The sequence below is a fragment of the Nesoenas mayeri genome (assembly GCF_963082525.1).
Source record: "Nesoenas mayeri genome assembly, chromosome: 9".
NCBI classification, from domain to species: domain Eukaryota; kingdom Metazoa; phylum Chordata; class Aves; order Columbiformes; family Columbidae; genus Nesoenas; species Nesoenas mayeri.
The window spans coordinates 15,351,114-15,423,202 of record NC_137557.1 but is presented as its reverse complement, the minus strand read 5'-3'; the positions used below and the strand labels follow the sequence as shown (position 1 = coordinate 15,423,202).

General features: G+C 38.0%; 2 protein-coding genes across 2 annotated transcripts in view; one reads left to right on the top strand and one right to left on the bottom strand.

The window, feature by feature from the left end:
- Nucleotides 1-12,149, bottom strand: part of SLC9A9 (solute carrier family 9 member A9) — a gene marked incomplete at its 3' end in the record, with an annotated part of 191,006 nt that extends 178,857 nt beyond the window's left edge. The window contains exons 1-4 of the mRNA XM_080349551.1: nt 11,861-12,149; nt 5,894-6,096; nt 1,763-1,840; nt 1,303-1,379 (exon numbers count right to left, since the gene is read on the bottom strand). Coding sequence (XP_080205677.1) covers nt 1,303-1,379; nt 1,763-1,840; nt 5,894-6,096; nt 11,861-12,035 — 533 coding nt within the window. The 5' untranslated portion in view covers nt 12,036-12,149. The remainder of the gene's footprint in view (nt 1-1,302; nt 1,380-1,762; nt 1,841-5,893; nt 6,097-11,860) is intronic.
- Nucleotides 12,150-37,692: 25,543 nt separating this feature from the next.
- Nucleotides 37,693-55,725, top strand: DIPK2A (divergent protein kinase domain 2A). Its single transcript, XM_080349641.1, has 3 exons — nt 37,693-38,450; nt 51,982-52,285; nt 54,678-55,725. Exons 1-3 carry the CDS (start codon nt 37,797-37,799, stop codon nt 55,007-55,009), a joined length of 1,290 nt encoding a protein of 429 aa, XP_080205767.1. The 5' UTR covers nt 37,693-37,796; the 3' UTR covers nt 55,010-55,725.
- Nucleotides 55,726-72,089: the final 16,364 nt, after the last annotated feature.

Genomic DNA, 72,089 nt, shown 5'->3' with positions numbered 1-72,089 from the left:
AGCTGTCCAAGCTGTGAACGTCATGGATCTTTGAGCAGGCATCCACCCCCAAGTGACAGTGCTGGGATACCGATGTTTCTCTTTCACGCGGATAAGTGCTTTTGGAGCTCTATCACAAACTGTAGAGCCTCACGAAGAAATGAATAGGGAGGTTTAAATGTGGGGACACCAAGTAACCAGGCAGGAAATTGTTCTGATTGTTTAATTATATCATTTTGTGAAATTCTGTATATTCTGGGTCTTTAAAACTCCACATCTATTCCCCATTAGAAAAGAAGGATCCCCAAGATCTAGAGTTTTCTGCCTCACATTCTTTTCCAGAGGAGAACAAGTAATAGGAGAGGGGAGAGGATGAGGTGCCATTTCTCAAGGAAAGCAAAATTTCAGAAAGAAAAGCAAGATTAAGCTTTTCCACTCTAATAAGTGAGACACGTGGTGCATTGTCCACTGGAATTACAGATTTTATCTGAAATCTAAGGTATCCTTTGTCCTTGGCCCACAGATATTCAGCAGTTTTTTTCGCGCGGAGGGGAGACAGCCACATACAGAGCTTACACTCCTTGGTGTTTCAGCACAGAAGGTGATCATACTTTGAATGCTGCTTTTCATTGTGGAGTTTAAAATTTCCCGACATTTAGAGTGACCATAACTTCCAGAGCATTTAATAGCCACAGTGTCCCAGGTACATTATGCTTACTAAGCTACTTGTTTATTAGAAATCTAGAGTGTCAAGACAGATATGATGACATACCTATAAAATAACAGTTTTAAAATCATTGAAATCTAGTTCAACATAGTGCCAGACTGAGGCTTTTTGCATGAACTTCCACTAAAAAGTTTCACATAGCCTTTGAAATTACTCAATTTATTTTACATATATGCCACTAGGTATTTCTTCCTCCCCTTTTTGAGATTTAAAGTAATTTTTTGTTAAAGATCTGCTCTCCTCTAGAAGGAATTCTGGTTAGAGGCATGGAATTTCATTTGAGAGAATGGTTGTGTTTCTCAGAACAGATGGTTAAAGCTGTAGGGTTGTAGAAAGCAGTTCATGCTTACATCAATCATGGACCAGAAAGGAAGGACACATTTTCCTGAATGTCCTGGACAGTTTGTACTATCCAAGAGTTTTGCCTTTTCCATCTCAGCATTCCTTGATAAGGAATTACTTGATCTGTTCCATAAGTTGCGAAGTATATTGAAAATGCAGGGTCCACAATTCTTCTTACACTTCAGTTTTTAATTGAAAAAAACATTGACCACTAATAATGACTTCAGCAATAATAGCAGCATGCATGTACTTACCCTATGACAATGCAGGAGATGGCGGTTCCCAAAAAGGCATAGGTTAAAATCGATCCTAAGTTACGAAAAAAATGTCTCTGGGGAGGAAAGTTTGGAAAAAAGTCCTTTGTAATACAGTAAATACAAGAACATTCAGACCTAGCTGAAACACTGCATCCTAGAAGTACCATTTGTTACAACCCATATCTAAAATATAAGATGAAATAAAAGATTAACATAAAATGGTCTCCTCTGAAAACAGGAATGACCGAGTTTTATAAACCTCACAATCAAATCTTTGTACAGATACAGAAACGGAGCAGAATGAGGCCCATGCATCTTTCAGGTTCATCCATTCCTGTTAAATTCCTCCCATGTAATCTAATTGTTAACTGACTCTTTCTACTGTCACTGGCCTATTGGATTTATGAAGTAGTAACCATACTCAGTCACTTTTGTAATGTAAGAAAGAGACACATACCTTCTTTAAACTATATCCAGCATGAAATATAATGGGTGGCAGCAAAATATTGAAGAAGATGGAAGGATCAAATGTCATCTACCAGAAAGGACAAAAGAGAGGGTAAGGACACATAAAATAGCATTTAATTTGACAGGTTTTAATTGTAACTTCTTATCAGGATTAATCTCAGGATCAGCTTCCATGTCTGTGGGCCAGAATGTTACTCTGAGTTGTTTTCTTACAAGTATCAATGTGTAGTTCCTTACTCCTCATACATGTAGAATACTACTTGAAAAGTTTTAAAGAAGAGTATCAGTCATGCACCACTTTACAGGGAACACATAGAAGCAGCGTTACCTGTGGTAGCATCTGCACTACCAGACATCCAGCTTAGTCCCATGGCTCAATTCCTGGTTCAGACCTGGAATTCCTGTTCAGTTTCAGGGAAGACACATCGCCAGCGTTGTGCCTCAACTCCCCACATACAGAATGACGATAAAAGAAAAGGCTTACCCTACCAAAACCAGGGTAATGTTTCCTTTGAAGCATACCTATTTAGGCACAGACAGAGCTTGCTAATGTTGCTTAATGAACCACTGGCTGTCAGCTAATATGAGCTTTCTTGAACTACTGCACATGAAAACTGTGCATACTTTGACTATCTTCGTTACTTCACTTGAGTTAACCTAAAAGTGATAAAAAATTATTTAATGTCACATTTTCAGCAGGCAAGCAACATTCACGGGGCTAGGTAATGTAGCTCAGATGCAATGTAACTATTAAACTATAACTGTATGATCAGTTCTGCTAACCTGCCAGCACAGATTTCTCTTGTCCTAAAGTTTCTCAGTAAATCTGCTGACTGCTTCTCTAGCATAATTTCCATTGTAACACATCTTGTAAAGTATAATCAGTCCAATCCAGTCAATCAGTTTTTGCCTGACTGCAACAAAATAAGCTCTAGGCTCTCTGCAGTAACTAGCTATTTCTACTTCCTAACAAAATGTAAGTTTAGCAAAGCTAAATTGTCCTTTTTGACAAAAGGATTGCCTACACAGACATGAAATTCACAAATGGCATAAAGCCTTTTCTTCCAGATTTCAATTTGATGGTGTTATGATGGCCTTAATTATTAGCAGCTCAACTAATTTACTAGTAACATCCCCACTTCCTTGCTGTCTTTTCTATTTCTGTATGTGCTGATATTGTAAGTCATATTGTCATGGCAATGAAACTGTAATTTGCTTCTGGTGACAGTTATCAATCTCTGTATTCCTGAAGATGCAACATATCCCTGTGTTAGGAAATCTAAGAGGCACTGATGCTGTCCTATTGCCTACATATTTTCCATCTGTTTTATAGGCAAAGGGCTTTCCTTGTATCTTCAGTAAGCTAAGGACTAGATTTTCTTATATCCTCAATTATGTAAGGACTAGGTTCAGCCATTCTGCAAAGACTAACTGGATTCTCTGCCAAGACACAGCTAAGGTTCTATTTGCCTTCAGACCCGCAGGAGTGCTCCTGGGTTAGTCTCTTTGCGGTTCCCGTTCCAGGGTGCTGGCTGCCACAGCAACCGGCACAACTTCATCACATTATGCAGTTTGTTACACTCAAATGCCTGTGTAATGTAATACATTTTTGTTTCCTCAACAGCCAGAAAACGTTTATAAAATACCCATTAAAATTTTAAAAGTCATGCTAGAATGAGGATGATGTTAGGCAAGGCAAAAAGTTCTTATTCCAGCTGTTGTTGGTACACTGTTCATAATTACCTTCAACTTCAGGCACAGAGAGGGACTGAGGACAATGTTTAGTCCCTGCAATTCATTACAAGTAGCTTTCAATAAAATAGAGTCCTGTTTAAAACTACAGTATTGCTGGAGAAAAAAAATATTTTAATTTGCCTGTGTACTGCTTACTATTCTGTCATTGGTCTGGAACCAGGCCTCGGATCGCAGGACAGTGCTTTTAAAAGACACAGAATATAATTAATACAAAGGCTTGCAGGTCCTTTGTCCAGATAAAGTGCTATTTTAAGGCTATAGTAATCTAGATGAACTATTTAGCTTCAATAGAGTAAGATCTGCCTACAAACTTACTTCTCTCTTACTGATAGCTTGAGTTGATAAACAGGAAGTGAGAGCTCAGCCTGTTTTCCATTCTGCTTACTCTGAATTATAAAGCTGAAAAAAATGAGCTGGCAAATAATGTGGCAGCAACTTTAGCTATGCTGAAGTTGAAAACATGAAAGGAAAACAAGAAAACATTGAAAACATGGTAGGAAAAGGATTTTCTTCACTTATAAACTAACAGCCTCCAATGTTAATTTTGGAATTAATACAGTGAATATGTTGAACTATTTTTTCCATAGGGATCAGAAATCCTGACTGCAAATTCTATTATCCAAAACCACGTTCTAAGGAATACATGTTTGCAAGTCATGGCACAGTCTCTTCTTTCTGATAAATACACTTAGTAAACTCTTAGGTGAAAAGGGAATTACAATTGTACAAAAAACCAGTGCATGGTGTGATCATATTTTCTGGTTTTTACGTTAATGCTTCTGCCAGTCAGGAAGGCTGCCATGCATTGGTATTCTCTCCTAAATACTGCTGGATTCCTCTCTCTTTCCTTTTTAATTATTATTTTTCTTTTTAAGAAGGCATTTGCCGGATGATTTTAAAGGAAAAAGGAGTGAAAATCCAGGCAGGCTGAGGCCTCTTCAGTAATACAGAGAAACCCACAATTCATAGTTGCCACTTTTAAGAATTTTCCAGCAAAGGGAGACTGTGGAAAGAAGACTGGGCCATGCCCCGTAAGGCAACCAAAGCTTCTGTGGGAGTTGGTGCTCCTCCTTGCTTGTAACACAAGTCAGCTTCAATGTAATGGGTTTGATGAAGATGTTTGGTTGTAATGGATTAGTAAATATACCTTGGAAACTAAACACACCCTTTGACTAAAACAAACCTTGCAACCAACTAGCAGGAAAGGAGATGAAGATTCAGCAAAATCTGCCTAGTCTGACTGCCCCACTGTTTTCCTGTCTCCACCCACCACAGCTGTAACAGCCCTTGACACTCTGGGTCTTCCTGAGAATGGCAGAGCCTGGTGCTGCATCAGCAAGGAATTTGAGCAGATGGTCAAATCCTAATTCTGCTGAGTTCCCCAATGTACATTCTAAGCATAACTTTAAAGTTTTTATAATTATAACCACTATAATACACAGGAACATGTATTACTTTGCTAGATAAACTTGGAAAAAATGAAAATAATATCTTGCAATATTGTAAAAAAACCCCACTGCTAAGGGCTTAGAAGCTTCATGTGAATATCTGTTGTCTTTGAGCATAAAATCCAGCTTTTAAGAAGTACCTCTGCACTCATGAGTTCCTTAAATTGCTGTAATTTTTTAAGAAAGTGAATGTTACGGGAAGTAAATATTGCAAGGGTGGGGAGAGAATATAGTAACCAAGTAAAACATGTTAATTGTTATATACTGGAAAACAGAGAAGGCCATGGCGTTGTAAAAGACTGTAAACTTTCTCCCATAACTCCCTTTCTGCATCCAGCCTGAATTCCCACAATGCTGTCTCCCCAAGCTTGGGGGCAGGCAGTGAAACCCCCGCTGAGGACTGCTGCAGCAGTGAGTGAATGTTTGGGGATGTTGTCATGCATTTCAGCATTACCAAACTCCCCACTTATCTATGGAGGTTTACATATTTACAGGTTTATATTTTGTAAAATGTCCGTTGTTTGTAGTCACCTTTGTTGTGTACAGGAGGTAAACCTCCCTTGCATTATGCTGCCAGAAAAAAGGACACAGAGATATCAGTGGGGTTTATAAAGTTGTGGTGGCAATGAATCCAGGGCAGCAGTTGTGCCTGCAAGTGAACACCGTGTCTGCAGGAGGTGGGACAGTCACCTAAAAGAGTTCAGGCAACTATTCTGCCAGCATACAGACAGCTGTATGCGAAACAGTGCTCAGATTTTTACCACATATTTCCTTTCCTGTTCTCTTTCCTCACCCTTCTCATGCTAAATTCAGAGTAGTCTCCCTGTGTCACATTTTAGCTTGAAACTTGTTTTCTTCTCTCAATGGTGTAAATAAAAGAAATTCTTACACAGTTTAAAACAAAAATAAGGTTTTACCTTTTGAAGCATTGCATTGCCCTGGTGACCATTGACGTTGTGGTGGCTGATCTCTCTTTTGTATTGATATTCATAGACCTGATTAGTTATATTAATAAGTAGAGTGGATGGCCCAGATTTCAGCTTTTCACATTCATAAACAGTTCCACTTTCAACATCTGATGCTTTTGTTGCGTATCGTATAATTAATCCCATTACAAGGCCTGGAGAGTAAAAAAAAAAAATAAACATAAAACACAAAACCAAAGAGACTCAGGTACTTTAAAGTATCTAATGGTACACAATTATTAATTTGGAGAAAAATGAACTCTTTTAAAGCTAGGACACCTCCTTCTCAGTGTTTCCACCTCCACAGAGGTACACCTCACTCAACACTTCATGGACAGCCATAAAATATTCTTCCAAAAGGGTCATTTCATTAGGATACAGATGTTGGTTTGACACTTGCTCAGTTGTACTCCTGTTTTTGTGATGCAGTTGCACTCCTGTTTTTGTGATCCAGTTGCTGGAATCATTCTGGTATAGCTATTAGCTGAGTTGCTCAGTCACCGCATTTTCAATAGATATGTGGAAAAGGGAGATGCCTCCATAACTAATGTGCTGTACTGAGCACAAAACAATCAGCTGTACTTTTGGTGATTTTGCACACTTCATTTTTGGGGGCAAAACTCTGGTGCATTCTGCTTTCTGTAGAAGACTGCATGTATTTTCGAGACTGTATAAACATGGGAAAATAAAAGCAGAAAGAAGGAAAGGAAGATTAAGACTAGGATTAATTGATTTGATTATCTACAATTTAGGACTCTTCTGTAAGACAGACAATTTAGCTCCCTTTACTGCCAACAGAGAGGAAAATGTACGTATGCAATTGTCCTCTGTACGCTTCTTTCTGTCCACTCTAGTGGGAGCTTGCATGATTACCTCAGGAGAGGTGACCAATATTTAGCTAGACAACATTACTGAGATTATTTCCACCCCCAGAGACTTGGATTTGGTTTCAAATTTAATTTCCATCCTTCTTTTATATCCTATGTGCTTTAAGTCCCATGTATTACATTTTCAGCTGTAGTCTCTAGCTGCTTCTGTAGGAATTTTCTGGAATGGAAACAAATGCAAAGATTGTAGATCCTAGTCCTGCAAGACAGCTCTAAGTATAAATAAGTTAATTTGCAGAAAAGGCGTATTTTAAAAATATGATCACAGTAGCTGTAGAGAAATAAAGATCAACACTGGCTGAGATTTAAAACTGCAATTCAAGTTAGCCTTTTGGGTTTTCTTCTACCGTCTTTAGATCTTATTGTCTGATGGAGTCCAGATCCCGATAATGCACAGAGCCACACAAATAATGAAAGGATAATGAAAGAACAAGGAAATTATGAGAATATCCAAAGGCATACACATATTGGAGAAATTACATCAGAGAAGATTCTAACGATCGATATTCTTAGGGCATCAATGGGTCTTTGAGGTCCTTGTAGCTCTGAAGAAAATTCTATAATGTATTAAATTTGAACAAAATGTGGACAAGATCCATAATGATGGGTTGATTCAGAATATTCTCAAATGGTCTGTGGACGGTTCAGACAAAGACAATTGCTCTCACTACACTATATTGTAGGAGTCAATATAAGTGATGAGATTGTATAATATTCTTCCTCCAGTAATAATAAATGTGCCAAAGACCCTGTATAAACCCCCCCAGTGAATTAAAAATCTGGGAAGAATGTATTTAATATTTTATTAGGTGTATCATTTATGGAATGCACTTTCTGCCTTAAATCATTATATAACATTTGTTTCATTATAGAATTCAGAAGCCCAGATTATATTCCAAAGAAATAATTAATTTTTAAATAATGCACTCTCATTTCCATTACTCCTCCATCCAAACTGAAATCATGCTTCTGTAATGTATATTTAGAAACATTCTTTATAGTTCATGCAAAAAACCCAGAGTGGTGGACCTCAGTCCCCTAAAAAATCAGGGAGCATCTCTAACCACAGCATCACGAAGCCATTTCTTGTGAGTGCTACAATGATCGTGTTTTGCCATTCAGCCTTTCTAGGTTTTCCTTCTAGTCTCATCGACTAGTCCCACAGAGCCTTCAGTCAGCCTCCCCTCCACTCTGATGGGCACCACACATTCCCTAGGGGTGACAGCCATGCCAGCTGAGAACAATTTTAACCAAAGTTGCTAATTAACCTGGCAGATAAAAGGCACAGAATGCATTGGTGGGTTGTTGCTACTGGGTGTTGGGTTTTTGGTTTTTTTTTTTTTTTTTTTTTGGTCTGTTAGGTTTTTTTTTTTTAGTTGTTAAAGTTTAATTCTGGCTGCCTATCTGCAGGAGTGCTTTAGTCTCTTAATTATAGGTAACTGGTGGCACCTGTATGTAGCCCTGAGGATGAGAAATTCAGAGACACTTAGTTTTTCATTGTGCTAGCTCTGTGCTATTCCCCCACTAATGTGGGGGGCCATGACTTATGTATTAGGTGGGGAATGGGCACCTACCATTTCATGATGGAGGCAGCTAAAGATACCAGGCCCTGGAGGAGCTGGCTAATAGGCACCTAAGTCTTTTATTTGGTCTAGTGCTAAGAGGCCATCTTCTGGAGTCTGGTGCTGAGGGGGAGGCCACTGAGAGAAGCAACATTCAGGTTTTGTTACTGCTTCTGTAGACTATGCTGTTGTACAGAAAATTGTGCTGAGAATGTATATAAAGGATGCTCTTCCCTTCTAGGGTGGCACAAAGTTATTCTTTCATGGCCACCTGCCTCTTTGATATACAGAAATCAGGCAGCTGAGTTTGCTGTGTGGGGTCTGTTTGTCAAACCAGCTACAGTGTGCAGAGAAACTTATTCTCTGAGATACTGGAAAATGAAGGGATGAATGAATAAATAGGTAAGTCTTCATTCTCGGTCATTGTTTGCGAGTGATTTTTTTCATTTTGGTGCCTAAACAATTTGATTATATAAATAGCTACAAGCTGAATGCCCTGAAATGTGTATATACATACATATATATATATGTGTATACATTTTTTTGGTGTGTGAAATAATGTTGAATTTGTGTTGAAATAGTTCTTTTGACTTGATTCTAGGTTATGATAAATGCTTTGGTTTTTAACTTGCAAGTGCAGAAAGATTTTTAATTTAAATATATGTGTATTTAGTGTTGAAACATAGATTAAAAAGTCTGTTTTTAAGTTTCTAAATGGACAGTTTTCCATTATGGGCTTTTATTTAAGCTGGAACTATTCAGCCTGAAACTGCATTTTTCTACAAAGCTCTTGCAAAAACAAAACAAAACAAAAACCAAAAAACCCCCACAACCCTTTTATTTGTTCTATACTTTAAATAGAAGTTTCTGTCAGGCTGTTCCTAATGTTCGATTTGTGGCTGTTCAGCACTTTGCAGAAACTGTAAAATGCCTTCCTGTTTTTGTGCTTCTGTGGGTTTTTCTTTTCCTCTGGTCTTCCTCATATTTCACTTTCTTCATCCTTTCCACTGCTATTCCCCTGATGGCACACTTGATAAGGAATACAGACCCATCTATCCTCCTGTGGGACACAGTCTGCAAAATAAGTGGCCATATTGTTCTGTCAAAATGTTTGGTTTCTTGTGCTGCTATTCAGGTATCTAGTAAATAGTTCAATGGGCTGGAGTAAAGCAAACTGTAGCACAGAGCCTTTAGGCTTGTGCAAAGCAGGTATAAAACAGAATTGTTCTCATGATGAAAGCAAAAAAATAAGCTAGGGCAAGATTTGGGTCAGTGTCAGTGCTTGGTGTGACGATCCTCTCCTGAAGTAGCTGCCTGTTGATCTGACACCTCCCTCATGACCTCTGACACTTCACTTTATTTCCAGTATTGCTATTCCACAATGCTAAAGATACTCATATCGAAAATTTCTAAGGACAAAAAGGACATCAGCAGCTTTTTGGATCTTATGAATAAGCTTTTTTCTCTTTTGCAGTTGTCATAAATAATGCAAGGCTAAATAGATAGCTTATTTACAACCATCAGAAATGTTTCCTTTGTTCATGAATGTTTTAATAATTCAAAAGCTCTGTCCTGCTGGAGCACTAATCTCTTAAGTGATCAAAAGAATATCATGAGCTGGTTCTCCTCATGATGTTCAGATTATGTTCTGGGCAGGCAATGAAACACAACCAAAAGGTAGATACAACTCTCATTAAATACTGATTGGTTTGTGATGTTGTAATGCCACATATTTAATTTCTATTTTGATAGGCTTCTGTCTAAATCTTCAACAAATGTTGTCAGCCTCACATAGGAAACAGTACAACAGTGTACAGGAAGCTGCTATAGAAGAGTCACCCATGTAATTTGAAAAACATCACCGTAATTTACAAGTTGATCGTAATGAATGTATTTCACAGTGTTCCATGGTTTTCTTTTTGACGGATGTTAATAGAAATGCAACAACCAAATGTATTCTCAGTGCTGCTGTGTAGCTTGTAACCTATAAAACTGTTAAACAACAATCAAGGTGATGTTCAACAATGCAAACCATTGCATTTAACTAAGTATCATGTGACACGTATTTCATTCTCAACTGATTCAGTTGAGTATGTTTTCTGTGTGCAACAGATTAGAAAAAGGGCATACTATCAAATATATTTTTCCCACAGCTTTAAAATAAACACAAGGCAAATGAGAATCAAGAGATCTCACAGGCTGCCTCACCCAGGTGTCACAGGCTCAGTGACTGGCTTAATACGAGTCTCTTATTTACTTGCTTTCCTTCAAAGTATCAAGTCACTTGTGAAGATAGTGAACCAAGAGGATGAAATAGCCAGTGTTCTTGAAATTTCTTACAGTTATCTAATGAAATAGTTTGAAAGGGATACAAGGAAGACTGATCTTAAGCTGTAGTCCTCCTATAGAACTGAGATCATCTAAAAAAATGCTTGATATAGAAAGAGCAAATAAAGTTTTTACCTCAAAATCCAGAGGTCAGTTGCCTTTTCTATTGCAGGCTTGCAGTTGAACCTCCATAAAGTTTTTTGGATGAGGTGTGCCTTGATAAACGAATATTCTTCAAAATATGCAATCTTAACAACACCATTTTTGGGTATTACACTGCTAGAGTATGTGATGCACAAAGAATGAGCCTGAGTCAAAATAGGCTGGCATTTTGATATGTAATGACTGAGCTGTTGACTTATATCTTCCATTTTGACAGTTACCCACCTATATGTGTTTTATGGTAACAAAAATGGCAGTCACACACTTTTCTCAAAGTGAAACAACAGTAAGAGAGAATGACAAGATAAATTGTTATACATGTAAGTGTATGCCATTAAACTAGAGTGAACTTATTATCAGTGGACAATGCAGGAAGTTCTACATGAAAGTGATACACAATATTGCAAAATTTCATAAAAGAAGATTAGAACTAGACAGATAAACTGAAATTACAGTACAATGACAGTATTTAGAGAAGACTTGAAAAAGATACTCTACATAGTTCGTTTTTCAAAGGCACAGAGAAAACCAAATGAAAGATCTCAAGATCATTTAAACTTTATTAGACAACATGGCTGTACCCATAAAGCTCCTTAGTCTAACACTTTAGAATGCTATACAAACCAAGCATGGAAAATAAGCAAATTAAATAATCTCTCTCAATGGGAGCATTTAATTATATTCAAAACAATCAACTCCCTAGCTCCTGAAGTATCATGTAGTGGCTGTTTGCCTGTAGAGGAATATAACGTGCACGTTGTGAGAATAACCAGGTCACGAGTGTCGCTCCCTTACCCAGTCAGCCTCCCACTACTTCATGGGAGATGCTGTTACATTATTATTATTTGACTGTACAGTCATGGAGCTGATGACATGTCATTCAGCACACCTTCCGAGCTTCGTCAGTACTTGATCTCAAGTGCCTGATTATAAATACACAACTAGTGCCAACTTAAGTTGGCACTTGAGTTTATACTCACCATAAAGCATAGCTCCTCCAGTTTCATGCAGAAAGCGGAACCGATGGTTTTTGAACAACCAAATTGTTAATATTGTAAGAATGAGCAGAAAGTTGAAGACTAGCAGCTCCACAGCTCCCTGATGATAAAACTGATCTTCATCTTTCACTGACACGTATTTCTTCAACTTCTCCATTTCATTCACTTCATGGAAAATATGTGCAAAATAAAAGAAAAAAAAATCACAGGAAGCCAAGTTTTATCACCTTTGGTACAAAAAAGTCCAGATACTACAGAAATTCACCGAAAGCACATCTGTTTCATTTGCAGCCTCAGGGTAAAGTGCCTCAGCTCAGAATTCAGCTGGATTCTGGTTACAGCTTCCTGCTTCTCTCTTAAAGCCGCCCTGTCTCATTTTCAGTGTCGTGGTTGCATCGCTGGACTGCGCTTGCTCCAGCTGCAGATGCACGAGTTGCTTCCAAGTCTCAGAGTCTGTCAAATTCTAAAATTTCTTGTAAAACTTAGTCGGTGTTCATAATGCTTGTTCCTGTAGTTTACAGCATAATCTCTATCCTAAAAACACTATTTTGTCTTGATAGTTTAAGATGGAAAAACTGACGTTAAAAGAATGGCATAGCAACCTTCGCTACATTTTGGGAGCTTAAAAATCTTTCCTCTTTCCTACTTTAAAAAAACCCAAACCAATAACATTTTGGGCCAAACTAATCTGTACAGCATCCATTCCAAGTCAGGTATTTATCAAACATCACTAAAATAGAAATAGATACCTAGGTATCCATACTCTCAGTAATTTCAGGGCCGTAGCTCATATTAGTATGAGCATTGTGAAGGAGGTACTGTTGATTTAATCTACAATGTTTTAAAGTAATTTTTGCTGGGCAAACAATCAGTTCTGTCCTTTGCGTAAACTAATTTCATCACGTTTTACAAGTTTTCATTTTTTTCATTCACTTTGTATCAAAAGCATTTTCCTTCTATTTCTTTTATAATTAATGTTTGTTCTTTGCTTAAGATATTTTTTTTTTTCAATCTCTATCACTGGTTTTACTCTATTTTCTCCACTATTTCACTCTCTTCTCTCTTTTGTGTTTTATTTGTTTTCTTTTTGTGATTCTTACCTGATAATTTGCAAGTATAGTCTGGCTTATTTAACTCAAAACTGTATTTCTGAACTGATTATCAATGGAGTCTCTGTGAGATGAAAAGTTGGCAAAAAACAGCTGATACTTCCCAAATTACTGAACCATGCAACTCAATTTCAAGTAAGGATAAAACTTTGATGTTAACTAGTATTTTTGGAGAATTATTCACTACTGTAGTTGGAATGACAAAATAACATGTAAGGGAATTAGGTGTAGCAATTTCATTCTACAACCGATGCAACTCTCTTAAAAATGTTAGTCACATAGCCAAGGCTAATAACTTTTATAAAGGAGAAAAATAAAAAAGACGACTTGATTTCTGAAGCATCTTTCTGATGAGACTGAGAGAGCTGCGTCTGTTCAGCCTGGAGAAGAGAAGGCTCAGAGGGATCTCATAAATGTTTATGAATATCTCAAGGGTGGGTGTCAAGAGGATGGGACCAGACTCCTTTCAGTGGTGCCCAACGACAGGATGAGGGGCAACGGGCACCGAGTGAAACACGGGGGGTTCTGTCTGAACATGAGGAAAAACTTTACTCTGAGGTGCCAGAGCCCTGGAACAGGCTGCCCAGAGAGGTTGTGAAGTCTCCTGCTCTGCAGACACTCAAACCCACCTGGGCACATTCCTGTGCGATCTGCTCTAGTGAACCTGCTTTAGCAGGTGGGTTGGACTGGATGATCTCCAGAGGTCCCTTCCAGCCCCAGCCATTCTGTGATTGTGTGATTTGGGTATTGTATTCACAGTTTAGAAATGACAGTCATCTTAACATTGTGAAACTCATCATCCATCTCCAATGCATAAGTATCAAAAGCAAAACAAAAATCATTTGAAAATAACCACATTCAGGAACCACAAGGAAAAACAAATTTTGTTTATGATGGAAAACCAGAGTTCTTTGCTGCTCCTGTCAAATAGATAATTTGCAGGTGCTTATAATAAAATTAATGGAAAAGAAGCACAAAACAGTAAAAGGACGTCATTTTACACCAAGAATCTCAGCAATTAGACTATTTCCTTCAGATCTGGGAGAGCAGGTTCAATTCCTTTTTCTATTTGAATTTATCTGAACCCTATTTTTCGCCAGATGATAATGAATTTCTCAGTCTTATTGCTAGAGCAGTCACAGTATGAAATATTTGATAGGTGTAAGTGCTCATTTCCCAAAGCTGCATTTCCTCTTCTGAAAAATAGGGTTATAATTCTGCTGTACGTCACAAGATAATCTGATGCATGTTTGTGAAGCAATCACCCACTATAGCAATTTGCAGCACACCAGAGCTTAAATGGAAACAATTTTAGATTTAGTATCAGATTTGGAGAATAAACATATTTTAATTTATTGACCCATAACAGAAGGTGAAAATGATAAGAATTTCTGAATTCTCTTCTCTGTGTCCTACCCATCTGCATACGGGTCACATGAGTTACATTAAAAACCAAAACAACAACAACAAATCCCAAAACAACAACAATAAAAACCCCAAACCAATCCACAGTATTTTATAATATAAATAAAATATGCTTAGGAGCAAAAGATAAATAATTAAATTGCATAAACAACTTGAAATCTTTATTTCCCAGTCTCTCACACTCTCTCTTTTAATATGAAGTATTTTAGAAGGTATTGAACATCCTGAGAAAAAATATTAAGAAGAATAGGGTGAGTATCACATATACAGTACAAATTGCTAGGCAATATATTAGTGGGCAAAAAGTAGTACAGTTTCTCTGGCTTTCATTCCCCAGTAACGTATTTGACATAGAGCTTCTAAGTGTGGTTTGTTGATTGTCTGATGGTTTTGGGTTGGAGTGTGGGGTTTTTTTATTTGTTTGTTTTAAATTTATTTGCTTATGTTGAAAAGTATAATTCAAGGGGAAATCTAACTCACAGGGCTACCAGATAACCACAGATCGGAATTTATTCAGGAGGAATTTTCTAAAAAATGAGCACACTGTGAGAATAATTTGTGTAGTGGTTGATCAGTCACGTTTCTGTGTGTGGAACTGTTTAGAAAGAACTATAAGGTCACCAGAGAGAATGGTGGTTTGTTTTTTTTTAGAGAAGTGCTGAAGGCATTCTCAGACTTCTTTTATGTAAGCAAAGACATCTGTGTCAGGAAAAGATTTACTCAAAAAACATCATTGTTCTCAGGAATGAGAATTTGGACACTAACGGTCTTGCTTCAGCCATCACAAAAACTTGCCCTTGTTAGGAAAATGTTGGGGTTTTTGTGTTTGTTTAACTGGTTTTATTTGTTATTTTATATCTACTGAACTAAGGATGACAGGCCTGTTCCGAGGTTTATTTTTTTGTAGGTTATAAGTTTCTGATGTTTGAATTTTAACAACATAAGGGTTTCAAAAAAGACTGTATCTGAACAGCAAGACCAAGTGTCTCAATTCTATGAACTTCTCAGCATGTGCTGAACTTAAGTCGGTTAAGTTACTGATTAAAACCTCACTGAAGAGGTTTTGGACTTAAGTTAATCTAGACACATACCAAGCTTTCATCTTTACTGATAAAGGGGTATGTTTCCTTAATGTTGGCATAATAAAAAGATGCTTATACTTCAAGAGCTTATTGCTGTAATGGTTGAAGGATAAATTAAGTATTTTATCACTTAAACTGCTTCCATGTCCTGGGTTGCATAGAAATGAATTATTTTTGTAGAAAAAAAACCCCACAGCTCTACAGAAAATAGCTAAATATTTCAAGTCAGACTTTGAGGCTATATAACCATAGTTTTGGATCCTGTGATGAAACATCTCTCTTCTTTAAACTAGTGGAATATCCATGATAGCCACAAAAAGGTTGGGAGAAATGATGTTGCTACATACACTGAGTTCGGCAAATTATTTTTTAATGCTTTCCTTAATGCACAGAAGCACACCACTAGACACTGCGGAAAGGTTCTCATCAGAGTTTTCTATTAGCTGGATGAAAGTTTTAGGCTTGCAGGTGTTGGATTTGGGGCTTAAATCCTGCCAAAGACTCAGCACAGCTCCTTATATAATTTGGGGGAAATCTGCTTCTAAAGAGCGTTCATCATGCTACAGGACTGTGCTTTCAGGTATTGCTTTCCTTTCAGAGATGCAAGACAATTTTAAATCAGCTTTCCAGACATAGCACCCATCAGAGTTGCAGCTTATGAGGAATCCAGAAATAATATCCAAAACTGTTCTTCATGTTCTCAAACTTCCTATTAATCCTTCACAGAGCCATGTGTACTTGTCTCTTGGCTAATCCTGTAATTGTATCCTTGTCTGCAACTGGCACTAATAGAACTTTTAGCTTCTGTGACCATTATGCCAAACAGTAGTTTTCTATTAGTGATTAAAGATAAATTTTATTTAAAACCATAATCTCCATCATTTTTTGCAATAAGACCAAATAACCTGTTTGATTCTGTGCTCAGACTTTTCCATGTTCTTCCATGTAGCTGCATTTTCAGTGGTATCCAGCCGCCTCATCAATTTCCTCTCCTAACTGGAATAACTTCTCTCCAAGTTTTGGTTGGTTTGCAGGTCAGATAGAACAATGTTCTGCAGCAGCTGCATCATATTTGCAATATTGATAACAAAAAATCAAGAAGGAAGGGATCTGGATAAAATAAAGCTAGATTTTGTTTTCAGAATCAGCTATCAGGTAAATGAAGAAAGTTTTCACAGGAAAGATCTTTTGAATATTACTTAACTGGCCAAAGAAAGAGCCAAAATATGTTAAAGTTTCTGTTGCAAGGTAGAATGTCAAGTAATTCTCATAATACCATGCTCTTACTACAAATATTTGCTTCATCTCCCTTGGCATGTAATTTTTACAAAGAGGTAGTAGTCTTGCTTATTTTCTGTGTTCACCTTATTGGCTCTATGAATTTCACTGAGCATCAATCCGTTCCTCCCTTAGCTTGGCAGATGTCAAAATCAGCTCTTACAGAAACTACCGAGTTTGAACAGAAAGCGAGAGTAGCCTTGTAAATCAGTAGAGAGATTCTCATCTTGGAAAACATAAAGTCAGAAAAGAAGCACAATTTAAAAATTGTAATTAATTACAGTAATTATAGCTAGTGGGAATTCCAAGCAAAGAGACAATGCTTTTAGCAACACTGGCAATTATGCAAGCATAGGAAAAGTACAGCCAAAAGTAAAAACAAACATTGAAAACAAATGCATCTATGTGTGTAAATAAAAAACCAAGCAAAACAAAGTCTGAAACGGAGAAATCAATCACATTGCCAGTGCCCAGACAACAAATGTTCTGTCACAGCTCGCTTGCCTAAAATCCCCAGACAGGCTGGAACAGGATTAGTGGGATCACAAGAGTTATCCTTCTCTAATCCATTCCAGCCAGGAAGATCTGCCTTGCTACCTCCTCTGGTACACACTGCCTAGCAAGCAGTGGGCGAAGGCCACTTAAGGCCACTAAGCCCATGGTAGTGGGCTGTCAGTTTATAATTGCCAGGCCTTGAGGTATTTTGAAATCTGTTCTACTGCTTAGAAGAGTCTTTCCATGAAATCAGGCTATTTGCTGGTTGCTATTGATTGTCTCCTCTCTTTATTTCCAAGATCAGACTCTGGTTTTATTATGGCTTATTTAGTATTTGTGACATTCTATCTACATGGCTCACAGAGTTTCTAGTGACAGAAATAAGTCTACATAATCTATATATCTAGTATGTCACAACTATTACTCTTAGTCAAAAAATAGCTTTAAAAATAATTTTGCTTACTGGACTACACTTTTCTGTCCGGAAGGCAAAGTCTATTTTTTTTTTCCCTCTCCTTGGTTTGGAGCCTGTTTTACTACCTAATCAAAATACAATACTAATTTTGATAAATATACATTGAATTGAGTGGAATTGGACTTTTAATCTCCCGAGAGATGTGCTGTGATATTTCTGCTCATACGTCACTGTCTCCAGGCATTGTGTCAACACTGAAAAATCCTTCCTCCATTTTGAGTACCAAGGAATTCAATGCACCCTGGGATTTAACAACCAGCTCGACATACGGGAATCATCATGCTGGAAACAGCCTTTACAGACCAATTTCAATCAGGAGACAGCTGAAATTCTCATGTGATTTTTTCCCTCTGAGAAGACAGAAATGCCAGACCTTCTGGAGAAATTAAAGTTCTGAAAGAAAGAACAGTTTGCTTCTCTGAGTTATCAAAGTACAGCTGATCTCTGTTTTAGACAGTTTTAGCCAATAGGTTCAGAACTAAGACTAATTCTTACGAAATTCTGAGAAACTTTCTGTGTGTTGGGAGGTTCTTGTGCTTGAGGAAGCTCTTCCTGAAGATCCACCTGCTCTCCTGGGCTGCTGGCATTAATAATACTCCACCCTTCCATATGAACAGTGACACCACATCACTGTTTTGGTTGTGTTGTATATATGGCAACTCCACACTGCCACGCAGCAGCAAACATCCCAACTGTGGCTGACATTTAAATCTTAAAAAAAACCCCAAACAAACACCACAAACAAAAAACCCCAACCAACCAAAAACCCAACAAAATCTGCCTGACAAAGTATATTACACACAGAATCACAGAATATTGCTACAGTGTTTTTTGTTTTTCTCAGGTAGATTGTTCAAAACTATGTCATTTGGTGACCTCTGTTTCAAATACAAATTATCTTACATTGTATTGTGTAGTACTAAGGCAAGTGGGGAAAAATACCTGATTAAACTGGCTCTTAGATGACAAAAGACTGTTCTTTTTCATAGGACACATCTGCAAGCAGATTCCACTAGAGGGCTGTCTTTACACGTGAAAAGAAAATCTGACTTCTAGCAGTACTGGATCTTCTATCAATTCTACAGGTTAAAGGCGGGTTTTGGTTTATGTAAGAAAAACATTGTAGTGCATTACTATACTGGATAGGACCCCGTTTGGAATATATAGTTATTTTTGTGTCTTCATTTTCAGAGGAAGCATGCTGGTACAGCTGAATTATTTTTAGTCTGTGAACATGAACATTTTGGATAACTCCTAATTAAATTAAACATCTCACCCAAATTCATATCTTCCCAAGGTCAGTAGGAATCCGAGTAGGCCAAAATTGTTATGAGTTCTGACAATATAATGATAGTATTTTTTGTTGGGGGTTTGTATTTGCATACGCTGGCTTTTTATGTGAAAATAACTCCATCTTTGTGCCTAAGAGTCTAAAAATGTATTTTACTAAAACAGGCCTAAGATGACCAATGCTGTTTTCATCCATATCCAAACAGCAGCTGTTCCTTTTTTCACCTGAAACTGTTTAAAAACTTGTAAATAAGAAACATTAAGAACAGTTAACCATCGTTTCTGTGTAATTGCACTGTTCTATCAGCAGCAGTATTTCAAGAACACAGGTTCCATTCTTCCATACTGTAAAGACATGTAGGCACAAGAAGTGCAGGCAGGTGCTTTTGAAAATACCAGTGCATGTAAACTCCTACTGGAGACAATGTTTATCCCTGCTTCTTTCCTGTAGTAACCAGTCTTTCTTTAAGAGAACCATACCCAAGACATAACTAATTTAGATCTGGGAATATCTGCCTGCAGTGCCGTATTGCTTCCTGTACCCAAGGGGAAGTCTGAACCGCTCCCTCTCATCTCCAGTCCAGCACTTAGCCTGCGCTTTCAGTTCCTTTGCCATTGTTTGCGAAGGTTCTGGACAACCATTTCTCTTCATTCCGAGCCATGTTTTACCCTTATGTTGCTTTTAGTTCCAACCTTCTTATTCACAGACCTCTTTTCTTCCAACTGACAGTTTTCAAATATTTTCCTCTTGTACTCTGGAAACTCTAGTTGCTATAGAGACACCTGATGATTACAAAGACAGTGACTACCTTTGTTAGAACCTCAGTTGCTATAGCAATGACTGTTGGCTATGGGTTCAATGAAATCTGCTACATGGTTCATGCCCTTTTACACAGCAATACAGCTTGTAAAAGCTTCTTTTAATTGTTCTGCTCAGTAATGAGACTGTGAGCCAAATTCTGTTCTAATTGAAGTCAGTGGGAGTTTTGCTATTAACTTCAGTGAGACCACGGTATGGTCCTAAACTCCCATGTGCATGAATAACAAAAGGAATCTACTTTCAGCACAGCGGCAAATAGGGAACGAGGGTATGGTTTCATGCCTGCTATGAACCCAGTAACGAAACTTGGATGTCTGTAACTGACTGTATTTTAGTAAAGACTGGCTTAAATGATAATTATCTCTTTTGGCTTATTATAGTAAATTCTCAGTTCAAAAATATCATGGTCCTTGGGGGGTGTATGTATTCTTTTAAAGAGAGGAATTGCAAAATAAAAATGTTGTCTTTAAAATTCTTAGATCAATTGATTTTCTTCAAGGAGAAATGTTTCCCTATTGTTGCTTTGTAGAAATAGTGACAAGAGAGTAAACACTTTCAAGGAAATATCTTCACAACACAGAGCGGGTGTCCCTACTGAAAAGGCACACGTAATGCTGTTTTTCCAAGGGCCATTATTACTTGGCAGTCTCCCTGAATTTTTTTTTTGACACTATGGGGATGACCTCTGAAGAATGTCTTAAAGCCAACTTTGTTTTTGAGCTATTTCTGTTCTATTTAAGGTATCCAGGAGATAGTTTTAAAGTTGTGGGAGTCCAATTCAAATACAAGTTGAGTTTAGAAAGCACTATATTTGATGTGTCCTTTCACTTATGTTTTGTTATGCTATAATGAAATTATCATATATTATGACTGTTTTAGTCACTTGTTTCTACGTCTAGTGGCCTTTTTAGGAACTCATTACTGTTCTCCTGTTTACCCACTGTTTTTGTGAAGCTATGTGGAAATCCGCTGTGAGTTTGTGTCAGCAGAACAGAGGTTCTTCCCCTTGATCCTTTCCATAAGGTCTAAGTTACTGGTAAGATTACAAAATGTCTCATTTTCAGCATGCTCAGAATAAAAACTCTGACATGCCCATTTCAACAGCTGCTGCAAAATTAGAAAACACTCGGAAGTCCTCTTACAGACTTCTGCCATGCACATTTTGTATGAAAATCTGCTCATTTTAAGCAGTCAGAAACAGATGAAAGAAAATAGTGAAGTACCTGAAATAACTACCATTGATCCCTTTCCAAGGATCTGGACCAAGATCATCACAGTGGAGTTTTTCATTTGTAAAGTGTAGAATAAAGAAACGTTACCATTACAACAGAAAAACTGAAGTCTTTAGTAAATCACACCTTGTATCAGCACATAGTTTGTACAGATTTCTAGTGGAGTCACTCCCCAGGTACTGTGAGACACATGCACAGCACTAGAACCCTATACGTATTGCCAGGCTTTCAGTGTGCTTGCTGCTCTGCAGCATTTCCTTGGGCCCAGGCCAAGACTCTGAGGGAATCCAGACTCACTTCTCTTTCCCTTCGTATAATTTCCTCAAAATCTGGCATTACTTCTTGCTGCAGCAGTAATTTCTGTTTCTCTTCTGCTCTCAAAGAGAAGCTGTGAAAGACTCCTAAAATAAATAATTTTTTAAAATCCTTTCTTATGAATTCTGTTCTCCTCTGGTAATCAGTCTCATCTGATTTTCAAAGTCCATATTAGGCGTTTCTTTGTTTTGGTACTTGCCTGTTGGGCAAACTCATTCTTGCTGTTTATGCATGCTAGGTTTTCTGTGAATAGAAGCTCATGAATTGTTAACAACTGTCTATTATGAATCCCAGGCAATTATCTTTTGGAGTTTCTGACTGATATAGCATCATCACATTAAAATGAAAAAATAATTCAGGTTTGAAGGGACTCCGAGGGGTCATCTGGTCCAAGGTCTGAGCCAGCGTAGATCAGGCTCCAAATTGCTCAGTGCTTTGCTGTTTCATTTACTGGGTCTTTAACTCACAGGTAGAGAAGAGAGGAAGCAAACAAGTATTGCATTCAAATTAAGTTGGCAGTTTGAAGAAGTTATATAGAGAAAAATCATTTATAAAGTAGATGTGAAATTATAAAGATATACATAAATTCCATAGTATTCAAAGCATTGTATGGTGACTCCTGCATTTTCATTCCTCTATCCATCAGTCAGGTCATGGAATAACATTAGAATTCTTATTTTTGTTGCTGAAGTTTCACCTTCTTAGGGATTACATTAATATTTTCCATCAATCTGTTATGGGGAGGCAGAGGAGATGAAAAATACTGAAAATTCTTGGAGATCACTAATACTGGTGAGATTTTCCCTGACTCTCCTTTGCAAGAAAGGTCTTTATGAGTTATGTCCTGACTAATCTGTTCTATTTCTGAGGCACGTGAGGAATTCTGTCCTGTCTTCTAACATGCGTACACAATGTATTTTTTGGATTATTCACATAGTCTGCCTGGATGCCTAGTGCATTCTTATATGATTTATGGACAAACTATATTCTGGTATTTGAAAGAGATATTATTTTTCATATCCTTCTAGTAAGAATACACAATCTGAAATGAACAACAAACTTAAAGCTGTGTCTATTGCTATGTGAGGGAGAACAAATACTAATTCCCTGCTTGGGAGTGTTAAATGGGATATATTACACCACGAAATATGTTTGCCAGGTTGAGTTAATGTACAGGCTTAAAGGTTCTTTTTGTGACTCTGGAAGACTCTGCCAGTGAAGCATACAAGCTATTTTGTTTGAGTATTTGTTACGTCTGGTTTTGAATATGGCCTTTTGTTGAAAGACACACTGGGGTAAGCAAAAGGTCAGTTATTGGCTCTGACAGAAAGTAATTTCTTGTATTACATTTGCATCTTGCATGCTAATTAATTTTTAGTGGTTTTAAAAGAAGTAAAACTGAAAAAGCATTACCTGGCTTCATGAGTTGTTCCTTTATCTAGGAATTATGCATTTCAAAAAATAACATTAAATATTTGGAATTTTGATATTTTAGTGTTTTATAATGGTAGGTATTTTTCATGTCTTAAGATTGTAGAAGAAAAGTCAGAGTATGTTAGTATTCTGATCATACAATGGGTTGCATTTTCCAAATGAGAATTCAGATTTCAAAGTCTCCTCCTAAAACCCCCATAGAAATCAGTTCCATGGAATTGAATAATTCACATCTCACAGAAGAGCTAGACTTTTTACAAAAAAGTTAGTAAAAATGTTTTAATATATTATTTAAAGTTACTGACTAATAAATGTCATTCAGCATAATGCCGGAATCGAATATTATACGCTAAGAAATACCTTCTGTTGCACTGCTCTTTTATAGAAAGAAGTGGGTCATGTAACTTTTCATGTGATATTTCAAAAGATATACGGCATTTTAAAAGATACGATAAGAGCACACCTTAAACTGAATTGCAGTCACAGTAGGCAAATAGGGGAATATTTGCATACCAAATGAGAACTGGCAAATGTATATGTCCTTCCTTAATATTTTAAAAATTTCTATTAAAATTATAATTTTGTAAAGGAAAATAGTGCAAGTTTTGATATCGAAAGAACCTTTTCAAGACAACCCTCAAATTCATCACTCATTTGAAACAGATGGGAGGGACCATAAGGATAATCAGCCAGATAAAGAATGTACTGGGTGTTTCAAAAAGATGGACCCAATTTGAAATCACTACTGCATTGAAATTGGGTCCATCTTCTTGAAACACCCTGTATTTTAAACAGAATAAAACCTAGAGTTAGCCTGATTAGTCATCTGCTCAGGCATAAATTATTGTTAATCTGCTTGTGCTTGGCTTTTTTTTTCCCTGTGCAATCTAAATGCAGACATACTTGTTTTGTTTTGCAGTTCATAAAGGTGATATTGCCGTAAAAACAAGCAATTCACTGTTTGTTACTTGTGTTCTGCCATTCTACCTGGTTTCATTAGAAAAACAAATCCCATTTCAGATTTTTACATATTAATTTAGACACTTGAGCCCTGTATTTCTGAAAATACTTGCTAAATGATTAAACAGGGTATATGCTTTGGCCTACGGAAGAATTGCAATTACTTTCAATTGTCCAAACATCTTCATGTGAGAGAACATTTTCAAAAGTACTGTAAATAATGGATTCCAGGATTCATATCAGTAAGGAAAAGTTGCTAGGAATACCATTATTTGAGTGTCTGTTGCAAAGCAAATAGAAGTCAATACAGTGTTATTTAATGGGGAAAAGGAGATTTATTTCTTAAATAATACTAAAAAATGTTGGGTTTTGTAAGCAGGATTCCTTTTTTTTTTCTCCCACTCCTTTTCACATGATTTGCTCAGGGCAAGCAAAAATGGGGGTTTTTCTTCAACAAAAACCAGCCAGTGATTCAGAAAACTTGAAGGAAAATGTAAAAGTGATGCTGAAATGAAACTACTTTTGAACAAATCACCACACATTTTTCTGTCTTCTTGAGACACTGGACAATTGTTACAGCTCATGGCAGTACATCTACAAAGAAACTGGGAATAGGCCTCATCCCTCTTTCATGAAAAAGTAAAAACTGTTTCCTCCGGGACAGTCATTTGGTCTTGTAAGAAAACTCATATAGGAAGGACAGGCAAATTCAGTTAATACGTAGAATCAAGGAAAAATTCAAAGCCCTCAATACTGAAACTAGCGCTTTGTGAGAAGGTAGCATCATTCAAATGTATGGATCCTGTAAACTGAGGGTAAATACTGCCCCAAAGCACAATGATTTTAGGAAGCCACTTCTGAAAACCTCCTCTGTGGTTTTTGTTTCCTCTTTGAACCTAGCGTTACCATCTCAGGACTATGATGGTCTCTTTTTCAGAAATGGATCTTTTCAGTGTGACAAACTCAAAGTCAAAATTGCTAACTAAAAAATGTGGAGTTGATCAAGTCTACTTCTTCTAAAGCCCAGATCTGAGAGATGGGACATGTGAATTCCTTGCCTTACTTTGCCATGCACTTCCTGTAAAGATGTTGCCATTTATGTGTTGTGAGATTTACTTATGTTTCTGAATGATTGTGGGATCCCTGAATAGTTACTATACAGGTGTTTGGTGTTATTATGAATTATCAAGTAATTCAGGCATTTTCCTAAAGGAAGACATCCAGCTACACAGAGGCTTAATATTTTGATGCCACCACACACAATCTTTTATTTGGATATGCTGTTGAAGAAAAGCTGCCAATAGCTATAGAGAAGACACATCTTTTCTTTCAACTCTGCCCTCCATTTCAATCCCATTTACAGAAGACTATTGTCCTTATTGTCTTTCCTCTGCACTAAAGTGTGAAGTGAGACTTGTGGCCCTCCATTTTAAGTTATTTCCCCCAGTGGATAGAGGTTTCCATGGACAACAGCATTTATAAAACTGCAGAATAACAGAAAGCTGGAATCTTGCCAGTCATGCAGCCTAAATAGTAAAGAATTACAGTGGCATACCAAAAAAATCTCTCTTCAGACATGGTACTTGTCACTTCTGCAAAACTATGACATATGTTTTGAATCTCTTGGGAAACTAGAAAATCCCATGCTATAATCAATGCTTTGGGTGATGTTCTCATTTGTCCTGTAAATCTCCAGTAACAATTTCCTTTGCTTCAGTTTAAGAGAGAGTAGGTAACTCAGAAACACATGTAATAGCTTTCTCTAATTTTTCAGAAGTGTTTTGTACTGCTACAGTTGAACTGTAGGAGTCCAAAATTATGGTTGTTAAATGTGAGTGTACACATTTTTTTGTGTACCTCTGCAGTGTGAAATGTATATTGACTCCACTGAGCAATATTATATCATAAGTAGGATAAAAGAGAGCCTTCTTTTAACTTGAACACTGAATAGTGTACTGAGGAAGATGAAATCAACACCATTTAGTGCCAATGTGGAAAAATACGATGGAATCTTTGTGTTAAAAGGTATTTTTCAGAACCAAAGACCTGGCTATTCAGCATACCTGAATACATGGTGCTCTTAATGTAAACTCTGCAGTCTTTTTTTTTGCCTTGTAGCATTAATGTCTAGGAAACAACATTTTCATCAGTAACAGTGGCATTTAACCAGACATTTAAAAATTTCATTGAAAGAAAAAAATGTTCACAGTGAGTTGGTTTACTGTCCTGTCCCTGCTGGAGACTTACAGTTGAATTCTGAGTTGGGTCACAAATGAAAGAGTAATTTGATGCCAGTCACCATCTGTGCAGCATCGCAACCTTAGCACACATTCTAGTATCATTTAGAATGCTGTGAAATCAAAGTTACAAAGACACGCATCCTTGCCTCAGTAGTGAGATGTACCGATAGTGCTCCTTGGGAATACTTAAGCAGCACTACTGCATGATGGTTCATCCTGTTACTGCTTCATTTATTAAAAGCAGATTCTCATCTCTTGCATCTGAGGAAATGAGATCACCATTTGGCCCCGTAACAGTGAAATAACTCATTTGCAACCTAATATGCTTTTCCATTAAGCACCAACATACCAACCAGTGACACATATAATTCCCTACTTCTTGTTTTAATCCTGGTACACTTTCAAATGTACTTCTAATGTTGGAGAATTTTTCTGTATGGAAATATATCTTTAAGTTGGGACCATGAAACATTTGCATCTGGTGACAGTGATTTTGATACCTACAGATAGATTGTATTAAGCTAACTTTGCTACCGAAAACTGACAGGGCTTACAATTATGCCATCACTAGATCTGCAAAAGCAGAGCAGGGAAGCAGGCTCTGTAGGACTGCTTTGTGCCAGATGGCACACCATGTCGGGAAAAGCTATTTGAGCCCTTGTGTTCTTGCATTATAACCAGCAGATTGTCAGCTGGAGTAAAGTACAGAAAGTATGTAATTTAAGTGACTTTGTCTCTGTAGGAATTGATTCAGAATCAGAGGATGAAACTATTGATGTTTTGACATGGGCCGTTTTCTTTCTCCTCTCTCTCATATATCAGTGATTGATAAGGACTACTGCAAAACTTGCTCTGAAATGTGAATCATTTGTGAACTTGAAAGATATGTCATTTTAATAAAATATCACTCTCTATTACTGCTTCTCAATCCTATGACCTCAGACACCTACAAGTTTCTTTGGGTGGCAAATTACAAAATACAGCTTTATTCTTTTACATGGTTAAATGCTAGAAACCACATATTTTCAGATTGTGTCTTGAACTTAAACTTCAGACACAAAATCAGTCTTCAGAGCATGTTGTCTCCTAATAGAGTGTGGCCAGCGAGCACCAACCTTTCAGTTACCTTCAGGTTCTGTCATTAACATACAAAACATCAGGCAGTACACAAACAAGTGAACTGCTTGAGAACCCTCATGGCTGGGTATGGGCACTTGGGTGCATGTTGTTTATCTCGTAACAGGGAAAGATGCTCACACTGTCCATTACTATAATGGTAGAGTTCTGAGAGTGCCCTACCTTGGATTCAGCAAAACTTTGTTGAACCCAAGATAGTTACAATTAAAGACTTCAGAATCTATGAATGAACATTTTCTAGCTATGTGACCAGCAACAAACTATGGTCTTTTAGGGAACCCAGTTAAAAAAATGCAGACCGCCTTTCAAACCAGTCATTAATATTTGTTCCTGTAAACTACTCATTTATCAATGAAAACCAGTGAAAATCAAATTTGAAACAAACAAAAATTAAATAAGAAGTTCTACCTTAATTGTATCCCCTCATTTCTTCCAGTGGTTTAATTTTAAACAATCAGCCAGACTGTGGCTTTCTAAGCAATGTGGAGCACCTTGTTAACTTTTTTCTCACTGCATTTTTAAGCTGCCTTTGACCTGGCAAATGTTCAAGGCTAATACAATGTATGAAATCAAACTGGAGATCTAGCTGTTTCCTGAAGAGGAGGCAGGTAAATAGAGAATGTTTGGCCTAAAACTTAGATCTTTTTGAGTGCTTTAAAGTGCAAACAAAAAAAGTATTTATTAGGACAAAACCTTCAAAATATATATTACTGGCAATGCTGTCTTCATTGTTGTCCAAATGTTTCACCTTGTAAAGCAATTTTCCTTTCCTTTTTATTTTAGTAAGCAGTTAAACAATAAGTGAATAATGGCTTTTTTAAAGGCATTTGTTTGTCTTAGATCTCTAGAAGTTTTCCAGCTAATGAAAGTCTAGATCATGCAGTGAATTAATGAGTAGAAAAAGAGAAACCAACCTCCACCTCTGCACACTGTTATCCTGCAGGCAAAGCTGGACTGAAGTATATTCATTTCCACTAGCTTGGGGTTAAGTTTATACTTTCCAGTTGTAATATTTAAAGTGTAGTAAGTAAAACGATTTTAATGCGAGTTCTGATTATGGTGCACTTGCATGCCAAACCTGTATTTGAACACAGGTGATTACATCTTGCTCATTGCCATAGGACTAAGGTGATGAATAGATAAGTCAAAATTCTGTGTATCATTTTGCTATGCCTTTTTTTACTATTGTCTAACTTATGTTCCCGGATTCATATTTTAAAAGTCAATAACTTTTCTGTCTGTTATATTCCTAATCCTTTAGTTCCCATTTACTATAAGTGAATTAAAATATTTTTTTCTTTGTCTTTCTATCTGTGGCTATTTTTTTCTTTAGATCTCATTTCTCTTGTTCTTCAAACTATGATAGGTCTATAATTTGATCCATATGCCAGTTTTTCCACTTAGAGACTACTGTTTCTATTTATGTAAGAGTACATCTTAACACTCTTGCTTATTTTGAATATGCTCCTGTATACATGTTATCCAAGAGTGAACCATGCTCATGTAACACTTTTGAGATCCATTTAAAAAATATTTCCACTTATACAAGCCAAAACTGAATATTGCTTCTGTAGACAAATACATGTTGAAAATCATAAATGTGCTGTGGGCCACCATAATAAGACTTCCAGAAAGAAAAGATCATTTCTAATATCACTGAATTTGAACATTGGCTGAAATCCTGCATTGGGATTCTACACTTACTTTCAAGATATGAATCTCCCAAGGTTTTCCTGACCATTCCAGCTCCAACGGTGGCTGTGGTTTTGCTCCCTGTTTTTAAAGATACAAATTCAATACTTTCCCCCTTCTTGGTATCTTTGCCTATTAACTTTCTGAGACTAGACGATTTTAATTAGCTGTCTGTAAACAGATGAATGAGCGGACATTAATTACCAAGTGGTTAAACCCATTTCTCTCTTAATAAGTTTTTAAATAATTTTTCATGGTTTTTTTTCTCTCAATTTTTTACGAGTGTTTGGGTTTGTTGGTGGTTAGTGGTGATGTTTTATTTTTTTCTTTTAATTATTTTCTTCCTTTTCATTCATTTTTGTCTTACTTATGTTTGTAGCCACCTTACTGAGCACAGCAGCAATACTTTTTTACTTAGGTGTGCTTCTTACGATAAAAGAAACATATCCTTCTGGATTACTTAAGCTGAATTTGCTGTGGCTGTGATCTATATAAACCACAGTTGTGCGGACAAAGCAGACTTTACTGAAAGTCTGCGGCACGATTAACCATGACGCTCCTTATTCTAGCCATCTTAATTCTGAGGTCTGCAAACATGTAGGCCTTGTTACAGTGTTCATCTGCAAAGCAGGGTAAGCACTGTATGGTTTTCTATAGGCAAGACTGTTGGCTGAAGCAAAAACTGGTTAGAACTGGCTTTTAAATTATGCCAACTAGACTGTAATTTGTTATTTATTTCTGCACAAAGCTTCAAGTTCCCAGACTTTTCAATGTGGTAGACTCCAAAGGAAGGTCTTTGCAGTGTTGTGACTGTATTCACAAAGGGCACCACTACTGTGGATCACTCATACTGTTTTTCAGCTCTTGACCCTCAAAAGTGGAATCCAAAATCTTTTGTCAGACTCTATACAATGCAAAGATGGGATAGCAGCTATGTAGCTTTGACTGATTGATGTGATACATCTGGTAGATGTGTCCTTCATCCTATTGAATGAAGCCACTCAGGTGACACTGGCAAAGGATTGCTTACTGTTTTCAGTTCTGAAGGGACTAAAGCTTGAAAGAGATGCTCAGCCCTTCTGAACACAGCAGAACTTTAAGCACATATGTATTTTTGCTAGCAAAATATGACTCCATTGTTAGATGGCATGGCAACTTTTGAAGATTTTGAGATGCTAAGGCCTGAACTTACCTACCAACTCCTACCTGTGCTCTACCATTTTCTACATCTAAACTTAATTTTTAAACATGCTTATTGCCATACCATATGTTCTGTCATTATTCTTCGTATTTTAGTCTTCTTACTTAAGCTTAATTCCTGTTATCATAGTTTAGAATTTAGTTTTGTATTTCTCATTACTACCATTCTCATTAGTTGTCATTAACAGTTCTAGCACATCCTTTGTATGACAGTAAAATTTATTTCATTCTTTTTTTTCTTTTTAAAGAGTTACTCATCTGCCCATTGATGCTTTAAGAATTTCTTTTTCAAGTATAGCATATTCAAAATATTTTATTTCCTCCAAGATTTTTGTATTGGGTTTATGTGGAAATGTTTTGGTAGCTGGCGGGGGCTGCAGGGCTGGTATGAACACACCTTAAGCCGTATTCATGAAGGAACAGAAAAAATACCAAGCTATTAAAAAAGTAGTGTCCTTTGTGGCAGTGATTTCTAAGTTGTACAGTTCATTACTATGGTAAGTACTTCCAGTGTCAACAACTGTTTCTTTGTTTCTTCCAGTATGAGTTAATTTTAATGAGCCAGTGATTTCATATTATGTTCCCTACTCTTGAAAGTTAACAAATGCAGTTAGGAGAACTACATCCTTTAGAAGATTCAACCCAGTGGGAGGAAACTCAATTAGGTTTTTAAAAAATATGTCAATAAATGGACATGAAAGCAAGTCTTTAAGCCCTTCAGTTTACACTGAAGATCAATCGTTTAAAAGTGCAGTGTTTTACAAACAGAATAATAATGGACCTACTGTCAAACACTTCATCTGCCAACAACTTTCAAATATTTGCCTTTGTTTCATGTCTGAAAACCAAATATAGCAAGACTAAACACCTTACCGTTGTTTTACATTTTGAAAGGTAATGCTGTTCACAGGCTATGGACATTTAAGGACAAGCCTACTGGGCCAAACCAAATACCCATGTAGACCAGCATCCTGCCATTAACTATTAATATCCCCATGAAGTGGGTGCCTAGGAAGCAGTAATTTTGCCTAATATTTTTGCAGACTTTTTGTACCTGAGCAATCCTTTTCTAATCAGGGACTTCAAAGGTCAAATACAGTTTCTGTGTATTCAGCCTCAATGTGCTTCTCTCTTGTGAACCAGCCCAGTCTTCCTTAGAACCAATATAAACTTTGAGTATCTGCGGTTGCCTTTGCTGATTGCAGTACTCATTTTATTGCTCTGAAACAGAATCCAAATAGCTTAATTTGTGGGTTTTTTAATTGGTACTTGTAGTTCTTGCAGTAGAAAAGATGAACATCTGAGACATATGCAGCTTTTCCATTACACTCACTATCTCGTACTTCTATCATATCCCTCCATGATATCTTTTTCTCAAACCAATAGTCCTAGTTTACTAAATCGCTCCTAGTAAGGAAGTTATTTTTTTGATCACCCCTTGGCTCTTCTCTGAACCTTTTCTAGCCCTAGTTTATATTTTTTATATAGCAGATATAGCATGGTGAACTGTAATACAAGATTCCAATTCTTTTGATACTTCTCTATGCCAAGTAATATTTTACTTCCATAAGTAATACTTGAGATTTCAACCAGACTTATAACCTTTCTGTGTTATATTTTCCTCATCTTTAAAGTAGGGATAACATAAAATACTTCTCTCACAAGATTGTTCATAAGATTAATGTGATTATTTTACTGTTACTGACATAAGGCACACACTTTGTTCTTCCTCTGCCTGCTGGACCAAGAGACAGGCTGTTTAGAAAGTATCTAAATAGCACAGCAGAATGGCATAGCTTAGGTCCAAAGACATCTCTGAAAATGTAAAACAGAGTACAGCGTAGAACCAGAGGACAACTGACTAGATTTTAGTCCTTAGAATACGGGACATTGAAAAAAAAAAGATGGAACAGAAGCCCTAATTATATATTCCTCCTGCAAAGGCTGGCAAGGGAGGAAAACTTCACAACTGTTGACTGTGATTACTATAATAATTGATCAGTATTGATAATGAAGACATTTTCTGAAACTAATTATTGGAAATTCTTATCATCTTTTGAATTTGACAAAACAGTATGAAGGGATTTTGTTGTGTTACCCTTTGTGCAATAATTTCTCATGGCACAAAATCACATTAAAGCTCAGGCTTTAGATGATCTTCAACAACTCTAAGACTGAAACTGGAAGACGAAATATACCTAACTCATAGATTGGCTTCATTTGACATTAGATGTGTAGCTTTTGAAATGCTGATGTCTTTTTTTTTTCAGGTTAAACACATTAAAATTGAAATAAGAGACATCGTAATCTTTAATGTATATATGCAACAGCAAGGAAAAGCAAGCAGCTGCTGTTGTGGATCACAGTTACCATAGCAATGCATTCCCATAATCACTTACAGATTCATTTATAATAATAGCGACTTTAGTTAAGAAGAATGTGAAAGTTGCCAATAGCATTCATAGGGTTTCCTGTATTACACATTTTAACTGTTTACACTAAGATAACTTCATTAACAGATGGACGGTCACCACTGAATGAGCATGATGAAATAAATTAGAGGCTTGGTTTTCAGTTCCTTTCTTCCAACCTGAATAATTATTTGTAAATAATCCTTGGAAATCAGTAATGTCAATTCACTAGAAGTCCAAGCCAATGTGCAATCAATGATCTCTTATCAAATTTGGTGCAGTCTTATCAGGCTCATACTTGTATAAAATAATATAAAAAGAAGAATAACTTTCAGGGCCCCACAATTTCCATGTCATGAAAATTCTAATTACTATAAAATAAAACTTGCCAGCTGATCATTGAGTGGTATACAGGAAGAAAGAAAAGAAAAAAATAACTCTAAATCCTCACAGCAGACAAACCTGAAAATCCACTTCAAGCAATTAAACAATAAACAGATATATGAAATGCTACATAGTACCTACACATAGAATTAATTGGACAAAATCGAGTTACACATAAAAGTAGCAAAATTTTCCAGTGAAAGAAAAGATCTTATGTGTTTATGGTAAAACTATTGTGTAAAGTTTGACAATGAAAACAAATCATTTTTTTAGTTGAGAAATTTCAGTATTTCCATGAGAAACAAATTGAACGGACTTCACACAATAACATAAGCATCGTGACCTTATTGGTATACCAATATAAAGAACATACTGCCTGAAATCAGAACAAAAATAGATGTTGACTTTAAAGAACAAAAATAATGACCATCCTTAACCCATACTTAAAGATGGGAGGAAAGACAAAAAACAACTTAAAAATACTTTTGCTGCTTTTGATATTCAAGTTCAGTGCTATAATCAGCCAAGGTGTGTATCAGGATGATAAAGCACATTTGATAGGATGTTGATTCAGCAAAATAACTTGTAACATTATTCAGCTGTTCAAAGCATGTAAAACTTAAGACAGCAATCAAAAGGAAGAGTAAATAAGTAAAAATGCCAAATTACTCAAGGCAAAAATTCTACAGAGCCAATATTTCTGCATTATGCTGCAGTATGTACAGTGTGTTTTGTGCATGAAATTCAACCCAAAAATTTGACGATTATTTATAAAAATGTAATCTTGCTGCTTTTTTTCATTTTGCTTGCATTCTAAGTGGGAATTAGTATTGTACATAGACAATTGAACCACCTATTTACTGCAATTGTTTATTGGTTAAAGAAGGACACTCCCTCCCACTTCTCATACGATAGATTAACCTAAACCACCTCTTAGGTGTTATTTTTCCAGAACCACAATACTAATTTCATTTTGCCATACAGTAAATGGTACAACACAGTAAAACAGATTTTAAATCTGCAGAAGGTGGAATACAGAATAGAGGTTGAGCTACATGTCCTCAGACAACAGTAAACAGTGTCGCTCCCTCTTGATCTCTAAGACAACTGGGATAGATGGTTGGCTGGACAGACAGTTTACATGGCACAGCCATATATCCAGGTTTCTTCAATACGTTATCTTTTCTGCCAAAAGATCAAATGTGAAAGTTGTCTGAGGATACTGAATGTTTGCCCCAATGTGGGGATACTGTCTGACATAAAAAGGCAAAATATTCAGAAATCTCAGGTATGCCCACTGCAGCCATTCCTGTGACACAGGCTCCTGAGCTGTGTGTATGCACTCACTCTGATGCAAGTGAATAGAAATGTGAACAGAAAGTATTGATTATAAAGGTGCAGAACTTAGAATTGTTCTTCCAGGCACATCTTTCAGACTTGCCTGGTGACAAGGATCCCTATTTTGAAAGTGGCAAGGTGATTCTGTGAATGTGGGAATGAGTCTCTAAATAATTAAAAAAGGATACTCCAGACTAATTTAAAGGATCTGCAAGGATTTTGAGATAGCTGTCATTTTGGACAGCTGATCATTCTGCAGTTTGAAATAGAAGAGCTCAGAGTCAAGTGTCCTAGTAAGCCAGAGTCTGTTATCGAACCTTTACACAGAGCTGCTGGATTACTTTTTCATTCTAAATTGTTTAAATTCTGGGTGGTTGCTCGCTTTCTCGTTATGGAGAGAAAAGGCTGGATCTGGTCAAGTCTTCTTTTAAATCAATATACTAGATAACTTAATGTTGTGTAAGACATCTCTGTAGCCATACAGTCTGTGATTTCCATGAAGCCTCTTGATGCCTCTGAAAACTTTGGGTATATATTATGTCCAATTATATTAAAGGTCTGTGTCTAACTCCCACAACATCGTTATGGGAGATTTTAAAAAATCCATATATGGAGCCAGCAATAATAGGTAAGAGTTAGAATGACACCTAATTACAGCAAACTGAGACCCTATTGCTAAGCTACTGCAGAGCAGCCCTCTGCAACTGAACTGACATGCTGTGTGTCAGAGAACTCCATGCACTTGCACTCCACTGATGCTCTGTGTTTTCATTCCAGTCACTGGAATCTTTATTAATGACACTGCCATATATAATGAAGTCTTCACAGGAAAACTACTGTAGTTTATTTTGAAACTTAGTCAGAAGAGCACAACTCTAGAAAAACAGGAAATGTATTGCAATAATTGTAGAGCAGCTTCTGTTTTATTTTGCCTTTCCCTGCACCTGCTTTGCTTTTACTTACAAACTCTTCCAAGATCTTTTTTTCACTTTTCAGTCTTCCAAACTGAGTCAGTTGCATCTTCCTTTCAGTCTTTGTTTCTTTTAGTAGAATTTGTAAATCTATGAAACCAAACTACAGCCATGTTGTATAAAAAGGCAGTCTCCACCGTCCTCAATCCCTCAGAAACCCCCAAAGTCTCCAATGAATACAAATGAAACCAGAAATAATAGCAACTTTTATGTAACTTAGAACAAGCTTACTGATCTGCTTAGAAACAGCAGATTTATTTATTTGTTTATGGATTTGCAATGTCAAATGCTTTAAGAACACGCCAGTGTTGTTGGAAAAGCATATTAAACTATTTAAAAGATTCTTTGTACTTTTAAACTATGGTTTTATCTAGTAAAGATTAAAATATTCTGTTCATATTCAGAACAAATGAGAAAGCTTGAGAAATACACAATGTAGAAAATAAACAATAATTCAATATATTTGTTTATATTTGGATTTGTTAGTGACTTAATAAGTTACAGACTAAATACTGTTAGATGAAAAAAAAAGAGTACCAACGTAAGACCAAACTTGTTTGGCTTATGAGTTTGGAGTTTATGTCCAGAAAAAAAAAAAAATCTGTTCATCTATGAGCATCTATTATTATTATTTGAAATGTGGCACCAAGCACTGTGTCCACACACTAAGACTTGAGTTAAGGAAGGTTACATACACTTATTTGTTATGTATAAGTATTTATGGTTTAATAAAACCAGTGGTTTGCTGACTGGATGTTTTGACTCTGCCAGTAGCATTTAACAATGTGGTCACGCCTGATAAACACTAAGAGGTGCAAGTTCACTGTACACATTCAACAGTAACAAATTCTCAGTATGATGGATTCTTTAAGCTGTTTTTATACATATAAATGTGAAAACGCAGTACATAGGGAGATAAATACATGCTAATGTAAAAAAGACATGTACTTCCAATATGCTAGATACTCAATACTTAAATTTATCTATCATGCAAATGAAATAACTGGAAATTATCCAGTCTGCTACATTTCTTCCCCCAACGATCATATCTGTGCTGCACTTTTGAGACAGAACAAGCAATATGAAGGTTGTCTAAGTAGGGAGAGGCCAGGCTCACTTTTAGAAAGGCGGTGTTGAAAGAATTGGGACTTCCACTTGTGTGGGGGTTTTTTTTTTTCGGTTGTTGTTTTGGTTTTGTTGTTTTTGTTGTTGTTTTTCATTCTTAATCTCTTTCTTTCTCTGTTCTGTGTTAGTTTTACAGAACGGTTCTTAAACTGTGGCCAGCTAACGCGGATGGACAGACAGTGCAGGCTACAGAGCGCGGCTGAGCGGAGCGGGCGCTGCGGGCGGCACGTCGCTCCCTCCACACTGCGGCGGGACGAACGCGGCTCTGGACACGCTGTCGCGGTCCCACGTAAAACCGAGACACCGGCAAACACACGAACTGCCCGTGCCAGCTGGAACCTGAGACTGCTAAACCGGTCCCGCGGCCCCAGCAAACCAAACTGGTTTATGCAGCCGGGTGGCTGTAAGGCTTGTTTGTAAACTGCAGAGTTGTACAGGGTGTTTGGCACGGACTTCAGCTCCGTGCCTCTTTCCGGATGGGAAGCCCGGTGAGCAGGACGCGGCGGGAAGGGCTGCAGCCAGCCTCTCCCGCGGGCGCCAGGCCGGGTCCCGGGCGTCCCGGGCACCCGCGGTGCGTGTCCGCCGGCAGCCGCTGCGCGGCAGGTCTGAGCCGCGCGGGACCGGTCCCGCCGCGCCCCCACAGCCACAGCGGCCGCACCGCCGCGGACACCCCTGAGGGCGGCTCGCGCCCCCCGCGCTGTGCGGGGCTGGCTGCGGCGGGCGCTGAGGGGCGGGTAGGGCCGCACGGGGTGATGGAAGCCGCACTGCCAGCAGTCCCGCCGGTCGTGCAGCACCGCTGGCCCGGGCCGGCTTTAGGCAGCCGCCTCCCGCTGGCAGCCCGAGAGCGCCCCTGCCCGGGGCCACAGGGGGGGCAGCGGCCAACATGGCGGCGACGGCTGCTGACCCCCCACCCCGACCCAGGCGGCGCGAGACTCCGGCGCGGCCGGGGTCGAGGAGGCGGGAAGGACGCGACGCCCCGCCCGCGTGCCCGCCTCTCACCCCGCCCCTTTTTCAGCGCGCGCACACGGACCTCCCCGAGCCCCGCCCTCCTCGCCCCCGCCTCGCGCGCGTGGCGGCCCCTCCCTCCGCCTCCGAGGGGGGGCGGGCCGCACGCGACCACGCCGCATCACGTGCAGCCAACCGCCGCGGCAGCCGGCGCTCGCGCGAGGCCCCGCCCCGGGTGGGCGGGGACAGCGGCGGGAGGAGGAGGTGCCTGGGGGTGGGGGGCGGGCGGCTCGCGCCCACCTCCGCGGCAGCGGGAGCGGTGGCGGCGGCGGAGCCCGAGCCCCTCCCCCGGGGGCGGGGCCGGCCGGGCCGGCGGGCTGCTGGCGCCTCCCCGCCTCCCCTCGCCTCCCCCTCCCCGCCGTCCCCTCAGTAACTTGGCCGCCTTTTATCGGGCGAGCGGCGAGGCGGAGAGTTTATTGGTGCCGGAGCCGCGGCGCGACCGGGGCGGGGAGCGAGCGCGGCGGAGGGCGGGGGGGCCCGGCCCGGGCCCGTCCGGGACGATGCTGCGGCTGGTGTCGCTGAAGTTGGGGCGGCTGTACCGCTACGTGAAGCTGGCGGTGCTGGGCAGCCTGGCGGCGGCGCTGGTGCTGAACACGCACTCGCTGCTGGCCTCGCTGCAGCGCAACGAGCTGTCGGAGCGGCGCTTCCTGCAGCTCAATAAGTGCCCGGCCTGCTGGGGCACCAGCTGGTGCCGCAAGTTCCTGAACGGGCAGCTGCGGCTGGAGAGCTGGGGCCGCCTGCGCCTCTTCGACTTCTTCAACGTCAAGAACGTCTACTTCGCGCGCTACGGCGAGCCCCGCGAGGGCAGCCGCCGCGTCGTGCTCAAGCGCCTGGGCTCCGCGCAGGAGCTCGCCGACATCGACACCAAGATCTGCCGCCGCGCCACCGGCAGGGGCCGCTGCGACCTCCTGCAGGCCCTGCACGCCACCGAGTTCGCCAGCCTCAACGGCGACGTGCGCCTCCTCACCCCGGACGCCGTGGAGGGCTGGTCGGACCTGGTGCACTGCCCCTCGCAGCGCCTGCTCGACCGCCTGGTCCGCCGCTACGCCGAGACCAAGGACTCGGGCAGCTTCCTGCTGCGCAACCTGAAGGACTCGGAGCGCATGCAGCTGCTCATCACCCTCGCCTTCAACCCCGAGCCGCTGGTGCTGCAGGTGAGCGCGCCCGGATGGGCGCCCGCCCCGCCTGCTCTCCGTGGTGCTGGGCGGGGGCCGGCGGCGCCCGCGCTCAACGCCCGGTCACGGCCGAGCGCCCACCCTGGCCCCTCCGCCCCTTCCCCCGCCGCGGCCTGGGTCTCCTTGGCCGCCGCGCCGGGCGAGCAGCGCTGCTGTGGGCTGTCCTCAAACAGCGGCGAGGCGCCGGGGTCCTCCTCTCGGGCTTTGCCCTAACAGTGACCCGTGTGAAGGTACCGGCTGGGCGAGCTGGGAAGAGGGTCTCTGATGCCCACTCTGGGCAGGAGTCATCTCTGTATCTCACTCGGTCTCATAGTTTTTCTCTCTTCCTTGAAGACTCTGTGTGTTTTCACGATTTGGCTTCCTCGTCGGCGCTGCTGCACCTGAGGATTTTAACTCGTTGTCCATCCTTCCTGCCTTTCTGCTGGGTAGGGAAGGGTGCGAGCAGGCAGCTGTGGCGCAGGAGGCAGACAGGGTGGCACGCTGTAAGGCAGATGCTTTCTGGTGGATTATGCCTTTCTTACAGTTAAGTGTTAGGCTTTAATCCTACAGCATCTCCCATAACACATATATTCCTAAGGCAGCTATGGGAATCTCTGATTAGTTTCTTAGGGTCTGGTTTAATAGTTAGCGGGTAGAATCTTTACTGTAATGCTGTTGTGCTTTCCTCTTCAAAAACTGACTTCATGCCATGTCGTGCTCTTATGTGACCTATATAAAATCCTTGTTTTTCTTTTGGTGACAATTAGAAATAGGTATTTCGTAGCCTGAAAATGGAGCAACAAATAAATGAACAGTGTAGTCTTTTAAGCAGTTACATATTTTATCTTCTTTAATTAGGAGGACTGGTTATGCATGCAGAACAGAAATCTGTGCTTTAACATGTAATGTAAATTTTTAGGTGAAAAATTTGTAGCAAACTGTTCTATTGTGTAGCACCACTCAGTTGCCTCTATTGCATATCTATTTAGATTGTATCCTTGCATTTAGGCTCTTTACACTACTGAGGGAACTCCATGAATGCCTTTAGTGTGTAAGTTTGGACTCAGAATTGTTTTGTCTAAGTACTGGTCTGGCCTTGCTTTTATCCAGTGTATGATAAAAAGAATACTTGCAAATATGTTTGAAAGCATCACAGCATGATTACAATTGTAAATATCTGCTGTTTGTCTAGTAAGAGACCAAGAAATATCTAATCCTCAAAGAGCAGTGCTGCAGGCTTTACCCTCTTACCCTCACCTACTGATTAATTTATAGAGAACGCATTTATGAACACTACTTAATTAAAAATATGTTTTGGGGTAGCATGCCTTCCGCCCTCAGTCTCTAGATGTAAATACAGCTCTTGGGTTTTGTTTTCAAAGTTTCCAATTTGCTTCTCAATGGACTTAGGGTACAGTGTGTCTTTTCCATTTTGCTGTAAAGTTACTTCTGAGCACAGTGAAAAAGGAAAGTCCACTTTGGTAAGAAAATCAAAACTGTTTTGCTGAATATAGTTGGAAATTCTTTGAGAATCAATTTGTTTTGGCTGCATTTTATACAACTTAGAGTTTTGAGTTTGAACACTGATTCCCGCATACCGAGCCTAGACCTAAATGGTCAGAAAGCAGCTTTGTATTACAGTTTCTTCGTAGTTTGCAGGGCTGATAAATGCTTTACAGACAAAGGGTATGACACAGTTGTGTGTACTATTGTGGGTTGGATCAAAGGCAGTGGGCAGCACTGGTTGAGGTAAGAGTCTTGATCCCTGTCAACTTCTTGGTAAGCTGTGGATGAGCCCTGAGGCTGTCAAGCAAATCTGTTGAAGAGATTAAAATCTTTGAATGTGAACTTAAGCACTTTGCTCACCATTTATCTTGGCAAAGCTGCTTCTGAGAGCGGAGCAGTCAAATTGGTGGGAAGTGAGGCAGCCTTTACCAGTGCAGAGAGCAGTAAAGTTGTCTGTCATCTCTTACTAGATCAAGTGTTTTGCAGGGTCTTTTAAATTTTGATGAATAGGTATATACTGGAAAATATTTCTGGGGAACTTCAGGCCAGCTTTGTGTGTTTAAACACTCAATGTAGTTTCCAGAAGAGTATTCCTCAACTTTGGTAATGGGTACTGAAGGCTTGAATACCTTCGCTCAGTCGAGCACGAGATATCTTATATATATGAATCTGAATGAGCTTTTCTCATGTGCATAACATGTCACGTACCTTTCTGTTCTCAACCTGAGAAACATCTAAGGAACAGATAATCCTGTGTTATGTGGCTATTGCAACAGTGAGATGCAAGGCACTCTTTAATAGAGGTGAAGTTACTTTCCGGAAGTTGTAACCAACTACTGAGAAGCTTGCTTGTATTTATAGATAAGATGTGTAAAACATCTCATGGTATAGTTTCTGCAGTATTGATGAGGGCAGATATTAGCACAGGAATGAGACTCGTAGCCTTGTTCTGAAAACGAGCTGCTTCCAAGAAAGGAAACCTGCATGAGGTCATGTGAAGATTCAGATGTTAATTTTAAATAAATAAATAAAACTGATGCGTTTAACTGATGCTGTCTGTCACTGGAAGGTACAAGGAAAAGTATTGCTAGTTTTTGCTTTGAGCTTTTCATGAAACACTCATGCGACTGTTTAAACACTGTGATGAGTAACATTTTTGGTTTAGAAGTGGAGATAACTTCTGAATTCTCAGTGTTTCATGCATTGAAGTTCTGTGGTTTTAAGTTATAGAAGCAGTCAAGTGTGAATAGGCACTGAATTTAAAGCTTGATCTTTGCTTTATAATAGAAAATTCACTGTAATAATCTACTAGAGCTAGTAATTTCTGGACTGTAAGACTTTTTATCAGAGATCAGGATTTTAGCTTGAAGCCTATTTGGAGTATGGATTATTCCTAAAGTGGCATTGCTTACAAGCTGCATATTGTCACAACTAACTGACAGCTTTTGCTGCAGGAAGTCTTCAGATGGGGGTCTAGCCCATAGCATGATAGACTTTTGTTAAAAGTCTCTGAACAGTAGTATACCAGCATAGTTTTATTTAGATTACTTATTGTAATGCTAATTCAATATCTATTTTTTTTTTTTTTTGTATAGCTTCTTTATCCACATTTGTTAAACAGTCGCGTAGGTGTACTCAGTGAAGAATTCAGCCCCTTTTGCCACTTCATGAAACAAACAGAAGGATACCTGCATTATTATTTGGCACAACTTACATCTTTTCTGGGTATTAAAATATTATTTTTACTTTTGTAGAATCTCACTAATCTAGTCAGTAATTAAATCCTCTCACATTTTGATCTGAATTCACATTTGAATGAAACAACTTGTACGCAAGGGTTGAGGAAAGAATTTTTTACCTTGAAATGTAAATGTTTAAGATTGAACTTCTGATAGGTTTGGGTTTTTTCCTTCGTCTTTCTAGCCCTTTCCTGCAATAAAGCCAAATACTTTTTAGTAAAATGAGTTGTGATCGGTAATCAAAATTTGCCACCTCTAAACTGATATTTTATATAAACACAAACAGCTTATTTGGACAAAAGCAACAAAAAACTTGCTGCTGTGCCCTTCAACTCATTTAATGGATAACAGATTTTTTAAATAGGAATCACCTGGAGGACAGGATCTCTGCATGGCATCTGATTCATAATTGAATGTAATGACTATGTTCGTCAAACACTTGCAAAGATAAGTCAGCCAAAGTTGCCTTATGAAAAAATAGCAAAATTTTAAAAATAAATCGGGTTACAGACTGAGTACAGTGTGAATATTCACTTCTTGCAGAATTCAGAGAACCGGTGTGGATGTAAGTACATTTATTCTCGCCCCGTGACTTTTTATAAACCACCCACCTTGTAGTTTTTTTTTTTTTAAATAACTCTACTGGAGAAACTTTCTTCATTTTTTTAACCATGGCATGTACTTAGATAATGAATGTTATTTAACTTTATGAAGAAACATGAGTAATTTTTATTTTCATTAGCAAATAGAAACATAAACTTGCTGTTATAGAATGAAAAATGTTTGCTGCCTGTGGTTAATTTCCATACAGGCTAAGGTTGTTGTTCAGTCTTTAACTCTTCTTTCATTCCCCATTTCCTAACTAGATTCTTTTCAAAACCAAGGCAGTTGAACAGAAAGGTTTGGGGAATAGTTAAGTTTTCTCTAGACATAGCTCTTATTTTCCACAGAGCTCCTACACTGGTCTCTATCAGACTCCAGATTTCCTATTTGGAGCCATGGCAGTTGTCTTAGTTTTCCAGCTGCTGCCGTTGTGCCACTGTGGCTGCTTGTTGTCTAACACATGAAGGCCTGTGGGCTGAGTTTTAAGTTATGTACTTAAACATGAAAAAACCCCCAAACCCAACAATACCCTGAAAAACAAGGTGAAGAGGAGAACTCCTTGTTCTGGGAGTTAAGGAAACTACAATATAGCTCACTTCTGCTGAAGTAAGAAATTGCTTCTAGATAAGAAAACTGTATTTTTTAGTAAAGTGGTTGTATTTCTCCTAAGATGCTATGTTTGGCTGAAAAGACAGTTTACATCTGTCCCGTCAAAACTGAAACATAGGTTTTATTAACGGTAGTAGCAAAAGTGCATCTAGAGCTGGTCTTGCAATACTCAGTGCTGGCTGTTGCACTGGTGCACAGTATCGCCAGATGCACTATTCAAATGACGGCACATTTGCTTTGTTTTCAAAGCAAACTTGAAGTTGGCACACAAACTTTGCTAGTAAAATAGAACTAAATAAAATGCTTGCAAGTAATGTGCTTTTATTTTTTTCTCAAACTGTACAAGGTGTCTGTGAATTCTATCCAGAGTGCATTAATGCAACTTTGTCTTGACCTGTAGCTTTTAACAACCTGTCTAGAATGGCGATTCTTCAAAGAATGGTGGTAAACGTTTGTATCTTGTATGTAAATTACAAGTCTGAAAGACTTTAGTTCTTCCAACTCTAAGAAAAATTCCAATACCTATATGGAAAACAGCAGTATTTCTGCATTTTTACTAGATTGTGTAAATCATTGCCTTTTCTCAGATATATATTTAGCTTTCTAAATACTTAAGCTTAATGGCTTTATTCTTCTCGTAACTTCTAATCATTGTTATTCCTAGTGGGAAAAAATAAATAAACAAAACTAAAGAAAAAAAAAAAAAACAGACCAAAACAAACAAAACCCCAACCAAACAAATAAACCCAAAACAAAACCAACTGCTGTATCTGTATTCCTGGTATAATTACTGTGCATGAACAGTCTTTTGCCACAGAACCTAAAATTCTTCTGGTTTCTCTTCATGTCATCAATGAGGTTTCTGTTTGGTTTTGTTACGGGAAGAGCAATAACTGCCATCTGGTAAACATACATTAAGACATTAACTGTGATCTCTTTGAAACAATTTCTTGTGCTGAATTCACTCAAAGTAGCAATTTAGCCAAATGTTTTACAGAATTATTTTCCTGATCCATGCGTAACTCGGTGAGAAGTAAATGGGTAACTTTTCTTGCTTGGGATGTCTCTCTTTTTTTAAAAAAAAAAGTCACGCAAGTTGTTCTACTCATAGGCTATTTTCTGTAGTTTTAGTCTAAATACACTGGTAGAATGCCGTCTAGTATTAATACTTGGTACCTTTTAAGCTTGCTTCGTTTCTGAATTTGGCATTTCTGATATATAATTCCTATGCTATATATCAAGTAGTGGATTTAAGGTGGTTATCAGCACTACCTGATATGTCCTCTAGTGGACTTGTATAATACAATTTAAGTCCTGGCTCATACAAATACTGGTATTTTGACAGACTGAGTATAGTGTGTAGGATTTTAAAATGTTGACTATTTACCTCTGATTTATGAAAAAGTTAAAACTTAGTTTGAGATCACTTGTTACTAGTCATATTATCTCCAGTTGCTTCGAGGCTTTTAGATTATCTGCAATTTCATACATTAGTTCATTTTAAAGATTCACTGCAGGCTGCTGCAGATGATTGAAATAATGACTTCCCATGTCTTCAAATTACTCCCATGTAGCTGGACTCTTTGTTTGAAAGCTATTTTCTCTGTTTGCAGTAAACATAAGCTAGGCTTAAGGAATGTCTCTACAAATGTTACTTTATGGTAAATTGATTTTTTTTTCTTTTCATGTCTTAACTTTTATTAACATTATTATTATTATTTATTTTTTTTTTTGCACAAACCAGTCAGCTGACACCTGTAGAAAAGATAATTCAGAAAACAAAGGATTTAAATTTTAGATGTTAAAGTCAGGGTTTAGTTTTTCTTGATTCCTGTTCTACATACTTCTAGCATTGTGGAGAAAGGAGATGAATTTATTGTCTCTCCCAGAATTTCCATTGTGCATGTTTTTAAAAAGAAACAAAAAAAATCATTGTTTTGTTGGAATAAAATCTAGTAGCCTCATGTTACAAGAATATTTCACTGATTTGATTGAAACTGAACAAAAGTCAAATGAAGGAAATGTAATTTCATTGGGAATACTAATATTTAGAATATTCAATGAAATCTGCTCTTCGCTCTGTGTAGGCTATATATGTACATGCTTAACTTCTGTGGGAGTTTTAGTTGAATGTCAAGTAATTTGGCATATAATTGAGAATGAAATTTTCTTCATTATACTCACTAGCATTTGCAAATACATTTGAATATGTATCTTCTAGAATGCAGATTGGAAGAGGGCAACTGCTTTTAGGCTGTGCTTTTAACCTTCTTTGATCTGAAAAGTTTCGTTGTAAAATCTGATCTCCATGCCTGCGTGGCTCCAGAGCTTCACTTATTTGCCTTGGTGACTAATGCAAGTGCTACTTCTGTTTACACTGCAGAATCAACAGTACTCTGGGAGAGAGAGCGATTTTTTTTCCTTTTGAGAAAAAGCCCATTATTTAAATTCTACTTGCCATGCCAGTTTGTGCTTGGGCAGAGTTTAGTAGGATGATTTTAGTGAAGGCGTCACAAAGAGTGTAATTTTGCCATCAAGGTCTTCAGGATCATAAGGAATGGGAAGAGAAGTCCCACTCTGTTTTGCATATGTTTTTTATTTCTATTGTATTTAAGGTGAACTCTTTGTTTCTTTGTTTTGGGTTTTTTTGGGGGGATGGAATTCACTTCATACAAAAATTGGTAGTGACATGTATCACCTTTCAGGGTAGTTTTGAAAATGAAAAGCATTTTTTTTTAATAGTACCGTGGTACAGCAGCTCAAAGATGTCAGCCATTACTTAAACTTTTGGCCTTTTTTGGACTTGATTATTAGGATGAATTATGTGCTTGGTTGTGATAAACTAATATCCTTTTAAGTGTTTAATTCAAAGAGGGTTTGTGCTATTGCAGACTACAATAGACCTTATCTCCTTCAAGCTGCTGAGTCTTTACTGCATCATCTAATTCACAGCTCTGAACATTCAAAAGCAGTGGCAGATTTGTGTATCTTCTTGTGTTTAGACAGATGGAAGTGAGGAAGACAAATGCACTGATAGTGTGTTTCATGCTTCAGTGAAATGATAAATTCACCCTACGAATTCTTAATATTTATTCTGAGACTACAGTGTAATCTTTTTAAAGACGTAAATGCAGTATCATTCTTGCAGGAACAAAGTGACCTTTGTCCCTTTGACAGGGTGGGCTTAGGTTTTTAAGCCTTAATTAGAGAGATATCTTGTAGCTATGCTAATTAAGGCAAGTAATATTTTTTTTTTTTTAATGTATGTGTCACTGGGAATAGAGGTAAGCAGACGTTTTTGTCATACTTACTGTTTTCCGTCTTGCTGTTAGAAGATTATACATATTTCTGTGTGAATAGAAAAAGGTAACAATTTTAATGAGGAAAAACTTCCTAAACTACCTGTTTGTAGTTTTTCATATGCATTACTATATTTTAAAACACTCTTAAAAGCTTAATTGTTAGTGATTTCCATGGCATTTTTGTGTATATTCACAGCTAAAATGTCAGTGGGTGCATCAGAATTGCAGATGCTTTTGTCAGATAGCAGTTTGTGGTTTTGAACAAGAGCTTAGTTTTTATCTTAATTGTCAAATGCACATTTTTAAGTCTTCAAGTAGCATATTCAAGTACAAAATTATCTAATAAAATATTTATACTACTAATAATTTGAGAATTAAAATAAAAACTGTATTATGCATTACTCTACAGAAATCAGAGATTTTTGGACAGATATTAATATATTTTTGTTTCTAAATGCAAGTTGATGATGTAAAACGTGTTTAATGACTGTAGAAGTGTGTGTTCATGTCTTACTGGCTTTCAAATTTTTAATAGAGGAAGAAAACCAAAATCCTCGTGTTCAGTTAGCTGCAATTACATGTAGAAAAACGCTTTCAAAATAGAGTAGTACACAAAGTTACAAATCTGTCCTTGCAAAGACAACAGATCTGCACTTCAATTAATATTCTTATCAAATTCACTGAGAGAACATGAAACTGCTGAATGAGGTACTTGTACATATTTTTATCCCCTTCTTCGGCTCCTGACTTGGGTAATGAAGTGTAGATGTGGCTGTTACATGCCAGTTGGAAGGGAGCCAAAACAGAGATGTTGTTTGTACATGTACAGATGTTGGCAGGATTCCCTGCACTCCTGTTGTCAAAAGATCCTTTTATTGCCATAGAGTTATAAATATATTTGTGTTACAGTATGGCATGCAGATATTTTACCAGTAATGTTAAGAATATTCACTTCTTAATAAACCAAACTGCTCCTAGAATTTCTTGTGTGAAATGAAATTCAGTGCACACAATGCAGGAAGCAGAATAGGTGTGTTTTGAAGATCAGTGTACCATTGTGACGGACTCTGTACATTCAAAATGAGTTTAATCCATTACATAAATCCCTGCTGCTGCTAGAAAGCAATGTCCCCTCAGCTGCTTTCCTCTCTTCTGCACTTGCCTGTTCAGGACTTCTCCCTTTCTTTTGTCCGTACCAGCATGATGCAGCGATGTGATGAGCTGGATCAGGCTGCTGATCCAACACCACCAGCCCAGCAAGTACCAGCTGCGTTGCTTTCCTCATGATGTGAAGGAAGGGATTGAAGTGAGTGTGCTTGGTGTGCTAGGAGAGATGGACACCTTCGCTTCCACGATAGCATGGCCTTTGCCAGGTTCAGCTGTTTGTGGTTGAATTTGTATTTGTAAAGGGAGGCAAAGTAATAAGCAGAGCAGGACTGGAAAGGAGGAGAGTGAAAAATAAAAGGAGTGGTGTGGTCCAAATTCATACTTAAATAAAAATATTTAGGTATCATTACTGTAGCACTTGAATTGAATATATTGCATTGAGTGCTAATAAAATGCAGCAATATGAAAATGTTATGCACAGTTGGTAAAATCAGTTAAACTTCTGTTTAACAGAAAATGTAATCAGAGTAAATTTTCTCAATTTCAAAATATAAATTTGGTTTATAATATATGGATAAAGTAGACTTGCATGAGTACAGGTATGCACATTTGGACTTCCCCAATACTAAGCTTTATGTCTTTTTCCTGGTAGATGCTGGTAGGTAGTACTTTGAATTTTCCTATATGCCCCTTGACCCCTCTCACTGGAATGAAAAAATTTTGCTTACCCATAGTTCTCTGGAGGTTATGCATTAGCACCAACTCCTGTTTGATTCTTTTTGAGTGAAATGACATGTTCCTTTGTAAATAACTAATTTCATTTGATGGACAACAGCTGTTTGGCTATTGGTTTGTTTTGATCCAGCACAGATCAAAATGATATCAGAAAGGATAAATGTGCATGGAATCTGTTTGGTGGCATTCATTGATGCCACAGGCATGAGTTTTCATTCTATTGGTCTGTTTGTAGAATAAGTGATGAACACACAATTAGAACACACTTCATTTGTTGGAAGGTTATTTTGCTAACCACAGAACAAGCTAAAAAACCAAGTTCTCAACTGCGGAATGTATTGCTTGACTTTCTTCAAAATAGTGGATGTTTGTCCATATTTACCACCTTCATAAATTGCCCTGAGGCCTACAGATAAAAAACCTTTGGACTGTACAATGTCATCCTAGTTGCATAGTGGATTCAGTTAGAGAGATTTAGTTTTGCTCCGTTATACGGTATCACAGCTTGAAAATATCATACTGGTCTCAAAGCCATCAAATGAGTTCTGTATCATCCTCAGGATTTTTCATGACCAGATTCAACTATGTGGGTAGATCAGGTGATCAAAATAGGGTAGAAATACAGATGCTTAGATACCCGAAAAACTTTGAACCTATTCTGTTATTAATACGGGTCTGATGTCCTTTGGACCAACCAAGAAAGGTTTTTCTTTGTAATGGTAAACATAGTTATTTCCCCTAAAATTGTCTTCTGCACTTGCCATGTCAGAGGTTAGCTTAATGGCTTTTGCTATAAAGATGACAAACTATGTCAACAATATATATAAAACATGATTTTGATTTCTTCACATGTACCATGTAGGCAAGATTGGCTATGTAGAAACTTTGAAGAGTCCTTGAAATTCCATAGAGGACACACTGAGCCAGAATAGTCTGAGATGGATGCTTAGCTTCAGTAGGATCCAATAATCAAATAGTGGTAACACTTAAACAAATAGGTATTTTTACTGTCTTAAAATTATATTTAAAATATTAAATAATTTTAAAACTTTAGATGAACAAATTGCAGTATTCTTAAGTATTCCAAGCAAGGACTGCTGGAAGCTGGGTACAAGTTAACCTGGTACTCAGCTTTCATTTTAGATATGGGCTCAGTTAGGGTCTCCATAACATTTAATAAAATGCTTTAATTAAACAGATTTTATTAAACAAATGCCCTTTTAACAAAAACCACTTAAAAGCGAAAGTGGGCATCTTTCACTTGTGGAAAGCAGAAAGCTCATCTTCCTGATGAGAGTAGCTAATAGATAACTTTAAGCAGCATGTCCTGACATAATAAGGCTTGTATTCAGAATGGAAAAGTTAAAGTGGTAATCCTGTCTGCTCTGATGCTTACCTGCTGTTTAAATATTTTATGGTTTTGGTAATAATATTTGCCTTAAGCTTTATGTTCTTTATCAAAATGAAAACTTAGTAAAGGCTGGAGGATTATGCTGGAGGATTAAGCACTTCAGGTTCTCACTGTCTATATGATCAGAAGTACATCAATTCCTTCTTATTTGACAGGTATATATATCTGGGAAAAGATATATAAACATTCCTCACCTGACATAATGAAAAAAAGGAAGGGCTGTGGGTCAGCTGGCACAGAAGAAGTCAGCAAGGAGCATGCTTCCAGAGCAGAAACTTCGATCTTGAATCTGTTCTCTGTCTGAAAGGCCTGTAGAAGAAGGATGGAAATGACCATGCTGTAGTTAGGGGAAACGGGTTTGCTCAGCTGCAGACTCTACAGTTCTGTGCTGGTGATTTAAAGTGAGCGCCATATGAAGTGTTAAGAGTGATGTTCTCTGGTATCAGCATAGAATGGGGTAGTCTCCAAAGTAGATGGAGGCAATCTCTACACAGACTTTTGTTTTTTCCCTCTGGAAATCTGCAGCTGTTGTAAAATACTGAGAAATGGATATAACCAAGAGAAACTATTGTTGCAGTGCTGAGCAAGTGTTCTTGTTTCACTTGTTCTTTCTGTGTGTTTACCAGCGGTGTCTTTTAAAAAAGGTAGAGAAGGCAACTATAAGAATTTTCCTCTTGGATATTACTAAAGTATTCATTGATCTAATGACCTTTTGGGTCGAGGCCAGTTAGTAGTCTTTTGAATGAAACTTAGTTCCTGCCATGGGAGTGTGCTCATGTGGAAAACCACTAGTGAAATATTTGAGTTCTGCGAGTAAAGATTGGAGCGTGTATTTGTCATTTATATTATTGTATTATCATGATCTAAGCAAATACATGTTGTTTTGTTTTGTTTGTTTGTTTGTTTGTTTTCAGGGCTTTTTTTTTAATACTAAATTTGAAGCCTTATTGTGTGAACTGAATATAGCCTTAACTTTGCTGTCTGCATTTCAATAACAAGTATTAGTTCTTGGGAGCAGATGTGGCTTACAGTTCCTTACGTATGACAGAGGTGCTAGTGTTTCTGACCAACATCACTATTCTAACCTTGTCTTATTGTCAGCCGATGCCTAGTGCTTAAGATAAAATGGTCAAAACTTTGTTATCAAAGGAACCACAGACATAGGTAAAATTAAGGATTGTTGTAGAGGAGGTGTGGGTTCTAAAGCTGCAGTGATTTGGTATGTAAGCACTCTAACTTCTCTAACATTTTTTTTTTTTTTAAGTGGGATATTTACCCAGATGGGTGAGTGCTGGGCACCTCTTCCCTGACTGGTCTTGTAGTTCAGCTCTGTTCTATGTGATGTATTTCCTTCCTGTGTATCTTTTCTTGATTTACCATAAATGTTTTCTGCTATCATGAATTCCAGGAGGTATAAAGTTTCCATTCAGACTCAAACCCACCATGCTGTTCAACACAGGTGTGGTAAAACCTTTGCTACATGACCATTGCAGAATTGATTATGTGTTGTTTCTGGTGATACCATAGCAAAGTGGTGCACAAGGAAGGAGCATGTCCACATAGTGGTATCTCCTAATTGTTACAATTCGTGTACATTCTAATCTTAGAGAGTGCTAACTTCTACTCATTTGGAGCTTCTTAATTTAAAATTTTGTGGTTTCTTCCTGATACATAGTATGGAGGATACTTTTAAAGTGCTTCTCTGTTCATATTGAGGTCTTAGGGCACGTTCAGTACAACTGAAGTAGGAAAAATACGCTGGTGTGGTTGAGTTTTGTTTGTTTGGGTTTTTTATTGCTTGTAGGATGTTATTACTGTTCAGTCTCTTATGTTAACTTCCAAGAAAGCTACGTTTGGAGACAGATTTTTACTTTTGGTAAAAATGTTATGTGGCCATGTGTAATAAACACACGGAGTATGTATGTAGCAATTAAGGAATACCAGAGTCATAAGAAACCCTGAGCTTTTTTTATGTCTTAATCTGTTCTGTAATCCTTCCTGTGAGAGTTCTTCAAGTGAGAGGATCCTCAAAGGCACCCAGTCAGCTGGGGAAAATGGGAAGGGGGGGTGTGGTCGTGGAGAGAAGGAGGTGCCACTTTTTAAAGCTTTTCCCTTTATGTTATTAAAAAAGTAGGTTTTAATAAAATATATCAGATACAAAATTATCTTGATGGAAAGTATATTTGCATTAGTATAACAGACGTGTATAAAACACCATTAGAAAAAGATGGCTGGTGGAATTATGTATGTGAATATATAAATGCGTATATAGCACATAGGAAGCTAGATATAGATTGTATATTATCTCAGGTCCTCCAACTCTTTCCCTTTATTAGTTGAGCAGGGCCTCATGCTCACATAAATATATTTTGTGCTGTTTATTCTTTCCCTTCAAAACTTAGAAGTATATGGAAATGTTGTGTATTTCCAGGTGTTTCTCCTAAATTTTATTCAACAGCCTTTTAAAATCTAAGCTGTTATGTATTAATGAAAATTTTTAAAAATCTTTTTATTTACAGAGTTTTCCGTCTGATGAGGGTTGGCCGTTCGCAAAGTACTTAGGAGCGTGCGGAAGAATGGTGGCTGTCAATTATGTTGGAGAAGAGCTGTGGAGTTACTTTAATGCACCATGGGAGAAACGAGTGGATCTGGCCTGGCAATTAATGGAAATAGCTGAACAGCTGACAAACAATGACTTTGAATTTGCCCTCTACCTCCTTGATGTCAGCTTTGACAACTTTGCAGTTGGACCGAGAGATGGGAAAGTTATCATTGTAGATGCAGAAAACGTTCTGGTAGCAGACAAAAGGTTCATCAGACAGAGTAAGTCTCTTCTTTCTCTCTCCTCACCCCATGTCTCTTGCTTTCTCTGCAAGCACAGTATTTAAAGTATGTGTAGTGGCTAAATACCCGTTTTGTTGGCTTTATAGCTAGACAACTAATTAACAAGCTAATTAGCTTTCTTCTGCAATTAGACTACTAATTAACTTGACCAATTTGTCGATTCTTATAAAGTGTTGAGTTTACCTGAATGTGACTTACATATACTTTTAATCTTTGTAATCCTGCTTAAATGGAGAGATGAGGGTGGGAGGAGAGGGTCTGGATGTCAGACGGGTTTGTGCAGATGGATGGACAGCTAGATGGGCTGGCTGGCTGACTGGCCTGCCTTAGCTACAGTAGAGAGGTTCCTTTCATCTTTTCCAGGTATCAAAGTCTTGGCATTCTGTTTTCTGTGAATGACAAGACATTCCTACTGCCCACTTTGCCTTAGTTACATAGCCTGCCTCTGGCTTGGTTGTAATAATGGAACTGAAGGAATGGGTAATTTTAGTGCTGTCTCCAAATGGGAATAGTGAAAATTCATTAATCTTTCTGTCATTGGTAAAAGCTCAAAGCAGTGGTAACAGGAGAGATGTTTAACCAAGTGGCATTATGTGGATTTATACTCCTTTTAAGCTTATAAGGAAAACTTTACAGACCTGAGGGCTGGAGACACTGAACGTGAAACCCTGGATTCTGCAGAAGTGCCAGCAGGCCAGGTGACTCCAGTTTGAGTGAATGGGTTTTCTTTAAGCTTTGCAAATAGACTTCATATGCTGTGCTGCTGAATTGACTTTAAGACTATGTTTTCTATCCACATATTTTTGTACAAGGAAGTATGGTGTTTGGTTGGTTGGTTGTTTTGTTTTTTGTTTTTCTCTCTCCTCTCTCTCCTCTCTCTTTTTTTTTTCTTTTTTTTTTTTGGGTGATGGGGCGGTTTGGGCAGTGTTTTTATTTTTTGGTTTGGTTTTTGGTTTTTTATTTTTTTTTTGTATTAAATTTGGTATATGTTCTGAGGGACCCTAGATTAAAATTGAACTGAATGCTGAAAGTGTCATGCTTAAATCTGTTGTTTAGTTCCCAGACTAATTTGGATCTAACTAGGATTTTGCAGCATGATTTGTAATCTGACAATTAATCAAAACCACAAAACAAATGAGGACATAAGAAAGTTTTTAGTCTTTATATAAACTTGACATTTAATACTGATTTCATTAATCCTCTGGAAAGTTTGTTTGAACAGTCTTTGTCTAGAGTGAGTAATAGGCCTATTTAGATATTTGAATATGTACATTCTGTCCAATTGCACTGTACAGTAATATCTAACTGTACTCTATGTGAGATATCATATTTCAGTTTGCTGAAGTACTTTTTTCCCATTCTCCTTTGTTGCTGCCTTTTTTTTTTCCCTTTTGAGTTTGCTGTTCATTGTACAAATTTTACTTCACATTTATAGTTTTGGCAGTCACCCTTCAGTCCGCTTTTTTTTCTACACTGGCTTGCAGTGCACCATACATGAATAGACCAATAGTCAGCTCAGAGACTACCAAACACAGATGATTTTTTCTTTGTATATCATAGTGCTAAAACTGTGAGTCTCCATGATAAAGACATCTTCTCAAAGCTGGCAGTAATCTAGAAACTTAAGATGAAAGTTCTCTAGCAAAACGTAGTAATAACTCAGGAGATCTCATATTTAGTAACCTTTTATGTATTATTACTGTGTAAGGTGTTTTCTGTAAACCAGCTTTGGCAAGGTCACTAGTTACACCTTCAAATTTTGATAACGTTTTTAATATATATAAAGAAGGGTTTATACGTGGATGTAAATGCCATTTGCTCTTTTGGATTTTTTTCTTAGTACCATGTTGGTTGGAAGATAATGTTTCAGAAGTTTATGGCAATTGCTTTGCAGTGTTATTTTTGTTCTTTGGTATGCCACTTGCAAGTGTTAGTTCCCAGGGCAACTGGAGAAACCAAATCTATGTTGCTAAAATAAATCATGTCGCTTGTTTGTTTTTCTCTCAACTTCAGCTGTGGGTCATTCTCTTGTACTTGTTTGTGCTACGTTTTTTCCTCTGGGTATGTGTGTGCATGTAGATTTAATGTGTTCAGCGTGCTGGTTTTTCTGCTTCCCCTTCTTTGCTATTTTACCCTCTGTCTTTCTTTCTTTCTTTCCCTTATTTTCCTGTATTGCCAGGGCCACTTCAGCAGAATGGTATATTAAACTGTCTGATGCAATCTTACACTAGAACATTTAAAAGTTTACCTAAACAAAGTTGGTTTATAGTTGCTGTGTATTGAGTTTCTGATTATACTCAGATGCACATGTTCTTTTCTCCTGTCTCTCACTTAATTATTGGTTTTTTTACTATCTCCTTATATTTCACAGATAAACCTGAAAACTGGGATGTGTGGTATGAAAGCAAATTCGATGACTGTGACAAAGAAGCTTGTCTGTCCTTCTCGAAAGAGATTCTTTGTGCTCGTGTCACTGTGGACCACAATTACTATGCTATTTGTCAGAACCTTTTATCAAGACATGCCACATGGCGTGGCACTTCTGGAGGACTACTTCACGACCCCCCAGCTGAAATTGCCAAAGACGGCCGACTTGAGGCCTTGCTGGATGAGTGTGCCAACCCAAAGAAGCGATACGGTAGATTCCAAGCTGCAAAAGAACTGCGTGAATACCTTGCACAATTGAGTAACAATGTGAGGTAGTCCACAGTGAAAATTGTTTGCAACACTGGCTAAAACACTATTGCAGAGACACGTAGAAAATGAAGTTTTAAACTTGTGCATTAAAAAGAGAAAAAAAAAAAAGAAACTAGTTTATCAGTTTTATAAATACCATAAAAATATAATTTTATGGTGTTATAATGTTCCTTTGCAAACAGACAAGGTACTTACTGAATCAAAACTTGAGCTACTATTGACTCTCCTCCCTAACTGTTTAAAAGGGAGCAGGTCAAAAAAGACTGTGATAGCTTCATTGACAGCTTGTGTGTCAAAGGGTACTTTACATAAAACTGCATTTGTGTCACAGTTTTGTGAAGCTGATGTTCTTACTTGGAAAGTCAAGTTAGACTGATGGCCTGTTTTAAAGGCCTTTTTCCTGACATCATTGTCTCATTTTTGTGTTTGTTTAAACACCTTGAAGTGGCATTTACATCCAGGTAAATCTAGCTGTCTGCATTGCTTCAAATTTAACAGGCTTTCATGTTAATGCTGTGCAGTACATTCCTACTGTGAGTGCAGGATTCCCACATTTACTGTCTAATCTTAGGGGGTTTCACACTGTTTTACTATGCTTAGACATTGTGTGGTTTTTTTAAGATCATCGTAAACTCAAATGTCATTTGAACTAACATTCATTTGATATATTTTGTAGTTCTACCATTGGAAATATCACTTAATGTAATTACTGTACAAAACTTCTACCCTTCATCCCAGTATATACACATGACTGTTTAGTGGGAAATCATGGTATGAGTAAACTCTTATTTTTAACAGAGATAACTGTAGAATTGGAGAGAGACTACAATAAAAAGATCTGTATGAATTTCAATTGGGGATAGAATATTGACTAAAATTAAAAAAAACAAAACCACTAGTCCAGTGTAGTTGAGCATAAACCAAAGAAAATGGTTTTGTTTCTTAGCTTCTAAACAAATAGTGAAGAAAAAATCCTATACTGTAGTGAAGCTAATAATTCCCAAAATTTCAGTAGTCCTTGGTTACTCTCAAGAACTTCTAAAACTATGTGCTTATGCTAGAAGAAAACACTAACTTGAATAATAGTGTCTAGAAAGTTAGCAGTTTGTTTTACGTCAGTACCAATTCTGTGGAATTCAAGTGTAATGGAGTTTACTGAATATTCATCTTTAGGTTTACCAGCTAAATTGATTAAGGTGTATTCACTCCAGACGTCTTTACATGAACCAAGTTTGGCTATTCCCAGTGCAGTTAAAATTGACTTGTTGAGGTTTGTGTAAATCTGGAGTTGTTCTTGTAAACTATGGTTTTTATAAAAGCCTCAGTTACTGCTATAAAAACTCACTTAAAAGCTTTCAAATCTTGCTTCTTCCCCCCCGCCCCAACTACTCTAATGCGTCACTTTCCTGATGTCTCATTCATAAAAAGATACATTTAGGAAATGTATGCATGTTCTTGTAACAGTAATGAAGGAAACTAATATTTCCTAAATGCGTGTTTGATACACTATTTCATGCAAGCTAAAAAGATTTCTGAGCAAGGCAGTATGTGCTGCCTTCAAGAGCAGAGTTCGTATGGCTCATACTGCGTCAAAAGACTGATGGGAACTGCTGCTTTACCAAATTGCTGCAAGTGCAAGGTGAGGGAGATGGCAAACTCACTGACTGGACCTTCTTTCTCAAAGCTCAAAAAGTGGAGCCATATACAGATACAGAGTGCTTTTTGATTTCTTACACAGCTCTATTAGGAATATTTTAGAATACAAAGTTCTGACTTTAAGTCTTCTTTTCCTATGTAGTCTTAATTTGCTCTCAATCCCTTGTCTCCTTTTCTGACGGTAGAATGCTCAATGCAGCTTTCAATTTTCATTTCTCTCCTCTCGTCATTTGAAAACCATTTTACATGCTTTCTCTGGCACAAGCTGTCAGAAAAGATTTGTGTTATTTTTCATCATAAAATCCAGCTATTTGAACAAAATAGACTAACTCTCAGACTAGTTAATACTACCCTACCATAAAAGCCTTGACTTATCACTAAAGTTGACTTTTAAACATCTACCATATTTCCCAATGAGTGAGTGGAGTGTGATTGTTGAAGTTGTAGAAGAAACAAACACTGCCAGTTCTGGTTACAACCCGAGGCAGTTCTGTAACTGTCAGGATGTCCTATCAGATTTGGTTTGGGGTTTAGTTCCCTGAGAAATAAGTTACTAAAGCTGATTATAAAAGGAATTTGGAACTTTAAAAACAAAACAAACTACTACAGGGAAAAACACTGTGGAGAGCAATAAATCTTGTTCCGTTTGCACCTATCAGATATTTATTGTACAATAACAATTTATATTTTTAATCATTGCCCATTATTATTGATGAACATGGTGAAATATTTTTGAATGAGATGTTTGGGGTTTGTATGTGCATTACAATTGTCCTTTTGTACTGTAAGTTACTGTTTGATTGGAATATTTTATCAAAACTGTCTCCCTGTGCCTTTATATTACAAGAAAGTTGTTTCTGCAACTTTTAATGATATTAATAAAGAATACTTTAAGAACCTCATCTCAGATACTCATTTGCAGATCAGTAAGTCTTTGAAGATTCACTTAGTTTAGGATGCATTACAATAGACATAGAACTAGTTTTTGTAGTGTTGCAGAGTTCACCATCATCCAAAGTGACAGGAACTTCTTTTCCTCTTTCTAGTAGCCTGCTTTGATCCACAGTATGAATGATCTATCAGGAATATTTTTGTTTTGCAAATTATCATAAGTAACACTATTTTTTTAAAAACAACTTGATCAAGCCATATCTTTCTGTTAACTTGAAAATATTTTCAAATTAAACAAGTTGATATCTTCTCTACTGTTTGAGAAACTTATTTTTCCTTGCATGTGGTCATTTATATTGCTCGTACCACTGTGTCTTCAGTACAATATTCTAGCAGTTAATATAATATAAATTCATAATGACTTTCTTCTTCAATCTGGATTTTTCAGTGGGTGTTTGCATTTGAAACTAAATCCAGAAGTTTTACTAGAGTATATGTTACCTTCTAACTTTCTGAGCCTGTGTAAAGAATAGCAACAGCTTGCTTTGCAAACACTTGATTTTTGCATTCCCGGTGCCTCAATTTACACCTCCAGGAAGAACTGCAAAGATGTAGACTGAAACTTGTAAGCTCACCAGTGTGCCTCAGATGTCAAGGTTGTTATGATCTGAAGAAGAAACCAGCATGAATCACTGCTGCATCTTTCAACAGTTTCCAGAGTATAGCATAGTCTGATCCTGGTTGCCTTGAACTTCAAGACTTGGTGTGTCTGGTACTTTCTTACCAGGTACTTTTTCAGTGTGAGATGTTCTCTATGAGACACTTCAAATATGTTAAGCTTTGTGTGCTACTCTGATTTACCAGAAAGACTAGGTTAAATGTGATTTTCTTTACATTTATTAGAGCGGAGACCTTGGCTATCTTTAAAAGACACCAAAATGTTTTGGTTCTCTACAGTCACTCTAATGTTTTTGTAGAAACCAGCAATGGTGCTTCATGGATTCCTGTTTGTTTTTTGTGTGGTTTTTTTTGTTTTCCATATGATATGTCTAAATTCAGTACTAACTTCTAAGCTTATTTGTTAGTTATCTGTGTTGTTTGAAGCCTGTGATTTGGAGTTTAGGGTCGACTGAACTGTGAAACCTCTGCAAAATGTGTGTGTTTAGTGAGTATCAGAGGAATGTTCTGTTAGGGAAGTGTATTTCTCAGTTTGAAGATCTGATGTGCTGTCTGATTGCTTTTGAAGTTCCTCATGGTTTCTATCTCGGTGTCTTCCCATGCCATTAAAAATCCAGCCCATCAAATGGAAACTTCATTAGTGTTGATTTCACACACTTTTTTGCTGAAAATGCAATATACAGACCTGCTAATTTATTTGATAGTCCTCACCTGACTAGTTCACTCCTTATTAGCATCACTTATTTCTGCTTTAAATGTTTGCCAGGTTTTGTTGTCTGTTTCCTCGCTTCCAGATCATCTTCAAAGACGTACAACTAGTTTAAATAGACCTTTATCTCCTTCATTTTAGTGTTGTAAAGAATTTTTTCCTATGCTGATTTGTCATTTTTTTTTTAATGTGTTGGTTTGCCGGAGGCGCTTCTAAGCATCAGATTCTTTTTCTATTTGATACTGAATTTTATGAACATGTCTCAGGCAGAAGCCTTTGGTAGTCTGCCATGTACAGTGTGCGACACTGATGAGCTTTTCTAGATGGAGAAAGGCCCTGTGGCTGCTGGGTGGCTTTGCAGAGTGTGCATATGATGTTGGGACAATAAAGTCTGTTGTTTTGGTGGCACTTGAGTCTGTTGTTGCCACATTGGAAGTATAAGAACATACATGATTTGTGTGGTTCAAAAGCTTGACAAATTTAAGGAGCATTACTGGCAGACATTTGCTACGAATACCAACCTGTGTGTTCAGATCAGAGCAGGAAAGTTCTGACTTGAAAAAAAATATCTAGGACTGTTTTTTATATTGGGTGGGTTGACTCAGTCTTCTGAGAACAGAAATGTGAAAGCAGAATATACTTCAAAGCAAAATAGACTGCTTAATATACAGCTTGTAATCAGATAGAAAAAAGAGCATTATTTTTAGGTCAGAGATTCAAATAGCTTGTCTATTAGTCAAGTAACTTAAATACACTTTCTATTCTGAACATGGTGCTTTTGTATATGCCTCACTTTTACTGCAAATTCTAGCTTTTGATATTATTAATGGAGGCTTAGTGCATCTATTTAATGTGCCCTTGGTATAACTACAGATTCCCAAATAGATGGACTGTATCTTTTTAAAGAAATGAGGTTTTCAAAATGTAGTGCATGTTTATTTTGTGCTTTTTTCCCCTCCAAAAATACTTCTGAAACTCCTCAATAGTTGAACAGCTGATTTCATTACTGCCAATCATTAATGCAGTTTAATTCTGACTTGAAAGTTCTTGTCTTCTTGAGTATTCAGGCAGGGGTAGGAACATCTGGACCTCAGTAGATATTTTTTCCTTGCAAGAAAACATACAGTTTTCTTATTTTGTGGAGATTTTTGTCAGTTTCATATAGTAAATAGTTTTCTTACTGTTGCAAATTAACTTGCAGTTTCAGTGTGGGAAGAAGGTCTGATCTCCATGTGGAGAAAGCATGAAGAGCTAATCATCAGACTTCTGAGGAAATAAAAAAATCGGTAATATTTTGAACTTGCTGACTTCAGTGTCTCACAGTAGAAAATTAGTATACCAATAATGGGCCTAATTATTTCACTTCTTATAGAATATCAAGAACAGTTCTAGCTGTTCATTTAGATACTCATTTTAGAAACTATATGTTGAGATGGTTGAGTTTAACATGCTCGGTCTTGCTTTCCTAAGGGTAAATTTAGAGCTCTGGCAGAAAGCAGATGTAGTTGTCAACAGCTTGTAAGAACCGCTCTGTTCAAGGGAGCTCTGTCTTTCCCAACAGCCGCACACCCGGTGACAGAGCGGAGGATGTTTGTGCAGTGAATGCACAAAGTTACATGAATGTGGCAAAACATACTTGTTATCTAGCTCTAATATGGAGCGTTGATCAATATACTTTAAAAAATTATGTAGGTTTCTCTTTTCATTTGTTCTATAAATGCTATACATGTGAACACCAGGCTTTTTTTAAAGTCTGGCAGCTGTCCCTTTGTTTGTTTTAGAGGAAGATCAGACCTGACTAAGGATGGAAAAACGTGGTTTTTTCTCAGGCGACAGTCTTATATTGGTTGACTTACATGCTCTTGGTTGTGTTTGTTTTTGTTGGTGGTGATGTTTTGTTTAAAAACTTCCCAGTTCACAAAGGAGGAGAACTTGACAGGAAAATAACAACAGTTTAACAGCTGTCCCTCTGTCCCTTCAGCTGTTCACCTTCCAGTCCTCAGCTCTACATACTACTACGATTCTCCTTGGTCTTTTTTTACAGATACTGTCAGCTATTCCATTACAATATTTTTTCTAAATTATTTTTCTAATAACTTGGAATACTGTGTTTTGTGTTTGGGTGCTTGATTGGTTTGTTTTTTCCAAAGGCATTATACAAAACAATATTAGAGCTTTTCTTAACATCTTTGTTAGAAGAGGTATTTTGTCTTTGCTGAATAGTAAAATGATGTATACATGTTATATTAAATGATATTTCTCTTTATTAGTTTTAGATTTTGTTTATTATCAGCATAATCATTAGGTGCAGTCCTAGTGCAGATAGATTGGATTAGCATTCTCCTAACATGGTATTTTTTCCTTGATAATGGATTGGGAATTGAAGCAAAGGCTTATGGTCATGTCATTCCCTGTTCTTTTGGAGAAATGAGAGCTGGGTAAAAAGGAACTGGCTAATGGCAGCATGGTGGCGTTCACTGTTTAAGATGTGAAAAATTGTGTTGTACTACGGAAGTACGGACAGCATATACTTGGCTCTGATGTACGCCCGCCCCATCACCAGGTACAAACATTGTCGGAAACCTTTTTTATATTCTGGATGCAGCTGTCTGAATTTATACATGTTTGTCATGTATATGACTGCACTATCCAGACACTTTAGCAGCAAGTACAGTTAGAAGAAACCAAAAGCTTTGAGAGGCGCTTGTCTCCAGAGCTGTTCTTCCCCTGGCCCTGCCTGCCCCGTCTTTGCGGATGGGGGTTCGCTCTCCTCCACCAGCCGTGCCCAAGGAGCTGCTCGGCCAAAGCCTCTGCATCTTCGCTGTGTGCATGTCTGAGGTTTTGCTTCAGCCTGAATTAAGGTTTGCCTCCTCAACTGAGCACCTTCTGTATCTTTGTGCGCAATTAGCAGTTTGAACTTGAGTGTATCTGCTAGGGCTTGGAAGACATTTGCACATGGATAAGAGCTTCTGGCTTCGTTTTCTCTGCAAGAAACATGTTTCACTTGCATCAACACTGCTCTGCAATCAGACCAACACCTGGAAGTGGGAAGATGGTAGCGAGATTCACTTCAAATCTGCCTTATTTCTTCAGAATGTTTGTGCAAACCCAAACTCTAATAGCTAAACGTTGTTTACTAGGCAGAGTGGGGACCTGCATGAACTGAGCTTCTTCTGAGTTCTTAAGTTCATACATCACTTATCTTATTTTTTACAGATGTCATAGTCAAATTTTATCTCTATATATGAGTGTATACACATATAAATACACATACACTAATTTGACATATAAATATATAAAAATTAAATCTCTCTATACACATGTATACCTATGTATAATATATTTAGCATAAGATGCTATTGCAAAACTCTAATTGGACTCCCAGGTTCTCAGCTAAGAATGATGTTTTAGTTAATGGGAGTGTTTTACTTGTGGAAAGTCTGATAACCTCATTTCCCAACTTTGTTGCCTTTATCTAAGTCACTTTTATCAGGTCTGATGTCTTAAGGACCTACAAACTGATCTGATGCTGGTGTTAATCTATAACCAGCTATTGTTTGGAACAGACTATTTCTTCTAACAAACTAATTCTTCTTCCTATTCTTATTTTAAGTAATTCTTAAGTAAGTTTTTTGTTTTCTGATGCAATAACTGAGATTACATGCCACTGTTGTATTTGTATGATAAGGAACTGTGATTATTGATTGTTTTAATAATTTTGAAGGTGTTCATATTGTCTTGATTTGGAATATTAGTCTTACAGACTTCTAAATGTTTTGTCAGTTGTGTGAGAAGGATTGTGACTGAGTTTTAGATACCCAGTGGTCTTCAAGTCTTCAACAGAGCCGATCATAGGAATTCTGAAATGTACTCACAAGGGCCCCATCTCTTGTCAATCACTGCATGCAGACTTGGGGCAGACTGTTTCTTTTAATGCCTGGATGTTAAAGTCATGAGAATATTCCTGTGTGTTGGAGCAACTGTAACCCCCCCTTAAGGTTAAAACTTCGTGAAAAGGAGAAAATGTATTCTTATACATGATTTTTTTATTTTTTTCCCCTGTTATGTCATTATTCCATACTTGTCTGGAGTTTGTGATGACACTTCATGAGATGTGTCTAGTTATGCTGCTTTTATAATGTTAAAATATTGCAAAAGTCACTTTTTAGAAATTTGTAGTTGTTACTTTTTTAAGTAGAACTTTATAACTTTAATGTGATGTATTTCTATAAATGAGGAGTAATCACACTTTTGCCAAGTGCAACCATATTTTCATATTATGATTGTTCTTAGACACTTTTTTCCATATTTGGGCTAGCGGTCTATTTTGTATGTTTAACTTTGGCTGCTTTACCAAAAACATCCCTTGTGTCAGACTTGGATTTACCCAGGAGGCATGCTCGCTCTTCTCTTACCACTGAAAGTCATGTATGGTATGGACTCTATTGTAGTTGTGCTTACCCTCCCCTGGCTGGAGACCTGGCCTTGTTCTCTATCACTGCTCTTTACTAGTGGGTTATCAGAGCTGCTCTGTACTGCAAACAGAAAAAATGCGTTCTGTTGCTTCAGTACCATTACATTAGCCACAATATGAAGTACTAGTGCATCTGGTAACCTAAGCTTGAAGTATATTTGTGTGAATTAAAAGTACCTGGGACTGCAAGCATGCACTAGTTTCTGCATTTCACAATAATTTTGAACACAGATTTAGGATTTAAAATGTGCTTTTGGTCTCACTTGGACATCATGTGATTTGATGTGTTAGGAGAGAACTTTTGGTTTTGAAGAGAAACAAAGGCAAGGCTGTCTCTCCTATGTAATATTCTTAAGGAAAGCCTCTGATGAAAATATGTAAAGGACACAGGATCTCATTAGCAATATAATTTTTAGTCTCTTTTTTTTTTTTTTTTAAAGAATATATCGAAATCCTCCCTAATACTTGGTGATGCAGGAGCTCAGGGTTTAAAGGGGAACTGCAGATGAGTATGAATACTGGCACAAGCACAGTGGGAACACCAAGAGCAGCTCTGATCAGGACTCTGACGGTTACTGTCTCTGAGTGCCTAAAGTCTAAGGCCTTGCATACTTTTAAAATTTGCTGTATTACAAATTTAAATCAGACTTCCACAAGTTGCTCACAGGCTAGAGGTGCTTCTGCAGAAGCGCTTTGCCTTGCTAATGACGTCCTTTTCAAAGGGCAGGGAGAAGAGCATCCGAAGCCAGTTTGCATCTGATGACATTTGCTCTTCTTAGACATTTGGAGTTTTTATTTTCTGTCATCATTTCCTATCTTCCCCTTCAGAGAAGGAGAAACCTCCAAAATATCTGCACAAGTAGTTTAAGGCTGTTTCTTAACCTTGCGTTGTGTTTGGAAAGGTAAGGGAGGTAACCTGTGTTACTGTTTAGGTACCAGATCGGTCACGGAGTGGGCAGAAAAGCTTGGGCTGTGCCAAACCCCGCAATTAAATTAATTATGTACAACAATGTCTTTATCATCTTCCTGATAATTCAGAAATATTTATAATTCATAGTTCTCCGAGTTGAGAGGTTATTCCTATTATGTAAATGTTACTAAAAATCAGTATTAAAATTTAATATTCTTTGGCCAATTCTAACTTGTAGGATGAAATGTCAAGGCATGTGGGGAACTACGCTGTGGGAATAGGTAAGTAACTGGAATATGTGTGGAAATAGAGAGCTTGACTGTCTGCTGAAGACATCTAGGAGATTTACATATCTACGAAAGACCTTTAGGTAATTTGTAATCACCATGTTATGGTGAGATTAAGAATCTTTTGATGTAACACAGGAGTGTGTTACAGTAAGTATCTGTTAAAAAGCTCATTCCTGCTGTAGTTTTAAATTAATATTGAAAACATTTCTCATGTCCTTTATCTTAAAGGTCTTTTCCAACCAAAGCAATTCTATGATTCTGTGAATTCTGTCCTTCTACAGCTTTGTGGTGGATTCCATACGGACACTGTGCATGGGGGAGAAGGTGCTGCATAGTCCAAGTGTGGTGCCTTCTTAAATCCACCCATTTATGTGATGTGTTCTGTCTCTATAAAAATGCTGGGGATAAGTAGAAAATTGTATTAGTACAACATCATCTGAGTGATAAATGGTTTCTAAGTGCATTTGGTGATTTAGGAAGTATTGCAATAAGCTGAATGTAATTTCTTGGATTAGAGAAAGTGGGCTAATTGAAAACACGCCATAGCAGTGGGGTTGTAAGTCAAACTTCTCTTATTTCACATGCATTGTAGGGAGAGTGAACCACATCTGAGAAAACTCACAAACTGGAAAGTCATCCAGAGAGAAGACATTATGTTTACAAGAGCTTTTGTTCCCAGTGAGGTACACATGGTAATTGCATCTGGTATACAATGATGTCAGCTTACTGAATCGCAGGAAGAGCAGGTACCGGGTGGGGGTCGGGATCTGTTTTTAAGATTTATTAGTGCTCAATATTTAGCAAGAAGAATAGAAATATAATTAGAAGACCATGAACCAGGGTAAGAGTTGTTTCTTCCAAAGAAGAAACAATGAGGGGAGGATGTGTGCTGAAATAGCCCCTCGATTCAGGGAACCAAGAGATGTCCACGGAAGGAAATCTGTTCAGCAGCCTATAATCACCCTGAGTTCCAGGTAGATGTTGATCTTTTGTTCTACCAATTTCCTTTTGGTAACTGTTTTCTATTTTACAATCAAGAGCCAGAATAAATTTAACCTATGTTTTTCCTTATCTAGTGACAAAGGAGTATATGGCCAAGTGTTGGTAGACAGTTGCTCTTCAGGGAACAAAAAGTGTTATAGGAGCAGCATGCAGGTAGAGGCAGAATTCTTCACCTCCACAGCGTCTCAGATTTCAAAGGGCTTCAGATACATTATTTTCTAGTTCAGTTTGATGCCAAGTAGTAGCTTGCAAAAGGAAGCCTATGGTGACAGCTATTAGTCACTGTGCTTTTGCCAGGGTCTGTTAAAAATGAGATTTTGATGCCACCTGGGTTTTCAGTGGTACAAAACAATGCCTGGAGAAATTAAAAAGGAAAAAAGAAAAAGAATCTGAGACCATCTCACCTACCCACCCTCGTGGACAGTTAGTAATGTGCAGAGCATTTAAGGTTTTTGCCCTGTTGCAGGAACCTAAGGGACATTCTTGCCCTGAATCAAGTCGAACATTGATGTGGCCATAAATCCCTGAAAACCCCTGGGGGCATCTCTCAGAATAAGTATTGAATTACCTCGCTTCCTGACCTGTTATTCTGTCCTGTCCCAGAGAAGTCCTTCCTCCAGAAGTCCTTGGAAGACAATGCTGTGTTTAGAAGACAGTCCAGCAAAGCAGGGGAAGGGTTCTGTGAACTCTTCTACCAAAAACATAGTAAACATACCAGGTTCCTGTCTCCTTTCCCCCAGTCAGCGCTTCCTTTGGCCGCTGCCGTGTATGCACTGATGTGTAGGGCAGGTCACCATGGCTTAGCCAGGGACAGACCAGTCTGTGACATGTCTGTGCCCACTGAAAAGACATGTACAGCTGGGTTTTTATGAAATAGTGTTTGAGCACTAGAACAACACAGTGAAGGCATACAGTGTGTCAAGCTTTGTGCAAAGTTTTAAAATCAAAGAGTTGAATTTCCCTTACTGTTGTGCTACCAGTCGCTGCTGTGTGTTACCAGAGACTTTATCAGTTTTGAAGACTGTTATTTATAGAGAGCTGTTTCAGAAAGGGAAATATTGATTGCTACTGCACTGAGATCATAAATAGGGAATGTGCATGATATTTAAGTGCTAAGGTTGTATTTTAATATTGTTATTCAAGAACGGGCTCACATACATCAAAGCAAAGCCTGGACTTGTTTATGGTGCTGTTAAAAATATTTGTATGACATACGTAGTAACATTAATAATGATATAATTATTAGTAGAAGCAATTTATATTATGGTAATGTCTAGGCACTGCGAGGACTGAGCATCTTCACTAGAGACCTATGGGAAACAGAGAAGTAAGGACATGATCTGGACCCAGAGAATTTAGGGGTCTAATAATTAACAATTTAGGCGTTTGTGTACATATGGATGGATCAGCAGAAGGTGTGGGAGCAGGTAACAGTAACAGAAATCTGGTCAGCACTGGAAGCTCCTCTCGCAGTTCCCCAGCCCAACTGCCACCATTGCGTGCTGTCCACAGGCATCGTGGAGCAGGGGACTAGGGAATCTCTCCCCACTTTACAGTTCAGCACAGAAAGGGTGAGGTTCCATCAGTGAGGGACACAGAAGTCACTGCAGTTGGTGTACAACATATATGGATTTTAAGTAGGCTGTTCTGGGCCAAGTCTTTCCCTGAAGGGAACTCTTGCTGAAACTGTTTAAGCCTGCTAAGCAATCCTGTTGGGTAAGTAAAGTGCTGTATTTGGGGCTGAGCTGTGAAAATCTCTCTCACAAAGGAGTGAATGTTCAAGGTTCAAACAACAACATGGATAGATTTATTTATTTGTAAAGCATGAAACAGGAAATATTTCCAAGTCTGGAAGGAGACGCATAATAATGGTCAAGCCTGTTTCTCTGGCATATCACAGAGGGAAAATTCAGGTGCGTGGGCTCAGAGGAGTGTAGGAGCCTGTCCTAATAAAAATTTGTTTTGAAAGATTAACATTTAAACACTGCAATCTTGGATTCAGCAAAACACTTAAACACACACTTTAAATTGAAATTTAAGTGAAGTTGTACAGAATCAAGTTTATATTTGTGTTACTTTAAAATGCGTTTGAGGACCATTAAGCACATGTATCCTTTCAGGAAACCTTTATTAGACACCAGAGGAAATGAATTATGTCAAGATTTTATGTAACCTTAATATTCACTGGGATTGCTGTCCATTAGTTTTCATTTTATTGATGGAAATAGAAAATTAAAAACAAATGAAATATTTAGGAAACTATTATGACTACATCAAGCTGGTCATGCAACTAAAAGGTTTTTATAATTGTGAAAAGAATATGTTGTGTAAATTTTAGAGATATAAGTCTGTATATGTTTCATTTCCAGCTGTTGAATAACAAGTGTGGAAGCTGATGGCTCCATTTGATTTTACTTCTCTGCTAACAGAAGTCTTGAATCAGAACAACATTTTAAAAAAGTTGATCTCTTCAACTTTCTCCTACAGTTGGAATAATATTTGACTGAAGGAGGGCAGTAAATTGAGCAGACTGGTTTAATAAAAGACATAATCCTTTTCACATATCTCTCGTACTTTTCCAGATGGGAAAGAGCTAATGTATTTATTAAGTACACTCGCAAAGGAGAAGAGCAGCTCTGTAGTTGATGGCATAGCGCTGCTTTTCCTTGGTTTACAAAGTTACTCGGTTTTGCTGCTTCGAATTTTTGAAACTGTCTTTTCAGTAGTTATTTTAAAATTTAAAACTTATTGAAACTAAAACTTGTTTTAACTTGGCGTGATAACAGAGGAATTATTTTTTTAAATATTGGCTTCATTGAGAGAGAGTCTGAATATCACCTCTCCAGTGCCTAAGTTCTCATACTCTGGTCCTTCTATAGTTAATGGAGAGAAATTTGAATTTTATAATATTACCTAAAGAAAAAGAAAGAAAATAAAAAAAGACAATATTCAGGAAATTCTGCTAAAGAAACAGACAAAGCAAATGCTGCTGCATGGATATCAAATTTATTGGCATGGATTTTCTGAAACAAGCTGAACATATGAATGTGGGACTCTCATTAAATATTTCCCAAATGAGATTAAAAAGGTAAAAATTAAGAGTGAGTGTTCTAATAGTGTGTGCATAGGAGTGCTGGGTAAAATTGTAAAAGGTTCTTCTTCAGAACTTTGAACTTCAAAGATGAATGTTTCCTGAAATGTCACACTTCCAATACATATAGCTCATAACCTTTAAATGCCGTTACAGTAAAACAAAACGTATTTCAGATTCAACACATTAATCCTCGATGAGAGATGTGCAGAGCTGTTGTTTTCAGCAAGCATTCATATATGGTCACTTGGGTTTTCCACAGGTCTGTTCCACAGAGGCACTTTGCCTTTTAGCAAGTAAACACAGATTTTATATTTTTCCTAGCAAAACTGAGAAAAATCTGTCCTCGAAGAAAAGCAGCTCTATACAATCTCTAGTACAGCCCTATATTTTTCTGTAAAAGCTTCAAGAGCTAACTCCATTTTCACAATGCTGTGTAACACTGTGGTTAAATTTGCCTTTTTTTTTTAAACATGTCTAGTGAAACATTGTCAGTGAAGCTGCACATCAGCACCCGAGTGCCATCTGGAACAATTGGTCTTTAAACCCGACTATTTAAAAATGAGGTGATTAAGCCAATAATGTTGGATAATATATGGTTCCTGTATTTTCTATTTTGGTTTGCAAATTCATTTATGATATGTACTTGCCTGCATACCCCAAACAGTATTTAGTATTTTGGAAGAGTGGCTTTTCTGATTAGTTTATTATTTATTTACCAAACGTTATATGTGCAATGGGTCATTAAGTAACATGGCTCTGAAGTGGTATTGGTGTTTGGGGATAGCAACATTTCCAGAAGTATTTTTAAAAGAGCAAAGGTAAATTGTTCAGAGGCAAAAAGTCTATGATGGTTGGATCCCTCTGCCTCTATGACTTTTAATCCATAAATTATGACAGAGAGTCATTTCTGAGGGAGGAAGGAAGTTGAATGCAGAACTGTTTGTGCTGAGTCTTTGGTATCTCTGCTGCCTGAGCAGCGAGGGCTCATGACATCAAGTGGGTCCAGGCTGGGGGCTGGTGAGTTGCGGGAGAGAAGAGGAAGAGCAAAAGCAAGAAAACTGGGTCGACATGAAGGCATTTTACTGAGCAAAGGGAAGAACCCTCAGTGATGCAAACACAACCCCTCACCTCCTCCCACCAGCCAAGCAAGGCCTGGCCAGTCTCTGACCAACAGCCACCTTGGCAAGACCGCCCTCACCTTCATCCCCTTCTGCCAGTGTTACTGTTGAGCACGGGGCTCGGTGCCACACGAGGTCCCCTGGGCATTCCTGGCTGTGTCCCCTGCCAGCCCCTTGCCCACCCCAGCCTGCTCTGGGGAGGACAGAGTAAGGCATGGCGAAGGCCTTGACAGGATGCCAGTGGCGCTCAGCAATAGCCAGAACACCCTAGTCTTGTCAAGCTGGGTTTAGCCACAAAGCCAAACCTGGGCACTGTACGGGCTGCTGTGAACAGTTAACCCAGTCCTGGGCAGAGCATGATCCAGGTGAAACTGCAGAAGACTCACAAAGGTGACTATTACAAGGAAAGATGTTTAAGGACAGTATTTTGTTTCAACTATTTATTTCAACAATTTATAAACTCATAGAATACCAAGTTGTAAAGGACCACAAGGATCATCTGGTCCAGCCTCATAGAATACCTGAATTTAGTTTAAGTCTCTTGGATTTTGGGGGTAATATTGTCTTGTTATGAGAGATGATCAGCTGCTCTCAAATGACTAGTGGTTTATTGAACATGACCTAATTATAATGAGGTGAATGGGAAATATTTTCTGACAGGCTGAGAAAAGCTCTGTGGGAAAGAGCTACGCAAGGTTGTCTTAACTGGGGCAGGAGGGGGTGAATGGAAGTTAACTTTGGCGAGACTGCTCCAGGCACTTAGATAATTGGATGATGTGAGCTATACCGGAACCCAGATAGAATAACTCAGACTTGTTTGAAGTCATTAAAAGGATGAAATCCACTTCAGAGCAGCAGCGCGATTTTGAGTATGGTTTCTTTGGAGAGCCCTGCAGTGAGTGAGCTTGTGTCTCTCAAAGACAGATAGCTAAATTAGTGCCCACTTTACTTTTCTCAAAGGAATTTGAGTTTGTAGCAGTTAAAATTCTCCCCATAGGCACTAATGATAACCTGTTACCTCAGCAAGACCACTGGACTGTGCTATTGTTTTGAATATGAGGCTCCATGGACTGCACAGTTTAATATTTCTTTCAAAATGCCTGAAATACGCCAGTAAACAGTAATGGAGAAAGTAATCTTGTACGTCACGTCCCAGAGATGATATACATTTCCTGCCAGTTGCATGACAATAAAAATAATGGCAAATGGCCCCAAAGACCTGGAAGCTGGACCAAGAGAAGCGTGGAAGCAGCGGCTGCGCTGTGCTGGGTTTGCTGGCAGGTCTCTGTTGCTTTGAGACATGACACGGCAGAGGAGCTGCAGCAACGAGGCATAAGGGAGTCTCAGTAAGACTGTGGCTTGATTTTTCTGGCCTCTATTGTTCATCAGCTAAAGCTGAAAAACCTATAATCACCCAAAGGAATTACAGTCTTAGTCTTAAGCTCTTGAGATCTTCCATCTTACAAGCTTTTTGTTTGATTTCAAGAGTACGGCCTGGGAGAAATAATACACTGCATAAGAGACAGTGTCATTTTGGAGTCATTTGGGGGAGAGAATATAGAGAAATTGGTTGTAAATGCCCCTCTCCATCTTTACTTTAAAGAATACAGATTTCATAATACCTAGACTTTTAAGCTGTAAAATTGCTATTACCATAAACATAACTAACAGGGCAAACAAATTATTTTTTCTCTTTGTGGTCTGATTTTATAATAAATATGTAGACAGAAAAATAGAAGCCAATTGCACAGAATAACTGCAGATTCTGGAAAGAATTTTGATTGTTAATATTTTGAAAAACAAAAACTCAGATTGCTGGAAAAAATGAATATGCACTGTAAACTCTCACAAAAGTGCGTTGAATTTATCATTATGGGTGATTTAAAGAACCTATATACCTACATTTGAATGCACTTATGGAACCTATTGTGTTCCTCTTATCATTATTTTAATTGTATTATAATGGTTTCATTTCAGTGACACAAAACTTAGGTTTCAATTATTGCACATTTAAGGTCATATTAAATTAAATGGTAATTTAAAAATTGATTGTGATAATTTCAAGTATGGATACAAAAAAAGTATGGCTGGATGAAATGCTAAATACAGAATTTTGAAAGCATTCTTATTGTGACTCACATTTTCTCTTGTTCAAATGTATTTGGGGTTTTTTTTATGGTATTCTCAGACTGGAAAATAGATGTTATTTTCTTTAGCTAAGAGAAACAGGTTGTTTCTTAAGGTATTAAGTGAATTAAACTTGT

Bases quoted from the DNA above. Each gene is read 5' to 3' on its own strand.
- DIPK2A (XM_080349641.1), top strand. From the start codon at position 37,797: ATGCTGCGGCTGGTGTCGCTGAAGTTGGGGCGGCTGTACCGCTACGTG. The intron at 38,451-51,981 runs GTGAGCGCGCCC...TTTTATTTACAG, and splicing joins CCGAGCCGCTGGTGCTGCAG to AGTTTTCCGTCTGATGAGGG. The intron at 52,286-54,677 runs GTAAGTCTCTTC...TATATTTCACAG, and splicing joins CAAAAGGTTCATCAGACAGA to ATAAACCTGAAAACTGGGAT.